We start from the raw sequence: 72,089 nt of genomic DNA, 5'->3' as shown, positions 1-72,089 counted from the left end.
AAATGCCCATCTGGGAGGGGAAGACATTTGCTATTTACATTCTTTCTAAGCCATGAAAACCTAAACAATGAGCTATTGGGGTGGGGGCTATTCTTGGGCCATTCAATGAAAGCCAGAGATTTGGGTTTAAAGGTAGTCTAGTAGTTCCATTTGAAACACAATGGACTGGTCCAGAGAATCATTTGCCTTCTTTGAAACCATTAATTTTTTTAAATGAAGAGGACACCAGACAAAAAGTAAACAGTCCCAGCTTTTAGGGAAAAAATCTAACCCCTAAGGCCCCAAATATTTTACAAAATATAAGCAACCAAAATGCATATTGCTATAGACAGAGCACCCACATGTAAGGATATGGCACTCCTAGTGGAGAGAGGGGCCACATATAGCAAGGGGCTGTAGTTGTATATGGCTGCAAGAGAGGCAGAACAGACATCTCTAGCCTCATCTTCCCCCATCCTTCTCCAAGAGAGACTCATTCCTGCCAGGTGCTTCTTTTCAAAGTTAGTTCTGGGGGTCTTCTGAGCCCTCAGTTCTTTCAAAGTGGCGTGATCCAAAGCAGCATTCTCCCAATTCCTTAGGTTCCCAACCTAGGTTTCTTCTTGGCCTTCTCTCTCAGGACCCAGATCCAAGGTGTTGCCAAGGTCTGTCCATTGCACCTCTTCAGCAACTCTCTAATAGGCTCCTTCCTCTTCTGACACTTTCACCACCCTGGTGCAGACCCTCATTACCTCACACCCAAACTGTTGCAATGTCTGCTGGGGGAGGGGGGAGACTAGGGCCTGGGGTAGGGAGGGTCTGCCTGCCTCAATTAATCCAGTCTCCATTCAGCCACTACAATGATCTTCATAAAGCACAGGATCAATCATGTCACTGATGGGGATGGGTTCTGAACCCCTAAAAGGAAAAGACCATGTCTTTGGGATCTGGGCCATGTGAGAAAGTCCAGGGGCTTTTCCTTTTAGGGGTTCAGATCCCATCCCCATCATTACCACCACTCCCCCTCACCTCCAATAAACTCCAGTGAGTCTATTGCCTCCAGGAGCAAATACAAAATTCTTGTTTGGTGTTCAAAGCTCTTCATAACCTGCCCCCTCCTACCTTTCCAGGCTTCTCACACCTTACTCTTTTCCAAGTACTCTTTGATCCAATGGCCATGAAGGTGGTTGAAACAGGTACTGTGGATCGCTTAGAGCTTGGTCAGGCCTCGAAGACACCAAGACCATCCACTGTATCCCATTGCCAGTCATCTTGTTTTTGTCTAGCCACTGGATATCAACAACCCTGGAAGAGAGAGTGAGGCTGGCGACTTTATGCCACCCTGCATTGATCCTCTTTGAAACAAAGGACAAACAACATTTAGGTTCTATAGGGGAAAATGAAGGATTTGTTGCACAGACTGAACACATCTGTAACATTCCAAAGGCTTTTTGCTGGTTCTGTGTGACTTTTTTTTCTTCTTAAAGTTCTTTTTTAAAAGTAAAATATGGCAAAAAGAGTTGTGGGGGACCTTATCACCAAGCCATACCTGGTCTTTTTCACTGATTACAAGAGAAGAGGAAAAAACTCAGTTTACATGTAATTCTGATGGGGTTGGAATCTGGGCCTCAGAAAGGAAAAACCCTGGACTTTCCCACGTGGCCAAATCTCTGGCATTCACCTGAGGCTATAATCCTATCAACTGGCCTTTCACTGTGGCTACTTCCAATCTCCCCTCCATTGTCTTACCTCCCTATGGCCCCTGGCCACTTGCCATACTTAATCCTAGGTAGGCTCCATTGTCCAGGTCCCAGGAGTTCTGTTCACCCCAGTTTACTGGTCACTCCCATTCAGATCTTCCTTAGACCCCTCCTCCAGTCACCCCAAACTACTTGGCCACTCCTAGATCCCTCCTACAGTCCTTCTGTATATAAGGTCCATCTTGTCTCCATTAAGGGGCTGGGATTCTTATAATCTAGCCACTGCTCTGATTCTTATAATCTATCTATGGCTCAGATTTTCACAATCTAGCCAGTAGCCCACAGATGCTCAGATTCCTTAAGAGTCTAGCTAATATGGCAAATGTTCAATAAACCTTGTTTTGGGCTGAAAGAAGGCTTGGGTTGAATTCTTGTGGAAAGGACCTGTGTGTTGTGATTTTGGAATTCCAGGACCCCTAACTGCTAGACCTCATCAGTTCAACAAATTAAAACCACACAATTTTCATTAAGTGTCTTCTAATAAGAAGACAAAATTAGCCTCTGCAACTTCAACCTTCTTGTTGGCTAGTTCTACCCTCTGGGGTCAAGCAAAATGAGTCAAATCCTACTTCCCAATTAGATTCTTTGAACATTTGAAAAGAGCAGTCATATTCTGTCCTCTTAAGCCATACATTTCCTCTTCTCTGGGCTCAACATCCCAGTTTGTTCAATGGCTCTTCATAAGGCATGACAGCAAAGATGCTCTCATGCTTACCAAAGTACTTCCTTGCGGAGAGCCCCAGAAATCCTCCAGATGTAGTTTGACCAGTGCAGAGTACAGTAGGACCTCCCTTGTCCTAGTCATTGTGCTTCTCTTGCTTGAGATCCAAGAGAGTGTTAGAGCCAGCTATGTCTTAAAATCAGCAATTGTTAGAAATTGGGGTTCGCTTCATTGTTTTGTTCATTGTCTGTTGTTAATTGGTTTTTCAGTCATGTCCAAGTCTTTGTGACCCTATTTGGGGGTTTGTTGGCAAAGATATTGGAGTGTTTGCTGTTTCCTTCTGCAGCTTATTTGAGGAAACTGAGGCAAACACAGTTAAGTGACTTGCTTAGGGTCACACAGCTAGTAAATGACTGAGGCCAGATTTGAACTCAGGAAGATAAGTCATTCTGAATCCTGGCCTAGTGCGCTCTCTATTGCACCACCTACCTTCCCCTAAGGGTTGATTGTCTAGATTTAAGAAAATGTTGATGATGTATATTTGACTTAAAAGCCAGAGAGTGTGATTGTTAAACATTTATCACCACACCCTTGTATTTTTCTATAAGCATTACTTGAGCTTAACTAGAGTGCAGTGAAAGGCTCAGGGCATGAAGTCATCACCAGACTGGAGGCCTAGAGGCTGCAGGTTAACCAGGAGGACAACAACTGACACTTTAAGATTAATAAAGTACTTTACATCCATTATCTCTTTGAGCTCACAACACCCCTCTGAAGATTACATCAGTTTTCTTGGCTCCTGTATAATGCTTTTGATTCATATTGGGCCTATTAAAACCTAAGATCTTTCTCTTATGAACAGCTGAACACAAGTAGATACAGTACTACTACATTAGTAATAGCTAGTATTTACATAATTCTTTAAGTTTTGTCAAATGCTTTACAAGTATTATCTCATTTGATCCTCACAGCAACCTGGGAAGGTCAGTACCGTCATTATTATCCCCATTTTATAGTTGAGGAAACTGCGGCAGACTGATTAAGTGACTTTACAAAGGTCACACAACTAGTTGGTATCTGAGGCTGGATTTTTGTTCATTTCTTTTCTGCTTCTAGGCCCAGCACTTATCCACTGTACTACCTAATATTAAATATTAAAAATTATTTCTCATGGTAATGTGTGTCTTGGAGACTCAGAGATCCCTCCCCTTGCCAGCCTTCCTACCAAAGTCCTCCAGAGGAACATCACATTGAATCTTCTTATCTAGGTCAAACTCCAGCCCAGGCCTGAATTGATTTTATTCTACTCAGGTGTGAGTGGAGACAGACTTCCAAGATTGGGGGTGGTATGTGATTTGATGGAGATATCGGCCCCTGTAGACTGAGTGATCTAAGGAACCCACCCACCTCCTAGTGTGTCGACCAATCACAGTTGATTGGCACCCCCTTAGGAACACCTACTCTTCAAAGGGCATGTAACGCTGCACCCCAAAATGCTAAACCAATCCAGTTCTGAACTGGCCCCTCAGGGGGGCCCAGTTTTGGACTGAACTCCCATACAATGCATATCAAGCCATCTTGAGAAATTAAACCATGGATACATGCACCTCAGTTTTGTCTCTTAGAGCAGAGTGTTTCAAATTGGGGTTTGTGGGGTTCATGGAGTTTGGGGTTCCCACTAGCTATTTCTTTGTGGGTTTTTTTTTTGGTGAGGCAATTGGGGTTAAGTGACTTACCCAGGGTTACACAGCTAGTAAGTATCATGCGTCTGAGGCCAGATATGAACTCAGGTCCTCCTGACTCCAAGGCTGAAGCTTTATCCACTGCACTACCTAGCTGCCCCTTCCACTAGCTATTTCTTAATAAATCCAAAAGTAAAAACCACCAGGGGAATCATGGGAGTTTATCTAACAGGGGAAATGACATTGTCAGGTCTGTGCTTTATTTAGGAATATAAATTTGATGCCTGAGTAAAGGATAGATCAGAGCTGGAAGAGATGAGGCTGTGAGACCAATCTGCAGGCTGTTGAATAATCCAAGCCTCAGGTAATGAGGACCTGAAGCCCAGTGATTACATTGTCAGGGAAGAGAAAAGGAATCAAAAGAAACATTAAAAGTTAAATAAAAGGAAGCAATTAAAAGGGACTAATCATGGATGAAGAGATTGACATCCTAATAGGGAGAGATGATATGTGTCTCCTCAGACTTTATTCACCAAGGTGCATAGAGGCAAATAAGACAGAAAGCTTGGGGATGGTTTTATTATTTTGATGATCTTAAAAGAAGAAAATGGAGGAGGGAGGGGGAAAAGAATACATTAACGAAAAGGGGGAAGAAAGGATAAAGCTAATTTCACATAACCAATGTGCATAAGATGGACTACAAGCAAAGAAGAAGGGCTAAGGTGAACAGGCAGTGCTGAAATCTCACTTTCATTTTAACTGTCAACATGAGAATAGAATAAACACACAGATTGATGTATACTCAATTCAGTAAAGAAATAGGAAGTAATAGGGAAAGGGAGGTGGAGCTGGAAGAGTGATGGTAAATTTAGGGAGGGATCAATTATAACACATGATCTTCATACCAGCTAGAAACCTCTCAAGCCACAGAAGAGAATAAATGTGGCATGATAAACAGTACAAGAAAGCCCATTTGGGCACTACTATAAAGGCCAATCCATTTGGAGAAGCATCCTATGCAAAAGGAATTGTGTTAGAGAAGTCTATTTGGAAGCCAAGCAGCCCACTGATGCCATCAAGAAGTGTGTAAAGAGTCTAGCTAATTAAGAAGGCTTCCTCAGCTAGGTGGCGCAGTGGACAGAGCACTGGTCCTGAAGTGAGGAGGACCTGAGTTCAAACCAAACACTTGTCACTTATTAGCTGTGTGACCGTGGGCAAGTCACTTAAGCCCAATTGCCTAAAAAAAAAAAAAAGAAAGATAAAGGGAAAAATGCAGAACTGAAGAAGGCTTCCTTCTTCCCCCACCCTAATCACTGCTTACCCTCAGTGGTGGTGCTGAAAGAAAATGAGTAAGTTTTGGTTGCTGGATCAGGTTGTAAAGGTCATGTTGTTTTCCTGGACTTTGCTTAGGAGTGAGAAAATCGTCCATTTTTCTCTTCTGGGATTGCATAAAGTCAAAAAGAAAAGGCCAAGATCATAAAAATTGTATGATGGCATTGTCATAGTTAAAAGTTTTCATGAAAAAAACTCAAGATTTTTTCCACTCATAAAATGCTTCTTCAGAGTTGAAATAACTATAATTTATTTTTTATTTAGTATTTTATTTTTCCCCAGCCACACATAAAAACAATTTTAACATTCATTTTTAAAACTTTGAGTTCCAAGTTCTCTCCTCCCTCCCCAACCCCCATTGAGAAGGCAAGCAATTTGATATAGTTTATACATGTGTAGTCACGCAAAATATTTCCATAATAGTCATGTTGTAAAAGACTAACTGTATTTCCCTCCATCCTGTTCCCCCTCCTATTTGTTCTATTCTCTCTCTCCTTTCACCCTATCCTTCCTCAAAAGTGTTTTGCTTCTGACTACCCTTTCCCCCAATCTGTTCTCCCTTCTATCATCGCCCCCCCCTTCTCTTATCCCTTTCCCCCCTACCTTCCTGTGGGATAAGAGATTTCTATACCCATGGAATAACTATAATTTAAAGTTCTAACTGCCTTACTAACCTTGTGAGCAAAACTAATAGTTACTAGTAGCTTAATGATATGTACAATCAATAAGCATTTATTAAGCACTTAGTATGTACAAAAATGAGATAGCTCTGCCTTCAAGCAGATCATATTCTACTTGGGGAATACAACTTGGTATTTATGTGCCAAGCCAAACTCTTGTTATTGTTGTTACATTGGATTAATTAAAATTTTAAGTGAATTCCCCAATCAGTATAACAGTGGTTCAGTCATTTGAATTGGACATATTAACCTCCTTTTAGACACAAGTTCTGGGGAGGAATACCTCAAAAATTGAGAGTTTAAATATTTATTGGGTTATTTTGAATTTTAAAAATCCCTTTAAAATTAATTTCAAATCAAGATGACAATTTAAGCAGCAATGCTTTAAAACCAACATTGTGAGCCTTTTTGTTTCTAGCTATTAACTAATTTTGGTACAGAAGATATGAGCTTGCACACATGTGTGCATGCACATGCATGTGTGTGTGTGTATGTGTGTGGTGTGTGTGAATATTTTTATACATTGTTACATGTTGTACCTGCCTAGTGCTTTTATTATAATATAGTTAAGATGGATTCCTATCCTCCGCCTTACAAAAATAAAAACCACCTACAACAACCACCTTATCACCAGCAGGTTGATAGTAAAAGCCTAAGACTAAAGCATCCCTTAAAATATCTGACCCATTTGGACACAAAGGAATGCTGAACATGAGCAATAATGATACTATCATTCTAGATGAGCCCCAAGGGGAATGAACGATACAAGTGTTCTTTCAGAATCTTCCCGTCATCGGTCTATGGATGGTTTTGTTGTGTTCTGATGATTTTTAAAGAAGAAAGGGAGAGAGGTAAGGACATACTAGGGGGGAAGGGGAAGAAAGGTGGAGAAACATTATTTCACTAGGGTACTTCCACCAGACACATCAAGGCACCTCACTTTTTATAGCAGTAAGGGAAGGGTTTAGAGGGCTGACCCTACAATCATCATAAGCATTTGGAAATCATTGCCTATAATATGCCTTTTAAGCAAACTTCCTGCAGGTTATTTTGAGTAGAACCAAATGGAAATACATGGAGTTGCCCAAGCCATCCACTGTAGTTATACTAAACAAAATCAGGTCACAGGACAGGTAAAAGATATGTTTTCCCTAGTGATGGGAATGAAGGAGGTCTGAATACTACAATGTGCCACCTCCCATTACAACAACCATTTGTGGCACGTGAAGGATGAACTACCACTACTGTAGACATTCCTGACTTCAACAATATGGTGGACCAAATAGCTTGGACCCCTGGTGAGTGAGATGGAGTTGTTGACTTCACTAATATTTTTTTTCTATGCCTGTGGCTGACACTAGTCAGATAGAGAAAGAGTTCAATGAACCTCCATTGTCCTTCCCCAGCACTTCCTGAACTCTGCCTCATTACTGCACATGTAAGTGGACAGAAATCTGAGACCTCATTTCCTAGGGGCATTGATGCCTACTAGTACCTCAGTGACATAATATTGGCTGGGATGGATGAGATCATAGTGACCTCTTGCCACTGTAGCTCATATAAAGACTGGGAGACCAACCCTCAGGAAATTTAGGGTCTAGCCTATTTAATCAAGTTTTGTGGAACACAGTGGATGGGGACAACCCAGATGAATCCAAACACATTCCATTCTGACACTTATTTCCCCACCGTCTATAATGGGAAGGCTAGAAGCTTATTGGACTCTTTGGGTTTTGGAGAACCCACATTTCCCGCCTGGGGCATCTTCATGGCCCACATTGTTACCTTCAAATTTGCCTCTTTTGAATGGGCCCAGAACAGGCTATGTCCCTGGAAGACCTATAAATGCAAGCTATCCCATCCAGGAATCTCTTCCTCTGAGGCTTTATGAACTTATAGGGATTGGGGAGATCTCTGTTGATAAAGACCAGGTTAAATAGAGTCTTTAGTAGGTACCTAGAGATGATCAGAACAAATGACTTAGGATTCTAGAGCTGACAGGTTCCTGAAATGTTCACCTGTTGTAACCATTTTGGGAGGGGGAAGGGCCTGTTGTTAGTGAACATATGACATGGGGTCATACAATCACCCTTCAGAGTTCACCCATGAGTTGAATGATACAAGATGGACCCTCTAATAAAATGGGTAAGGCACAAGAGGCCTCTATATTATGAAATGGAAATGGAAATGATGCATTCAAAATCAAAATTTCCCAGGTCCTTCAGATATTAATGTCCTTAATGAACAGGTTGTGACTCTCCTTAGTGGCTAAATGAAGCCTCTGGTCCTAACCAGACACCCTACCTTTTCTGTTAGGAAAACGATCCCTGCCTATGAGGACCTGGCTCCTGGGGAACTCCATTTTTCCTGGTTTACCAATAGCTCTACCAAATGAGGCATGTGCCACTGGATTTCACTTGATGATTAATACCACAACTGGAGATACCCTGAGAGCCAAGAGTCCTTACAAGTCATTCCATGGTACTAAATTGTGGGCCACATGGCTGGTGTATGAAGGGGTCTTGAGAGACAGGAAGAAAGAAAGAAAGAAAGAAAGAAAGAAAGAAAGAAAGAAAGAAAGAAAGAAAAAGAAAGAAAGAAAGAAAGAAAGAAAGAAAGACAGAAAGAAAGAAAGAAAAGAAAGAAAGAAAGAAAGAAAGAAAGAAAGAAAGAAAGAAAGAAAGAAAGAAAGAAAGAAAGAAAGACAGACAGGAAGGAAGGAAGAAAGGAAGGAAGGAAGGAAGGAAGGAAGGAAGGAAGGAAGGAAGGAAGGAAGGAAGGAAGGAAGGAAAGGAAGGAAGGAAGGAAGGAAGAAAATGGGATGGAAGGGGAAAACACATTTACTGTGAATGTGAATGGATGATTTCACCCATGAAACAGAAGTAGATAGCAGAATGGATTAGAAACAGAATCCAATAATATGTTTATGAGAGACACACTTGAAACAGAAAGACACACACAGAGGTAAATTAAAGGTTGGAGCACAATCTAATATGCTTTAGCTACTAAACTAAAAAAAGGCAGGGGTAGCAATAATGATCTCAGACAAAAGCAAACACAAAAATAGACCTAATTAAAAGGAATAATTATGGAAACTACATTATTGATTAAAGAAAGGCAAATTAAAACAACTCTGAGGTAGCACCTCACACCTATCAGAAATGACTAATGATTGAAAGGATGAGGAAAAAAATAGTTATACAAATGAATTGTTAGTGCAGTAATGAATTGATCCAACCATTTTGTAGAGCAATTTGGAAAACTGTACATACCCTTTGAAATAGCAATACCACTACTAAGTCTGTATCCCAAAGAAATTTTTAGAAAAGGAAAAGGACTTACATGGACACAAAATATTTATAGCAGTCTTTTTTGTGAGTGTGGTGGCAAAGAACTGAAAATTGAGAGGATGCTCATCAGTCAGTAAATGGCATACGGTTGTGATGGAATACTACTGAATTGTGGAAAATGACAAAGGGGGTGGTTTCAAAAACACATGGCAAGACTTCTATGAACTGATATGAAGTGAAGTGAGAAGAACCCAGAGATTATTACGCACAATAACAGCAATATTATAAAGATGATCAACTGTGAAAGACTTGGCTACTTTAATCAATACAATGATCCAAGACAATTTCAAAGGACTCATGATAAAAAAAAAATGCTATCCACCTCCAGAGAGAGAACTGATGAAATTTGAGTGCGAATTGAAGCATGATATTCTTACTTTTTTTTGCTTTTAAAAAATGTTAATGTGTGGGTAATATTTTTTATGGCTAATATGAAAATAGGTTAATATGAAATTACTTCTCACAGCCATGTGGAGAAGTGTCTGCAAGGATAGTCAGCAGCAGGAGGTTTCAGCTGCAGGATTCCTAATTGGTTGGAGGAAGCCTCCATCTCATTGGATAAGAGCTTCAGTGGCAGCAGCTGGTTTTCAGTGTTGCCTAGATTTTGAGAAAGGTGAAGTCTTCCAGAAGTGCACGTTGCTATGTAGTGCCTGTTCTTTTTGTTACAAGCTAATTGATTATCTCAGTGTCCTGGTGAGTGTAGCTAGTTGGGTTCATCTGCTTTGTCAAAAGAGTCAACCTCAGCCTCTGTGAGTTCTGTTTGCAGTAATAAATACGATGCAGCATCTTGGTGAGTAAATACCTGGCTCCGTTCGTTTGCTGTGTCCAGACAGACAGCCTGATGAGCTTTGTAGTTCTCTTGTTTAAAGCTAGCTAAATTAATAGTGTAAAATTTCCTAAGCACTTTTCTAAGGGTGATTGTGAGTTGAAGGGGCTTGGAAATGCTTTGTTGTTTTGACAGTAGAAGAGAAAATTTGCCAAGCTGAAAAGCAGTGGAGATGAGGAGGCCAGGAGTTAACAGAGAAAGGCTTTATGTGACACAGCTGTTCTTGAACTGGTCCATGACATCAAAGCCTAAAGTGAAGAATTGTGAATTACCCAATGGGTTTTCCTCCTGTGCATGTTTACCTGACAGATTTCTATGTGTGCCCACTGTCCCCTGGAGACGCTGAGTGCATTTGTGGAAGAGTGTGACCCAGGTTTATGGGGGGATTGTGATCTTATTTATTATTCCTGTATTTACCTTAATATATGAATACCTGGGGATGTTACTAGTATTTCTTTTGTCTTATTGTTAAGTAAATGATTATATTTAAGATCTTAAAATATCATCATTGTGAAAGAGTAGGTTTACGTAAGGCAGCAGGTAGGTGGCTCAGTGGATAAGCATATTGGGCCTTGAGTCAGGAAGACTCATCTTCTTGAGTTCAAATCTAGCCTCAGAAACTTACTAGCCGTGTGACCCTGGGCAAATCACTTAACCCTGTTTGCCTCAGTTTCCTCATCTGTAAAATGGGCCGGAGAAGGAAATGACGAACTACTCCAGTTTCTTTGCCAAGAAAACCACAAGTGGGGTCATGGAGAATCAGAAGCAACTGAATAACAACAAAAGGTTTCTGTAAATGAAGAGACTGATTTTAATCACATAGAGTAAAGGTAGATTGGAGTCAACAAATTAGCCCAGAAAGTGAGTAAATGTTCAGATATCAGTGTGAGAGATATAGCATGCCCACAATGTGTGGGTAGCCACTTCATACACGTGTTCTGCTTGTATAAACTGGAACTCAAACTTGGAGATATTGTTAGGGCTTGAATTCTAGAAGGAAGCAAACAAGGCAATCTGTGAACAATTTATGAGAGAAGCCAGCCATACAATTAGGAGGCAGAGATCCATTCAGGCTCTTGGGCATTGATGCCCATTTACCTGTCTTTCCCCTGTGTCCAAACAAGGAGTAGATCCTTCTGAATGTAGGAAAATGCCCTGTGCTATCTGCAGCAAAAACATAAATGACTTAATTTGGGGAGGTGCTGACTCTCTATACATGAAGATTTATACTGGGATATTTTTTCCTTTAGTTTCCCAATGGCATGTGTTTGCTCAGCATTGGAATTTTTTTTTCAGTTGCTTTCTTTTTCATTTCACTGAAAAGTACGCTTTGACCCAAAGGTCCCATTTTTTGTTGTTGTTCAGTCATTTCGGTCATGTCCAGCTCTTCATGACCTTATTTGGGGTTTTCTTGGCAAAGATACTAGAGTGGCTTGCCATTTCCTTCTCTAGCTCATTTTATAGATGAGGAAACTGAGGCAAACTTGCCCAGGATCATACAACTAGTAAGTGTCTGAGGCCAGATTTGAACTCAGGAAGACGAATCTTCCTGACTCCAGACCCAGCACTCTATCTTCTGCACTACCTAGATGCTCCAGATCTCACTACCAAATTTAAATTTCAAGGAGGTTGGGAGAGTCCTATCTGCACAAAAGTATTTATAGCACCACAATTTAAAATTGAAGGAAAAAAAAGAAATTATATGCCCAAAGGCTAGAGAATAGCTGAATAAATGTGGTATTTGAAAAATAGAATATCATTTTTATGTTGTACTCAACATTTACACAATAACATCAATACTGTAAAAATAAATATTTCAAGACGAAAAGAATTTTGATCAATCATGATACCAGAGGACTAATAGAGAGTAACACAGCTCGCCTCATGACAAAGTGATGATACACTATTGGGCAAAATAAGAAACACATTTTAGATACAACAAGTACAAGAATTTGTTTTACTTAGCTGGACTTTTAATATTTGTAAAGTGCTTTGCAAATAAGTGCTACATAAAGGCTGTTATTGTTGGGGCTGTTATATAGGAGTGCTGTATTCCTCTCTCTTCCTTCCTCTTTCCTTTCCTTTGTCCCTCAGCAGGGCGAGGGGGAAAAAAATGTTCTATAATTTGAAAAAAATAAGGTACTGAAAATTGTTACTCTATAAGGAGCAACCAGTCCATAAGAAGAGAAACATGAATGAATGAAATCATTCAGAATGTAAAAGAAACACACTGACAATGACTCAGTATGAGAAGAAAATTATTTTGTTGTTGCTGCTGCCCAGCCCAGAGTCGGGAAGATCAGAGTTCAAATCCAGAATCAAACAGTTACTGTGTGACCACGACCCAGTTGCTTAGCCTCTCTTTGCCTCGGTTTCCTCAACTGTGAAATAAGGATGATAATAACAGCAAATAGTTGCTGTGAGCATTAAATGAGATATTTGTGAAGTGCATAGCAGAGGCTTGGCATGTAGTCTGAGCTTGATACGTGCTTATTTCCTTCAAGGAAAGTCCAGTATTTATTAAGCACATGCTGTGTGCCAGGCACTATGCAGTGCATTAGGTATACACAGAAAGGCAAAAGATAGTCCCTTTTCTCAAAGAGTTCCCAGTCTAACAGGAGACACACTAGTCAAATAACTATGTACTAAGAAGACACTGTATATATAGGGTAAATTAGAGAGAATATCAGAAGGAATTAAGGGACATCGGGGAGAGCAGAAGATAGGACTTTAGCTAAGACTTGAAGGAAGTCAGTAAAGCCAAGAAGGTGGAGATAAGAAAGGAGAGCATTGCAGATGTGGGAGACAGCCAGTGAACATGCTTGGAATAGCGGACCAGGGATGTCACGAGAATTCCAGTGTCCCTGGATTGTCGAATATGTGGAGAAGAGTAAGGATTCTGAAAAAAAGACTGGAAAGGAAGAAAGGGTCAGATTATGAAGGACTTTAAAAGCCAAATGGAGGATTTTATATTTGATCCTGGAGGTAATAGGGAGCCATTGTGTGCAAAGTCAGCCACCTAGTGCGGTTAGTCTGAGTGACTCCATGACCTTTTAGACTTTAGGTACCTGCCCAAACAGCCTGTACAAGATGTGGTCGGGGGAACTACCCTCAGGCATGTGCACCAATCCCATCTCCCCACATGCTGTAATGGGGGAGGAGTTGCAGTGGCACTAACCCCATCCACCTCCTCATTGTCTTCTCTTTGAAATCAGTCAGTATTGTCTTGCCCTTATCTGGACGTTGTTTGCTTCTAGACTGGCTGAACCCAACCAGCCTACTGCGTCAGTGTGCTACCTTTAGCTTTCTTTTCCTGAGTTTGTCTCATTGATTAAGGGAGGCCCAATTAAGATCTTATTTAACAACTGGGTGGGGAAGAGATGGTGATAATGTACATAAGTCAGATCTGTACTTTAGGAAGATTGCTTTGATCGTTGAGTGGGGGATGGGCTGGAGTGGAAAGACACTTATGGCAGGGAGACCAACCAGTTCAGTTCAATAAATATTTATTAAGTACCTAGTACGTACTAAGGGCAACTAGGTGGTGCAGTGGCTAGAGTGCTTGCCCTGGAGTCAGAAAGACTCATCTTCCTGAGTTTGACTCTGGCCTCAGACACTAGGTAGGTGACCTTGAGCAAGTATTTAATTAACCCTGTTTGCCTCAGTTTCCTCATCTGTAAAATGACCTGGAGGAAATGGCAAACCACTCCAGTATCTTTGCCAAGAACATCCCCAGTGGGGTCATGACAAGTTGGACATAACAGAACAACATCTATGTTCCAGGCACTATGATAAGTGTTAGGAATACAAACAAGAGAAAGAAAAGAAAGCTGCAAAAGGGGGTATTGATACCCTCCACAGTAATAGGGAAGTTCAGATGAGGGGACGGTTTGGGGAGAAAGATAAGGAATTCAGTTTTGGACACACTGAGTTTAATATAGCTACTGAATATTCAGTTTGAGGTACTCTCAGCAAATAGAGGTTCAGGGCAGGGACTTCAGCAATCATTGAATTGACGTTAGGGTGGAGTCAGATAGCCTATGTAGTTATAGGGGGTCTGGGCAGGGATATGAGTGTCAGGTGGAGTTTAGGAGGCTGGGAGGGGGGTAGAATGGATGGCCCAGGCAATAACCCTTCCCTCCTAGGATAGTGGATGAACATATGCATGAACTGCCTTATCATTCCAGTCATCATCCCTCAGACTTTCCAGACCGAAACACCCTTCCCTGGCCATCATACCTCTGTATGTGCTACCTCCCCCTTTTTAATAATAATAGCCAACATTTATATAGCTCTTCCTATGCACTGATGGTTTTACAGTTGTCTCATTTGATCGGTTTCTCTTTTGAATTCATATCCACAGTGCTTATCACTGTCCTTGGCACATAAGTACCTAATGAATGCTTTTTCATTCATTCATCTACATACTCTGGAAATGTCATTCAACTCTTTGCAGTAGTTCACTGAAGTTAATGTCCAGGGCCTAATGACTACTTTACAGATTTTATTACCCTTTAATTCATGATTACCATTTAGCATTTCCATCAAAGGAGAAGAATGAAATTAAATTAAATTGAAATAAATTAATTCAGCTCTTGGCTAGTAGTTTGATTTAAAAGGGCTGGTAGAAGAGTAAGAATACTGAAGGCAGATGAGATATTTGTATTATGATGATCAGAGACAATTTCCTATTCTATTACTTTACATAATTGAACACCTGAGAATCAGTTATTTCTTCGTACCACCAGGGGGCAAATGTGATCTGGTCTTATTTTAAGAAGCAGCCAATCCCTAAAGGTAGTAGCAGCTAAGGTATCTGCTTCTTAGTAAGTGAAATGGTACTTCCAAACTAAAAGCATTATAGGATATGTGCGAGGCAAATATCACATCACAACATCACATGCAAATTGAAAGCAGAGGCAATTGCATTATTATTATCAAATCGCAATTCTAAGCAATTCTAGTTACTTGGCAATAAGGAATGGTAAAAAAAAAGCAGCAACAACAGTAAATTTACTCAATAATTGATAAATCATGATTAAAATACCTTTTCCTTTCCACAAATTTGAGTCAGCAATTTTACCTATGAATTTCATGGTAGAAAGAGAGAAAGGAAAGAGAGAAAGAAAATAAAAGTAGTAGGTAGCATTTATATAGTACTTTAGGGTTTGCAAAGTATTTTGCAAACATCTCATTTTATCCTCAAAACAACTTCAGAGGTGGATGTTATTATTATCATCCCTATATTACAAATGAGGAAACTGAGACTTGAGGTTAAGTGACTTGCCTAGGGTCACACAACTGGTAAATTTTTGGGATAAGATTTTAACTCCTCTGACTCCAGGCCCAGGGCTCTATTCACTATACCACCTAGCTGTCTCCTAGAAGCCTAGAAAGAAAAGAAGGAGAGAGGGGGAGAAAACAAAAAAGGAAACAAAAAGGAAGAAAATAGAAGAAGGCAGCAAAGAAGAAAAGGATGGGGGAAAGAGAAGACAGGAAGAAAGAGAAAGAAAGAAAGAAAGAAAGAAAGAAAGAAAGAAAGAAAGAAAGAAAGAAAGAAAGAAAGAAAGGAAGGAAGGAAGGAAGGAAGGAAGGAAGGAAGGAAGAAGGAAGGAAGGAAGGAAGGAAGGAAGAGGAAGGAAGGAGAAAGAAAGAGAGAGAAAAAGAAAGAAAGAGAAAGAGAGAAAGAAAGAGAGATAGAGAGAAAGAAAGAGAAAGAAAGAAAGAAAGAAAAAGAAAGAAAGAAAGAAAGAAAGAAAGAAAGAAAGAAAGAAAGAGAAAGAAAGAGAAGGTCAGGAAGAGAAAAAGAGAGAAAGAAGAGAGGAAGAAGAGATATCCACAATGATCAGAACAAGTAAAATTCTGAACAACTATACAAAGAGATGATCTCATTATTATGGTCTTGTGATACGTACAGGTCAACAAAGAGCTCTGCATCCTCTAAGTAGATTCATTGACCAAATCTCTGTGACCATCAGCCCATAATCCTAAAAGATTACATCTTCTTCAAAGCAGCAGAGATCAATTGCGCTGCCTTCGTCTCTTCTCTTCTTTTCAAAAGCTAAAAGAAAAGGAAAGGCAAAAATAACATTTTCTTTGTAATGTCTGAATTGAATTCAACAAATATTTATAACACATTTACTAAAATAATCTCTGGCCTAAAGAAAAGTAGAGGTACAAGCAGGGATGTGTTAATAAAAGTTTGACAGCTGGCTCTCTGAAAGAAATGTACAGCAGGATACACTTTTAAATTTAATCTGCATTATTTTCCTATTACTTTATTAAATCTAGACAAGCAATAAAACAATAAATCAAGCCCTCGTTTGTAGGTTGCCTATTTGTGATGTATAAATGTACACACTGAAAATTTCACAATTGGCTTTCCTGGCTCCAGCAGCCATTCTGATGACTTGGATTAACTTTTATTTGTGGTTGAAGGAAAAAACAAAAACAACAACAACAACACATTAGTACTATAGTATGCATTTTAGGCACACTACTATCAGAAACTAATTAAACATTCTAGATCCAAGCATTTCTTACCTTAGATAACCAGACTAACATAGTTCCCTCCTCACATGCTCTCAGACATTTTTACACCCAAGACAATATAAGGTAACATTTATGGTGTCTTGAATAAGGAAAATAACCCAAAACTTAATATTCTACTTCATGTACTAGAAGAATAATCACTTTATCTTTTAGGAATGTCTCCCACTAAAATTCCTGGTTCTTCTTTGACTATTCCCACTAGCTGGTGACCTAAAGTCATCATAAAGATCTCCTCTCTGATCAATGCCCTAATCCCTTTACCTCTGGGTGAGTTTTCATTTCAAAGGATGGGGAAGGCAAAGATTTTAACTAGACCAGAGGTAACTTTTGTTCTAGGTTTAGTGTTTATCCTTAATCCATGTTCCCTGGGACTTCTGGTGCCATGATGACAGAGTGAGGGAGGAACCCTCTGAAGCCCTCCCAAATTCCCCTCCAAACAACTAGAAAACCACCTCAGAATTGATCTAGGTGCAAGGAAGCAGCTTACCAGCACAGCAGAAAAGGTCTATCTCACTGGGATGGGAGGGGAGCAAGGTCCAAGAGCAGCGGCAGCAGCAGCATCCAGCCTTACATCATAGTAGGGGGCCTGGAGCAAGACTGAAAACCTGGGCCTCACCCTCCTGCAAACCAGAAGCCCCCTAGGCAAATAAGCAGTCTGTGCAGTACAGCAAGGCCCCATCCCAGCGACCACACCCCCAGCACAAGCCACCAGGAGAGATCTTCCCTATTGCTGGCCAGTAGTGAAGCCGTAACCTAAGGCTGGTCAGCAGCAAGACACTTCCCTTGGAGCCTACCAAAAGAGAGACCCTGTTTCCACAGCAACCCAGCAGCAATGTACCAGCCTTGGAGCAGGTCAGCAGCTAAACCCCACACAGGGAAGGCCCTACCTCCCCAGTACAAGCCAGAAGGGAAATACCCTCCAGAGAAAGCAAGCAGCTAATTCTCAAAGCCCAGTGAAGGAAGGCCACCAGTAAGACCCAGAGCCCCAGCACAAAAAGCTTGGGACAGTGCAGGACCAGAGTCCAACTCTCATATAAAAACACCAAGTCACCAAAAAAAAAAGGGGGGGGGCAGGGAAAAAAAGAAGCAGAAAAAACAAAAAAGAGCTTACCTATAGAAAGTTACTATGGTGATAGGGAGGATCAAGGCATAAACTTAGAAGAGGACAGTAGCATCAAAATGGCTACATGTGAAGCCTCAAAGAAAAATAGGAATAACTGGAGCTTACTTTAAAATGATAGATAATATTTATCTAAAACCATCAGCAAGAATTATCTGTAATGGGGTTAAGCTAGAAGCCTCTCCAATACAATCAGAGATGAAACAAGGATGTCCATTATCACCACTATTATTTAATATTGTACTAGAAATGTTAACTATAGCAATAAGTGAAGAAAAAGAAATTAAAGGAATTAGACTAGGCAATGAGGAAATAAAACTATCACTCTTTGCAGATGATATGATGTTATGCTTAGAAAATCCTAGAGAATCAACTAAAAAGCTACTTGAAAGTAAAAACTTTAGCAAAGTTGCAGGATGCAAAATAAACCCACATAAATCATCAGCATTTCTATATATTACCAACAAGGTCCAGCAGCAAGAGATAGAAAGAGAAATTCCATTTAAAATGACTGTAGACAATATAAAATACTTGGGAGTCTACCTGCCAAGACAAACCCAGGAACTATATGAACACAATTATAAAACACTTTTCACACAAAGTCAGATCTAAACAATTAGAAAAATATTAATTGCTTGTGGGTAGGCTGAGTCAATATAATAAAAATGACAATACTACCTAAATTAATCTATTAATAAATCAAATCAAATATGAAAATCAAATATAAAGAATCATTTTATAGAGCTAGAAAAAGTAATAAAATTCATCCTGGAAGAACAAAAGCTCAAGGATGTCAAGGGAATTGATGAAAAAAAATGCCAAAGAAGGTGGTCTAGACATACCAGATCTCAAACTATTTCATAAAGTGATAATCATCAAAACAATTTGATATTGGCTAAGAAATAGAGTGGTAGATCAGTGGAACAGATTAGGTACAAATTATGTTATAACTAAGTAACTATAGTAATTTAGCATATGATAAACCCAAAGATCCAAACTTTTGGAACAAAAACATTATTTGACAAAAACTGCAGGGAAAACTGGAAAACAGTATAGCAGAAACTAGGTATAGACCAACATCTCACCCCATATACAATGATAAGATCAAAATCAGTACATGATTTACCCATCAATTGGGGAATGGCCAATCAAGAAGTGGCTTATGATTGTAAAAATGTGCTATAAAAAATGACAAGCAGAATGATTTCAGAAAAACCTGGAAAGACTTACATGACCTGATGCATAGTGAAGTGAACAAAACCAGGAAGATGTTGTACACAGTAACAACAATGTTGTTTGATGAAGAATTGTGAACAACTTAGCTATTCTCAGCAATATAATGGTCCAAGAAAAACCCAAAGGGCTAATGCTGAAGCATACTATCTTCTTTCAGAGAAAGAACTGATACTGTATAAAAACAGACTTCAGCATGCTATTTTTTTTTACTTTCTTTTATTTGGATCTTCTTGTACAAAATGACCCATAATTATAAAAACAAATCCATATCCCTGAGACTTCAGAGTTTGTGTTTGTTTACTTTTTACCTTTTCCCAAAGGCATTTTAGACTAGAGAAAAAGATTAATTTTAAAATATTTTCAGTTAAACTAAAAAGGAAGTTTTACGTATACTTTCACATTGAATATCAAAACACCAGATAACAGAGAAGTAGACTTTGCCCTCTGGGTTTAGAATCACAGCTCTAAAGCTAGAAGAGACCCCTTCTTTCATATCAGCTAGTTGGTACAGTAGATAGAAAGCCCATCCCGAAGTTGAGAAGACTTGTCTTCTTGAGTTCAAATCCATCCCCAGATACTTTCTAGCTGTGTGACCCTGGGCAAATCACTTAACCCCTGTCTGCCTCATAATAATAAGGCAATTGAAATTTGTGTAGCAATTCCCATAGTTTCCAGTCTGGCTGGTTAAAATCAATCTGTTAAGAGGGGTGTCAACAAGTCTGCTGCATGTATTTTGATCTCGTCTCTTCCTTATGAGAAAGTGAAGAAGAATTAAGAAGTCTCTAAATGAGGGTGAAAAAGGAGAGTGAAAAAGCTGGTTTGAAGCTTAAAGTTAATGACCAAATTTATAACCAAACAAGAGATAGGGAACCTTATGAAATGCAAAATGGATAATTTTGATTACATTAAATTGAAAAGCTTTTGCACAAAGACAATACATCCAAGATTAGGAGGGATGCAGAAAACTGGTAAAGAATTTTTCAACCGGTGTCTCTGATAAAGGCCTCATTTCTAAAATATGTAGAGAACTAAGTCAAATTTATGAGAATACAAGTCATTCCCCAATTGATAAATGGTCAAAGGATATGAACAGACAGTTTGCAGAGGAAGAAATTAAAGCTATCTATAGTCATATGAAAAAATGTTCTAAATCACTATTGATTAGAGAAATGCAAATCAAAACAACTCTGAGGTACCACACCACACCTATCAAATTGGCTAACATGAGAAAACAGGACAATGATAAATGTTGGAGAAGATGTGGGGAAATTGGAACACTAATGCATTGTTGGTGGAGTTGTAAACTGATCCAACCATTCTGGAGAGCAATTTGGAACTATGCCCAAAGGGCTATAAAATTGTGCATACCCTTTTACCCAGCAATACCACTTCTAGCCTGTGTCCCAAAAAGATCGTTAAAATGGGAAATGTAAAAATGTACATGTACAAAAATATTTATCATAGCTCTTATTGTGGTAGCCAAGAATTGGAAACTGAGGGGATGCCCATCAATTGGGGAATGGCTGAACAAGTTGTGGTATATGAATGTGATGGAATGCTACTGTGCTATAAGAAATTATGAACAGGCAGACTTCAGAAAAACTTGGAAAGACGTATATTAACTGATGCTGAGTGAAATGAGCAGGATCAGGAGAACACTGTACACAGTAACAGTCACACTGTGCAATGACTGACTTTGATAGACTTGGCTCATTTTAAGCAATTCGAGGATCGAAGACAACTCTAAAAGACTCATGATGGAAAATGCTGTCCACGTTCAGAGAAAGAACTTTGGAGTCTGAATGCAGATGGAAGCATACTATTTGCTCTCCTTTCCCTTTGTTGTTTTGTTTTATTGATTCATTCTTGTAGTTCCTCTCCATTAGTTCTAACTGTTCTTTACATTATGACTAATGAGAAAATATGCTTAATATGAATGTATAAGTAGAGCCTATATCAAATTGCACACCGTCTTGGATGGGGGGAGGAAGAGGGGGAGAAAATTTAAACTTGAAAATATTATGGAAGTGGATGTCGAAAACTAAAAATGAAACAACTGAAATTTGGCAACTGTTCCTATCACTTCCTGGCAAATAGAGGAAGAAGAAATGGAAGCAGTGTCAGATTTCATATTCTTGGTCTCCAAGATCACTGCAGATGGTGACTGTAGCCATGAAATTAAAAGACGTACGCTCCTTGGAAGAAAAGCTATAGCAAATCTGGACAGCATACTAAAAAGCAGAGCTGTTGACAAAGATACATATTGTCAAAACTATGGTTTTTCCAGTAACAACGTATGGCCATGACAGTTGGACTATAAGGAAAGCTGAATGCTACAGAATCGATGTTTTCAAATTGTGACGCTGGAGAAGACTTTTGAAAGTCCCTTGGACAGCAAGGAGATCAAATTAGTCAACTCTTAAAGAAATTAATTCAGACTGTTCACTGGAAGATCAGTTACTCAAAGTGAAACTTAAATACTTTGGTCACATAATGGTAAGACAGAATTCATTGGAAAAGGCCCTGATATTGGGAAAGATTGAAGGCAAGAAAAAAGGATAGCAGAGGATGAGCTGAATAGATGTTGTCTTGGAACAATGTACATGAATTTGGGCAGACTTTGGGAGATAGTGGAGGGTAGAAGGGCCTGGTGTGCTTTGGTTCATGAGGTCACAAAGAGTCATCAGGACTGGATAAATCAACAACAACCACCTTCTTGTGAGTACATGGAGTGTACAGTAGCTGCCATGCAAGCTCACTAATCTATCTCCTCATTTGAAATGTAAGTCAATCAGAATACTTAGGGAGGAGCTGAGATGTAATGCCTCATCCCTTTTGGGAGATGTAGACCCATCAGAATTGTCTTGCTCTTATTACAAAAAGTTGTCTTTAAAAGTATTAGGGTTTGAATCCCTGGGGCTAGTCCCTTATGGCCAGCCCATCAACGTGTTTCTGCCTTGATTTTTAAAATAAACTTCTTAATTTTCTCACCCTGAATTTTGCCTCTTTACTCAGGCTGAAGGCCTAAGTATAGAATTTTCCTTTCAACAGGACCTACTTCTCAGTGTTGTTATGAGGATAGAATGAGATAATACTTGTAAAGTACCTTGAAAAACCTTAATGCTACCATCATCTTTATTATTCTATATGAGGAAATTAAGTTCTAGGAAGGTTAAATGACTTACATAAGGTTGCCTTTGAGGCTTTTCCTCACCAACCCATCTAATATGAGAAAACAGCATAGACAGGGTTGAAAGTTTGGGAACCCCAACATCCTGAGCCAATGGGGAGAACAGCTTGTTAAATTTTATTGTGGACATTTACACCTCAGAAATTGACAAATGCTAGAAATGAGGGCTTTATTTATTGTTTTATTAATTATAGACTTAAGAAAGTGATGGAGCAATGTTAATAAAGCAGATTGAGCTTAAAAATGTATAGTGGCACTTTTTTTTCTCCAGAGAGAAGGTTGTGGAACATTTACCAATATGTTCCTGTGGAGCTGTCTGATAGTTATTGGGAAAATAGCCATTACCTGTCTAATCTGCAGAGATTAAATTATGGAATGTGTATCATAAACTAGGGCAAAGTTTCGTACTGAGGGAACTAAGCCCCAGGGCTAGAAATGGAGTGCAAAGCAAGGACTAAGCCTGAGTCTGGCTAGAGAGAAGGGAATCCTCAGTCAAGACTCCAAAGCAGAGGTTCTTAATTTTCTTTTTTTAATCATTGAATCCTCAGAAGTCTGGTGAACATTATGATCTCCTTTTCAGAACAGTGTTTTTAAATTCACAAAATATACCAGAAACCAATCATACTGAAATACAAAATCAAATTTTAAAAAGTTCCCAAATCCCAGGTTAAAAATGCCTGCATGAGGAGCAGTTAGGTGGCGCAGCAGATAGAGTACTGGCCCTGAAGTCAGGAGGACCTGAGTTCAAATTCAGCCTCAGACCAAACACTTGACACTTACTAGCTGTGTGACCCTGGGCAAGTCACTTAACCCTGATTACCTAAAAATTTTTTTTCAAGTGCCTGCATGAGAGAATAAGACAGAAAACCCTGAGGGTAGATTTTTGCTGGTTCCCATGTAAGAATTTCTGCCTTTTCTAAAAAGATCTTGAAAAAGTCTTAGAATTGGGAGACTGAGAGATTTATATTATAAAATGTAGGTGATTTTAAAAAGTAGAAATCATTAAAAAAAAATGAAGCCAATAGACTTTAAGCTTAAAATAAAGCATGGCAGAATCTGTTCTGAGAAAGTCAGATGATCTAGAAATTATAGATGATGGAAACTACAGACAAGCAGCAGCTAGAGTCCAGAAAGTACGTGGGGACAATGAGTCAAACAGAAAGGGGGCTAATAAAAACAACATACCAAAGACTACGCATGCATCCGGCTAAACTGTACCCAGCACTGACTGTATAACAGTATCAGGCAAGCAGGTGGTTCAGTGGATAGAGTGTTGACCCTGGGGAAAACCTGAGTTTAAATCCAGTCCCATTTGGGATTTTCTTGGCAAAGATACCAGAGTGTTTTGCCATTTCTATCTCTGACGCATTTTACCGATGAGAAAATGGGGCCAACATGGTTAAGCAACTTGCCCAGGGTCAAATAGCCGGTAAGTATTTGAGGCCATGTTTGAACTCAGGTCTTCTTGACTCCAGTGCTCTATCCACTGTGCCACCTAGTTGCCCAAAGGAAAACTATGATGATGTAAAAAAACAAAAGATATTAATAAAATTTTATTAAAAAAAAAAGAGACACATCAGCAGGTCTGTAGCATCAGAGGTTGAATTGCTTCTCCATGTACATGGCCTTGCAACCCTCCACATGTACACCCTGGAATACCACATGAGTTTCTGTTGACCAGTGAAACCAGTTTGACTGGTATAGCCCCAGTGCCATTTTTCACTCTCTTGATGGAATGGCACTGTTAGGGTTAAGTTTCCTACTTCCCTTTTCTTTATTCCTCCTTCTCTGCTCCTCATTCTTTCTTAGATAATTTAGAAAATTCCTTAACTTTACTGGTCCTGTAGTTAACAGGGCAATCTCCTGTTGCCATTGTGTCAAAAAAATTAATACATTTGAGCCCAGGGGTATTCAAATGCAGTAAAGAGATGTATCCCTCCCCCACTACCTAGGAGACAGACATCTCTATTTGCCGCTGCTCTTTTCCTCCCCTCCCCCATTCCACCCATAGCAGTTTGTGAAAGCTATGTCTACTCATCAGTATGCTTCATCTCAATTCCCCTGTTCCCTATATGAAGAAGGGGGGGGGAGTAAGTTGTGAATCTCACAAGTTTGACTGGGAGCTTCACTCAGTAGAATCAACTGAGGTCTTCACAATATGAGGTGTCTATGTCTATTGAAAGTCCTTTTCTTGCCATGGCTAGGTAAATCTCTTTTTATTAACTGTCAGATAACTTGTGAGCATCTCATTTTGTTTAAGTATCAAACCTAAACTACCATGGGACTGGACTAATTCAGACCCAGCCCAGAACATGGTTACATGTTCATTTTTGTTTGGGGTTTTTTTTTTTTTGGCTAGGCAATGGGGTTAAGTGACTTGCCCAGAGTCACACAGCTAGTAAGTGTTATGAAGCCAGATTTGAACTCAGGTCCTCCTGAATCCAGGGCCGGTGCTCTATCCACTGCACCACCTAGCTGCCCCATGTTCATTTTAACTTATTATGCTATATGGTGTAAGATGTTCATCTAAATATAATTTTTGCTGAACTAGTTTCCTGTTTTTCCAGCAATTCTTAGCAAATATGGAATTCTTTAGTATTCAGATCATATATTCATTTTAATATACCTTAGAGGATGATTTTTATGATGATTTGTCCTCTTTGCCATTAGTGTATGTCTGTGAATATTTTATTCATTTATGTACATGTATGAGTGAGAATAATTTTACTGCATTTTTCTATTTTTTTCTCTTTGGTTTTTAGAATTTATTTATTTTTAAAAGTATTTTATTGATGCCTTTTGTTTTTATATTACAGCAATACCATGATCCCCTTCCCCAGACTGATGAGAAAGAAAAACGATATTAAATAAAAACATCTCAAACAGTGGCTATCTGATACCTTAAAAGTAGAAATACATGTTCATAAAACAGAAAGAATGGAAATATAGTTGATTACCTTGGAGAATTTCCAGTTCTAACTCTACCATTCAATTTCTTTGCATGGGAATCTTCTAACTTAAAAATATTAGGAAGAATAGATACACAAATCATAAAGGAAGAAATTGGAATGAAATTTCAATTGGAAGAAATTATAGCTTTTTTTTTCTTTCCCTCCCCCCCCCTTTTTTTAGGCAATTGGGGTTAAGTGACTTGCCCAGGGTTGCACAGCTAGTAAGTGTCAAGTATTTGGTCTGAGGCCAGATTTGAACTCAGGTCTTTCTGACTTCAGAGCCAGTGCTCTATCCAGTGCGCCACCTCGCTGTCCCGAAATTACAGCTTTTTAGAGTCGGTTTGGTTGACTAGATCCATCTTCCTCTGGCACTTCTTCCCTTATATAAACATTGTGGTGAAGGCAGCCATAGGGCTTGTGGCTTGTTTACCACATGTGACACATTCTGCTACATATAATAATCACATATAGAATAGATCAGAACTATATGATCAGTTACTGTCTAGTGTAGTTTATCTGAATTATGGGCATAGATGAGTTTGCCTCCAGATTTTCTTTTTTTGGCAGGGAAATTGGAAGAGGGAGGAAGATGGATCTAGTCAACTTGAAATTTAGGTGGCAAGAGTATAGTGATGGAACTTTTGCTTCTTCTCTTCGAGAACTGTATCCTGGAGACTTGGCAGCTTTCTGGGCAGCCCTCTTAGAGTTTTTGCATAGACTATTTGTCAAGGCCTGTATGAGGACTGTTAGAGTTGATGAGGTCTTCCAGGCCATGTACCTAAGGGAATGCATCATGATATAGTAGAAAGAGTACTAGATTTCAATCCAGAGGGCCTCAGTTCATATCTTAGTTCTACCAATTTCTACTTCTGTGAATTTGGACAGATTACTTTACTTCTCTGTGTTTCTGACCTTCATCTATAAAATAAGAGGGTTGTATTGTTATGTGACCTCTCACTTCCCAGTTCTATACATATGATACCAAACCTCCTCCTTCTCCTACATGTACTTCTTCTGCTCTGATGCTAGCGTTCACAGTCACCAGAACCACTTCCTCTCCTCCCATGCTCTAGCACAAGTTGACTTCTGACTAACACCCGCCACTTATCAAATGTCATAGCATTCTACTGACTTCTTAATGTTCTGAAATCACCCTGTGTAGTTGCAAGCAACGACTAACCTCTCTAGCAGCCACTCCGATAACAGTAGGAGGTGCGAAGATGATCTTTTTGCATAAGTAACAAAACTTGCACATCTCTCCCCTTCTTGGTCATGTTGCATCTCACACTCCTGGCAGTGTTTCCATTATGAAGATCTATGTTGTCAACTTTTCCCTTCATGAGGGGAGTGACCCTTCTTCATGTCTCATAGAGAACCCTAGATTTTACAAGGATGTCTACCTTTTTAGAGATCAATGCAAGCCAAGTACTTGCAAGGGTGGATGACTGGTTGCTGTATTGTCTTCCTATAGGGTGGTGGTTCTGCATAGGAAAAGGTTTGGATGGTACAAACTTGATGAGCAATTTTGTCAGCTGCATGAAGCTTACCACAGGAATTATTACTCAAAACAAAATCATGAAATGCAGATGATCTTCACTGATCGCCTTATTTGGGATGCTCTATAGGATCCAAACCTGCCCATTTTTCAGAGAGAATGGAGGAGACCTTGAACTTCCTAGGGTAGCACTAATTCATTTTTTATTTGTTTTTGTAATTTATTTTATTTTATTTTTTAATTTATGGAATTAATTTTTAATTTATGGAATTTATGGAATAAAACAAGCATTTCCATAACAGTACAATAAAAAATAAAGATTGCACATGAAACTGCAAATCTGCTATGCACAATTTGCTAATTTCAAATACACAACAAAATTATCTTATAAATTTCTTTTTTTCTTCCCCATCTCCCCCACCCTAGAGGTAGCTACCATTAGACACAAAAAGGCATATATATGTAAAATTATTCTATATGTATTTCTATTTATCAGCTTTTTCTCTGGATGCAGATAGTGTCTTTCTTCATATGTCCTTTATAGTTAATTTGGGTATTTATAATTATCAAAATAACTTATTCACTCATTAAAACAATATTGCTGTTACTGTATACAACATCTTGGATCTTTCATTTTGTTCTTCATTATTTCGTGCAAGTCTTTCCATGTTTTTCTAAAATCATTGAGCTAATTTTTTTTTCAAAAATATCTAATTACTATATAAAAACAAGTCAGGAAAAATAGATGCATTTTTCTACAAGTAATAAAATATTCAGATCATTTGAAAGTCTGCCATGAACATACTGATATTAAAAAAAAAATTCTTTCAAGATGAAAACCTTTTGTTTAGTTTAAAACAACCATCATCATTTTAAGGTACAATATACATGATAAGTAATGATTATTTGCATACTCTACTGCACTCTCGTGTGATTCCTAGTTAAACATAACCATTATACTATGTGTTTCTATTTTAAAAGGTCACTGTCAAGTCAAAAAAAAATCACTATCATATCACACCTTACAACTGACACAAGGTTGTCGGGTTTTTTTTTCTTTTAGAGTCAAATTAGTAATCACTGTGGTTGACCAGACAATGGAAAGCATACTCCTTTTCTTAGTCTTGGGAGTCAACACCATCCCTCTTCCTTGTAATTTCAGAGCTCAGAATTTCTTATAACATAGTAGTATTCCATCACAATCATATACCACAGCTTGTTCAGCAGTTCCCCAATTGATGAACATCCCTACAATTTCCAGTTCTTTGCTGCCACAAAGAGACCTGCTATAAACTTTGTAAAACATAGACATTCTTTTCCTTTTTTCTCTAATCATCTTTGGAAATAGAGCAAGTAGTTATGTTGCTGAGTCACAGGGTATACATAGTTTAATAACTCATTGGGCACACTTCCAGATTGCTCTCTAAAATGGTCGGATCAGTTTACAATTCCACCAACAATGGATTAGTATCACCCCAAATAGCTCATTTTTAAAGAGGCAGCACCCCATGTTTCCAACTGCTCTGAAATTAATTACCTCAGTAATTGCAGACCTTTGAGACTAAGTTCTAGATGGTATTTGGCTACCCACCTACACAGGATGCTGCAACTTCAGTGCTAAATGTAAGGCAGATGTCAAACTCTTCCGTAATGAGTGAATTTCAGTGGTTGAACTCTATTTGGGCGTAGGAAGTGATTCTGTGATTCTGAAGGCCTGGGGAAAATCCTTCACAAATATCTGAGGAATGCTATCCAATAAGAGTAAAGAGGAGGATGGGGATTTATGTGCACTGAAGCTGGGGGGAGGGGAGGGGAAGAGGGAGGGGCTGACATTTATGTAGTACTTTAAGGTTTGATAAGCACTTTTCATAAATTATTTCATTTTATCTTTTCAGGTAAGTTCTGCAAGCACAAGTGTCAGAAGCAGGATTCAAACCTCATACAAAGTGATGCCCCAACCAGCCCTCTAACACCACAGCTAGAGTCAGAAGGAGTGGGATATCAGGCAAAAACCTAGTTCCCACCTGGGTTCAACCTCTAATAGCAGGCCTAGAGCCAAAATGACTAGGACCACAGGCAAAGTCCTAGAGTCACCCCTTACTGGGTCCTCCAGCATCCTAGTGATCTCCAAAAGCACCAGGGCCTTGGGACCAAGTCTGACACCAAGCCAAATATATATTTCATGTATGTTGTATCTTCTGGGTGTACTTTAGCCCCTACAATCTTGGGATATAAATACTGAGCTGATGTAATTTGCAAATTATTCTAGTTTCTAGGAACCAGGGAACTCCCCTTGCCACACTACTCCCAGCTCCCCAGTGTTTGGAGAATTAATATATACTATATGCTTTAATATGATAAGACTCTGGAAAGTAGAGGTGCCAACCAACTGGAAGCTATGGCTAGCAAAGGTATATCTCCTGTTCCCCTAATCTCAATTATTCAAAATGACCAAAAGCACCATCCCCTTCCTTTGCTATTTCTCTCTATTGCCTCATAGTGTCCAATCCTATAACTCCTCATTTCCTTTCTGCTTTTCTTCTTCTTCTTTGTGCCCTTTGGAATCACTGCTCAACTGTTAAGAAACTTCCCTTCATCCACAGTCTCTTCTTTTTACATTCTTTTCATTTTTCTTGTACTTATAGAAACTTGGCTTTCTCCAGAAGATACTACGTCCCTAGCTAGTCTCTGGATGCTAGTTGCTACTCTCGTGGTCTCAGGCTCATTGGTGAGAAAAATGATTTTTTTCTCTATTGTATTAATAAATTAATTAATTTTATGTGTTAATTAATTATTATATTATTTAATTTATATTATAATTTATTTAAACTATTAATTTATTTAGTTAAACTAAATAAATTAATAAAACCAGTTCTTGAATCAGAACCAAGGTTTCCCCCCTCTTCTGATTTTCATCCAGAAATCAACCAGTGTGGGGAATCTTTGTCAAAGATTTACCCAGGCTAAGATCTAATCAGAAAGTAAAAGAAATTCTAAGTTTAAGCCTAATTGCCCCTGACTCAGGCTGGTGATGAGGTGAGGCACACTGTGACACAATGCATAGATTCAGTCTATCAAATTAATTTCCATTAGTCTAGAAAACCCCCATTGGGAATCAGCTGCAGTGGGAAATAATCTTTATGAGGCCGGGTACTGGTAGTTCCCCATCTTAGCCACCTGAAAAATGGAAAAATGTGATCTCTACCTGGGACCTCTAACTATTTAACTGCTTTTGCAAAACTAAATTGTTGTCTTCTTCTTCTTCTTCTTCTTCTTCTTCTTCTTCTTCTTCTTCTTCTTCTTCTTCTTCTTCTTCTTCTTCATTAATGAATTTATTTTTAGTTTTCAATATTCGCTTCCATAAGATTTGGAGTTTTAAATTTTCTCCCCCTCCTGTTCCTCCCCCCCAAGAAGGCAAGTAATCTGATATAGGATCTACTTATACATTCATATTAAGCATGTTTACCTATTAGTCATAATGTAAAGAACAATTAGAACTAATGAGAAGAACCAAAAGAATGAAGCAATAAAATAAAAGAAAAGGAGAAAATAGTATGCTTCCATTTGCATTCAGACTCCATAGTTCTGTCTCTGGATGTGGATAGCAATTTCCATTGTGAGCCTTTTGGAGCTGTCTTAAATTCTTGCATTGCTGTAAAGAGCCAAGTCTGTCAAAGTCAGTCATCGCACAATGTGGTTGTTACTGTGTACAATGTTCTCCTGGTTCTGCTCACTTCACTCAGCATCAGTCCATACAAGAATTTCCAGGTTTTTCTGGTCTGCCTGCTCATCATTTCTTATAGCACAATAGTATTCCACTACATTCATATACCACAACTTGTTCAGCCATTCCCTAATTGATGAACATCCCCTCAATTTCCAATTCTTTGCCACCACAAAAAGAGCTGCTATGAATGTTTTTGTACATGTGGGTCCTTTTCTGATTTGTATGATATCTTTGGGATACAGATCTAGAAATGGTATTGCTGGGTCAAAGGGTATACACAATTTTATAGCCCTTTGGTCATAGTTCCAAATTGCTAAATTTAACTCAATTCTCTATATATTTTAGAAATGAGGCCTTTATCAGAGGCACTGGTTGTAAAAATTCTTTCCTAGTTTTCTGCTTCCCTCCTAATCTTGGTTGTGTTGGCTTTGTTGGTGCAAAAACTTTTCAATTTAATGTAATCAAAATTATCCATTTTGCATTTCATAATGTTCTCTATCTCTTGTTTGGTCATAAATTCTTCCCTTCTCCATAGATCTGAAAGGTAAACTATTCTTTGCTCTTCTAGTTTGCTTATAGCATCAGTCTTTATACCTAAATACCCTTATACCTAAATCCTATACCCATTTTGACTTCATCTTGGTGTTGGGTGTAAGATAGTGGTCTATGCCCAGTTTCTGCCATACATTTTTCCAGTTTTCCCAGCAGTTTTTGTTAAGTAGTGATTTCTTATCCCAGAAGCTTGGTGTGATGCTGAATAAATAAATTAATTTAGGTAGAATTGTCATTTTTATTATATTAACTCGGCCTACCCATGAGCAAATTATATTTTTCCAGTTATTTAGATCTGACTTTATTTGTGTGAAAAGTGTTTTGTAATTGTGTTCGTATAGTTCCTGGTTTTGTTTTGACAAGTAGACTCCCAAATATTTTATGATGTCTACAGTAATTTTAAATGGAATTTCTCTTTCTATCTCTTGCTGCTGGGCTTTGTTAGTAATATGTAGAAATACCAATGATCTGTGTGGGTTTATTTTATATCCTGTAACTTTGCTAAATTTGTTTATTATTTCAAGAATTTTTCACTTGATTCTCTAGGAATCTCTAAATATGCCCTCATATCATTTGTAAAGAGTGATAGCTTTGTTTCTTCTTTGCCTATTCTTTCTTCTATTTTTTTATTCTTTTGTTTCTGTTTGATTCTTGCTCTGTCATAGAGTCATTAGCTTCCACTTGCACCATTCTAATTTTTTTTTTAGGCAATTGAAGTTAAGTGACTTGCCCAGGGTCACACAGCTAGTGTCAAGTGTTTGGTCTGAGGCCATATTTGAACTCAGGTCCTCCTGACTTCAGGGTCAGTGCTCTATCCACTGCGCCACCTAGCTGCCACCTAGCTGCCCCCTCCCTTTCTAATTTTTAATGAGTTCTTTTCTTCTTTGAGTTTTTGTGCCTCCTTTTCCATTTGGCTAATTCTATTTTTTTTTTTAATTTTTAAATCCTACTTTTTAAGGACTTGTTTTCTACATAGTTTTTGTCCTTCCTTTTCCAAGCTATTGACTCTCTATTGCATACCTCTCATTTCTTTTCCCAATTTTTCTTCTCCCTCTCTTATTTGACTTTTAAAATCCTTCTTGAACTCATCTAAGAAGACTTTTTGGGCTTGAGACCAGTTCATATTCCCTTTTGAGGTTTCGGATGTGGGTATGTTGACCATGTTGTCTTCTTCTGAATTTGTGCCTTGATCTTCCCTTTCCCCAAAATAAGAATCTATGGTCATTTTCCATTTCTGCTTTTTGTTCATGGTGTTTGCCTATTTCCTGACTTAAAAGAAAAATGTTGAGTTTTCCTGCTGGAGCAAAGGGGCTACTTACCCAAGCTTCTTTTCCTGCTCACCCAGGCCTTTCACTTGAATGTTCGGCTTGTGCTCACCCGGGCCTTGCACAGGAATGTTTTGGTGCTGGTGGATGTCTGTCAGCCTGGAGCTTTGCCTTCTGGAGTTGTGCTTCCCAGAGTTATGTTGAGGCACTGGTTGATATGCTGCTGGAGAACTGGAGAACGCCATCTCCTGTGGTAGTTTTTCAAGTTGGTGTCTACTGTTTCCCCTGCCTGCATTGAGGCTCTTGGGGGATTCTGGTGTTGGCAGTTGCCTGCTCCACTAACCTGGGTCTCAGAATCTCCTCCTGGTATGCTGAGGTGGGGCTTGCCACTGGCTTGCTGGGACATCTCCAGTTCTGTACTGCTCCCCCTCCCCCAGAGTGAGAGGGCCCTTTCCCGTTAATCCCCCGAAGCTTTCCTGGGCTACAAGGCTGCTGTGCTCTGTCTTTTTTCTGGCTCAGGGTTTTTCCTGGGTCAATATTTTCTGAATGTTGAGAGGTCAACGAGGGAGGGTGAGAGTGCTTTACTTCTTACTCCCCCATCCTGGCTCCCAGAAGTGGAATTACCCTTTCTTCTGTGAGCTTTGGATAAAAACTCCTCTTTTCCTCTATCCAGGGATTCTGAATTATGACCAAGTCAGCCAAATTAGCTTTTAAAAAAATTTTTTTGGCTTAGATTCTTATAATCTAGCCACAGCTTAGATTCTTAAAATCTATCCACTACTTAATCATGTTCAGACTCCTTAAGAGTCTGCCCAATATGAAGGTTGTTCTAATAAACCTTGTCTTTGGCTGAAAAAATAATTTTTTTACAATTATCAAGCATTTTTCCCCTTCCACCTTCCGTATCTTATTGAATAAAGAAAAAGAAAAAGAAAACCCTTTGTAACAAATAAGCATAGTCAAGCACAATAAATTTCAATATTGGCCATTTTCAAAAATGTGTGACTCGGTCTCCATATTTATTTTATCACTCTGTCAAGAGGTAGGTAGGATTCTTTATTGTGAGAGTTCTTAAAACTTTCAAAATTGTATATTTTTCCTTTTTTTATTTTATTAATTTATTTTGATTTATCAGCAATCAGTTCCATATGCTTTTGAGTTTAAAATTTTTCTCCCCCTTCCTCCCCACCACCCTCCCCAAGGTAGCGCACAATCTGATATAGGCTATACATTTACATTCCTATTAAAAATATTTTCACATTAGTGAAATTGTAACTAAAAATTGAAACAGATAGGAGGAACCATCAGAAAGAAGAAACAAAACTCAACAGAAGAGGAAAAAAAAACATAGCGATTCAACTTTCACAGTTATGATTACTATCTGTGTCTTTTTCTCCATCCTTTTTTCCTCCTGTTTATGCTTTTCTTTCTCCTCTCTCCTTTCTCCCCCTCACTAATGTTTTGCTTTTAACAACTGCCTCCTTTAGTCTCTCCTCACTTCTGTTATCCCTTTCCCTTTTCTTCCCCTTTGCCCTCACTGCTTCTTCCCTCCCTTCTATCCCCTGTCCCTTTTATTTCCTCTTTTCCCTTGCCTATAGGGCAAGTTAGATTTCTATACCTAACTGATTATGTTATTCCCTTCTTGAGCCAAATCTGATGAGATTAAGGTTCAAACAATGCTTGCCTCCCTCCCTTCTTTCCCTCTGCTGTAACAAGATTTTCTGTCTTTTCCTGTAATGTAATTTACCCTTGCCTTCCTCCTCCTTTCTCAGTACATTTTCTGAGAACAGACTAATCTACTTACTTGGATCCATTTAACTCATTTGATTAGGTTTTTTTTTTATCATTACATCAAAGTCAACTAATATCCACCCCCTTTATGTATACTCCTTTAACATGATGTAATAACAAGTTCTCAAGAGTTCCAACTGTCATCTTCCCTTGTAGGGATGTAAACAGTCCACCCTTATTGACATTTTGTATCTTTCTGTCCCATTTAACTTTTTATGTCTTTCTTGAATCTTGTACTTGAAGATCAAATTTTTTGTTGAGCTCTGGTTTTTTATCAGGAAGGTCTGGAAATCCCCTATTTCGTTGAATATCCATCTCCTCCCTTGAAAAATCATGCTCATTTTTGCAGGATAGTTGATCCTTAGCTGCAATCCAAGCTCCTTTGTCTTACAGAATATCACGTTCCATGCCCTGTGGTCTTTTAATGTAGAAACTGCAAGGTCCTGTGTAATCCTGACTATGATTCCATGATGTTTAAATTGTTTCTCTCTGGCTGCTTGCAGCACCTTCTCTTTCATCTGGTAATTTTGGAATTTTGCTATTATATTCCCTGGCATTGTCAATTTGGGATCACTTTCAGGTGGTAAGCAGTGTATTCTTTCTATGATTGTTTTACCTTCTGGTTCTAGGACTTCCGGGCAGTTTTCCTTTATGATTTCCTGAAAGATACTGTCCAGGTTCTTTTTTTCATCATGATTTTCAGGTAGTCCAGTGATTTTTAAATTGTCTCTCCTGGATCGATTTTCCAGGTCGGTTGTTTTACCAATGAGGTATTTTACGTTTCCATCTGTTTTTTCCTTTTTTTTGTTTCTGTTTGACTGATTCTTGCTCTCTCATAGAGTCATTGGTTTCCATTTGTTCAATTCTAGTTTTTAACAGATTGTTTTCTTCTGTTAGTTTTTGTACTTCCTGGAAGCAGGAGAAGCTCATTTTTTCAATATCAGTATTATAGTACAAATTATTCTCCTGGTTTTGCTCATTTCATTCTGTATCAGTTCATACAAGTCTTTCCAGGTTTCTCTGAAGCTCCTCCCTCTCCTTCTCTTCTTCTTGTCTTTTCCCCCGTCCTTTTTTTCCTTCTCCATTTCTTCTCCTTCCTGTTTCTCTCCCCTCCTCCACCCCACCATGTGCCCCACTTTCACTCATGGGCCCAAACTCTTTGTTGATTAGCACAAAAGTTTGATCTGTTCCTTTTTCATCCTGGGCTTAGACAACCTCACTCCTGGGGGCTCACAACATTAGTGCTGGACTTAGTGTGGACATTAGGTTGTCATTAGTTCTACTGCAGCTCAGATCTATAAATTTAAGCAATCCATAATCCTCAGATTCTTGAGTATCCAGGATTATAGGCATGTACCACCACACCTGACTCACTTTTTTTTTTTCCATTTTTCACAGCCCAACAGTATTTCATTACATTGTTCAATGATTCCCTAAATTATGGGTGCTCCTTTAGTTTTCAGTTCTTTAATACTACAAAAAGAACTGCTAGAAATATCTTTTTTACATATAGAACATTTTCTACTTTCTGGATCTCTTCGGGTCACAGGCCTAGTAATATTAGTGCAGAGTCAAAGAGGGTGCATAGTACAGTAACTTTTTGGATATAATGCCAAATTGCTTTCCAGAATTCGCAGCTCCAACAATAGTTCATTAATGTGCTTGTTTTTTCTGAGTCTCCTCCAATAGTTGGCATTTTCCTTTTTGTCAACTTTGCCAATATGATAGATGTGAGATAGAACCTCGAAGGTGTTTTATTTGTATTTCTCTAATTATCAGTGTTTGGGAGCATTTTTTCCCCACATGGCCATGAATATCTTGGGTTTCTTGCCTTGAGAACTTCCTATTTATATCCTTTGGTCATTTATCAATTGGGAATGGCTCTTGCTATTAGAAATATAAATCAGACCCTTATACATCTTGGAGATGAAACTTTTATCAGATAAGCTTTCTGCAAATGTTTTCCTCAGTATACTATTTCCCTTCTAATCTTAACTGCATTGGATTTGTTTGTTCAAAAACTTTTTAATCTTATGCAATCAAAATTGATCATTCTATCTTCCGTGATTCTTTCTAGTCCTTGTTTTGTCATAAACTTTTCTCTATCCATTGATGTGAAAAGTATTTTTTTCCTTGTACTTCTAATTTATGATGTGACTTCTTATATCTAGGTCATGTTCATTTTGGAGCTTGTCTTGGCATATAGTATAAGGTATTGGTCTAAATCTGATTTCTCCCAGGTTCCTTTCCAATTTTCACTGTGTTTTTTGTCAAATAGTGAGTCCTTAGCCTACCGGCTGGGGTCTTTGGGTTTATCAAACAGTAGGCTACAAGGTTTATTTGCTTCAATATGTTATGTACCTGATTGGTTCCTCTGAAATACATGATTTCTTTTTAAAAACTAGTGCCAAGTTGTCTGGGTGATTACTGCTTAATATCTGATACTAACAGATCTTCTTCTTTCCTACTTTTTTTGCCATTATTTTCCTTTAAATTCTCGACCATTTGTTCCTCAAAATGAATTTACTACATTTTTCAAGTTCTATAAAGTAATCCTTTGAGGCAGTAATTGGATAAACCTCAAGTTCTTTTAACACCTATTGTAATTCACAATCATGTTGATACCTACTCCTATTTTCCTCTTTTTTAGTTCTAGATTCAACAGTGTTGAACCTCTGGGTCAGAGATCATGCTTTCTTTCCATCTATAGTGTATTAGTTCTTTGTTATTCATTGTCCCTTTTACTTGCATAAAAAGTTCATTGTGTACAAATTCATTTATCTTTTACCTGCTTTCAAGGATCAAAAGGTCATTTACCTGTTTTTTTCTCTAATTGTTTATGAAATATTGTCTCCACCCAAACTGAGTGAGAGAGAGGCATCCATGTGCTTCATTCTGCCTAGGACTGTCATTCCAGATTGATGGAAAAGTGCAAAAGCAAGTCTGCATGACTGTATGAGGGGTAGAATTCATGCAAATGTTTTGAAGATGAAAAAAATTCTTCATTTCTACTTCAAGAAGGCACGTGTGCTTCCAGACTCTCTTAGGGACTCACTCAAGACATGTGGAGTCACACAGACAGACTTTAGTAGCCAGACATGTAGATGAAGCTAGCTCTACAACATGTCCCTGATTTCTAGTTTGCCTCCCTAAAGAATTAAGGCAATTCCCCTTTGCCTGAGATTGAGTCTTTTTCTTATTTGAACTCAGATCAAATCTTGCTCCTAACTAAATAGCTCATTTATTTTTGTGTATTTTGCGGTATGTTATTATATGGAATTCCAGCTGAGCTACTTAAAACCCTAAAAGATGATGCTGTTAAAATACTGCACTCAGTGTTCCAGCAAATTTGAAAAACTCAACAGTGGCCACTAGATTGGAAAAGATCAATTTACATCTCAATGCTAAGGAAGGGCAATGACAGGGAATGTTCAAATTCCCAAACAATTGTGTTCATTTCACATACTAGCAAGGTTATGCTTAAGATTATGAAGCTAGGCTTTAGCAATATCTGAACTGAGAATTACCAGCAAGGCAGAGGAACTGAAGATCAAATTGCCAACATTAGCTGGATTATGAAAGGAATCAAGGGAGTTCCAGAAAAACCTCTACATCTTCTTCATTAACTACACTAAAGCCTTTGACTGTGTGGATCCCAATAAAATGTGGCAAGTCTTCAGAGAAATGAGAATGACAGATCATTCCTGAGGAACTTGTATGTAGGCCAAGAAGCAACAGTTAGAAAGAAAAATGGAACAACTGAATGGTTTAAGATTGGAAAAGGAGTATGACAGGGCTATGTATTGTCACCTTATTTATTTAACTTATATGCAGAGTACATCGTGCAAAATGCCAGACTGGATGAATCAAAAGCTGAAATTAAGGTTGCCAGGAGAAATACCAACAGTCTCAGATATGTGGATGATAACACTCTGATGGCAGAAAATGAAGAGGAATTAAGAAGCCTCTTGATGAGGGTGAAAGAGGAGAGTGTGAGAGCTGGTTTGAAGCTTAACATCAAAAAAAACTAAGATCTTGGCAACTGGTCCCACCACTTCCAGGCAAATCGAAGGAGAAGAAAGGGAAGCAGTGTTAGATTTTGTATTCTTGGACTCAAAGATCACTGCAGTTGATGACTGCAGCCATGAAATTAAGATACTTGCTCCTTGGAAGGAAACCAATGGTAAATCTGAATAGCACGCGAAAAAGCAAAGACATCACCTTGTTGGCAAAGGTCCATATAGTCAAAGCTATGGTTTTTTTAGTAGTAACGTATGACTGTGAGAAAAGCTGAATAATGTATAATCGATGCTTTCAAATTGTGGTGCTAGAGAAGACTTTTGAGAGTCCCTTAGACAACAAGGAGATCAAATCAGTCAATACTTAAAGAAATTAAATCAGGCTATTCACTGGAAGGTCAAATACTGAAGTTGAAGCTTAAATTTTGGCCACATAATAAGAATATGGAACTCATTTGAAAAGACCCTGATGTTGGGAAAGATTGAAGGCAAAAGGAAAGCGTATGTCAGAGGATAAGATAGGTAGATAATATCATGGAAACAATGAACATGAACTTGGACAGACTTCAAGATAGTGAAAGATAGAAGGGCCTGGTGTGCTATGGCCCATGGGGTCATGAAGGGTCAGACATGACTGAGTGACTGAACAACAAAACATTATCTGCATAAATACTCTAATTTCCATTTGATCTCTGCTTGGATAAATGGGTTTACTTGCTATTCACTATTTGTGTTGGGCCTTTCATGTCACTAGTGGATATAGACCCGGGGTATGCACCATTTTTTAAGAGATAATGGCCAGGGAAGCTAGTAGCTTTTGACTGTTTAAAAAATCATTACAATAGATCAGAAATATTTAGGGAAGCAGATAGATATAATTCTGGTCATATTCTTCTCTTAGAGGGGACCAGAGCAGCGAGGTTCATGACCCCTTATTATTCTGTCTTTAAGGCAAGAAATATATGGCATCATTCAGGTGAGACTCCACTCAAAAGGCAGGCACCTAGATCAGGATGATCGAATGAGATATTTGTTTAAAAAAATGCTTATTACACTACACAACACATAGTAGGCGCTATATATATGTCTATTCCTTTCCTTTCTTCCTTTCTAATCATATGGAGTAGTGAACTATGAGGAAGATATATAAATCCAATTCACTAAACCCATCTCTATTTTTATTTATTTTTAATATTTATTTTTTAAACATTTTGAGTTCCAAATTTTCTCTCTCCCTCCCACACTCATTGAGAAGACAAACAATATGATATCAATTATACATGTGAAGCCATGCAAAGCATTTCCATATTAGCCATGATGTAAAAAAAAAGCAAGAAACATAAGAAGTGTGAAAAAAAGTATACTTCAATCTGCATTTAGATAAACCTATCTCTTCTTAAAAAAAAAGTCATTCCTTTCCTCACTGTCTTCTATAGGGAAACATTGGGAATTTGAAACATGCACACACACACACACACACACACACACACACACACGCACACACACACATACACACAGATACAGATAGATAGGTAGATAGATAGATATCATCAAGCCTCTGGTCTATCTGGTTTTTTTTAATTAATTTATTTTGATTTATCAACAATCACTTCCATGTGCTTTTGAGTTTAAAATTTCTCTCCCCCTCCCTCCCCACTACCCATCCCAAGATGGCTATATAGGCTATACATATACATTCATATTAAACATATTTTCACATTCGTGATGTTGTAAGTAAGAATTAGAACTAATAGGAGGAACCCTCTGGTCTATTTCTAAAGACATGTCATATGAACCCACACACCTCACATAGGCAGCACACACCTTACACTGAGTAAGGACAATTTATTTTTTACCCATCCAGCCTCTCCAGAGATATTAGTCAGAGCCATGTCAAAGCCACTTTTTCATTTTGCCTATAAAACATTCATCCCACTAATTTCACAAGATGAATAGGATCTTTCTCTTTATTCCATGGAAAGAGTTCTCCACAAGCCCACAATAAGATTTTAGCTACCAGAAACCAACTTCTTGTATTTGGCCATCCACTTATCCTAGACTCCCTTTCTTACCCAGCTGCCTTCCACTTCTTAAAAAATAAATTTAATCACAAGGCCATTGCAAAACAATCCTTGCCTCTATGCCAATATTCTAAGGCAAGCCCAAGCTAGGTGAGTTCAATGATTCAGACTTGGTGGTTAAACTGTAATAAGATAATGAAAGAAAAAAACCCACTTTACTAGGAAAGAATCAACTTTGAAGTCAAAAGGATATAAAATGATCTTCCACTCCCACAACACAATAGCATGATAGTCAAATATGCCTCCTTTCTCCCCCAAAAGGACCAGCCAGTTTCACCAATTGAGGGAGTCACTACCAACTACATAAGACACTGAGCAGAGCTATCCAAAGAAAAAGGAGGAGGAAGGAATTAGGAATTAGGGTTAGAGCAAGAATCAAAGGGAAAAGACAGAAAAGGAGATAACAGGTGGGAATGAAGGGAGACACAAACTATCACACACACACACACACACACACACACACACACACAAGTGCACGAGCATGACAGCCTGGTTGCTGGTTGCTCCTTTCTCAGAGCTGGACTTGAAGCCCAGTGAAACTTTAGAGGAATTGAGTAATAGAAAGTGGGTAGTCTTTAATTATCCATGTTTTTTTCATCATTCCTATGGCGTTTTCAGCAAAAAACAAAGGGAGAGCAGTGTTGGTATGCCATAAAAAGTCCATATGGTTTGTATAAGTAATGAGATTTTTATTATCCTGAATATTGTGCTTCCATAATACTTGAAGTATGATTTAGGGAGACCTCTGTTGGGCTGGTGAATATCTCATGAAGATAATAAATCTTATTTTTATTCTCTAGCTTCAATTCTGTGAATGTGTTTTGGACATCTTCATGAGACCATAGACAAAGCTCCAAAACTCTCAGTTAACTGCAGACAACATGGTGCAGATAAGGCCAAGAAAGAATGGACAAGGACCCAAATGTAAATGCTACAAACCCATAATTTCTAGTGTTTCAGTAGGTGCTAGTAAGCTATTTGCTTATAGATATAGTTATTTAAGTCTGTGCAATAATTAATAGAGCCTATATCACTATGCTTAAATACAGGGCAGCTTCTGCCATTTTCATTTTCATTTTTTGAGACACTGTGAAATAAAAAGGAAAGAATACCAATGGTGTTAGGGAAGCTTGATGTATGGCTGGAAATATAGCCCCTCAAAGGAAGAAGTTATCAGGCATATTAGAAACAAATGTCTTTATTCCCATGATATAGAAATCAGAATTAAAGTCCAGAGAGTTCTGAAACATGCAGTTTCTTTATGATGTCTTTCTGATGCAACAAATGCTTGTTAGACTGGATTGGATTAGGGTAGGCATGAATCTAGAGCTCATAGATTCAAAATTCATTATCACATCAATCAACAGTAATTTCTGGATTCTCTAGGTGGGGTCATAGTGTTCTAGATATTCTATAAGTCTCTGAAGAACATCTAGGAACCAGAGCTGAGGGTAAGATACAAAGCAAGGAATGATGATGCTGAGAGGGCAGGCCATAATATCATATCTTCTATGTGTGTGCAGGAGACAATGACCAGGAAGCAAGTGGGAAACCAGACAAACTAGGATGCAGAGGAATTATATGTAGATGCTAGGCTTCTGTGTCATCACCCAGAATAAAGAGTGATCCTGCTATTACAACACACCTCACAGAGATGAATTGAGGAGTGGAGAGTTCAATTAATAATACTTACTCTAAAAGCTCTCCAATTATAGGATCAACACTTTATCTTACATGATTGTTAGGTCTTTTCCATTGCAAGATATGAAGGGCAGTAAACTATTTTCAAAAGCACCTCCTCCCCCACCCCCATAAATGGTAGCAAAATCCAGATTACATTAGGACAACAATCCTAAACCATCTTGGGAAGAATTAACCTACTCTTTGGCCATCATCATCTTCAACTAATATTTAATGAGCAGGTACTAGATGCTATGGGTATAAAAAGATTTGAGACATTGTCCCTCTTATTAAAGACAATGATGTAAAAATATAAATACCACAGAAAATGGTCCACCTTTAGTACCTAACAAGTGTCATAGATAATGTGTGCTAATAGGAATTCTTAGGAAAGAGTGAGGATAAAAGCATAGCTGGGAATGTGTGCCATGTGTTTGGAGGGTTTGTTTAAGAGGCGGAGTGGAATCTGAAAATGGTTTCCATGGGGATGACATCCTCTCTTAAGTTTTATTTTGTTTTGTTTCTGGCCAGGAAAAGGTACGCAAAATTGGGTTGAGTGTGCTGACTTGCTCCTCGTGGTCCTATCTTCCTTGAGTTCCAACTCCTATTCCTCTCCATTCCTGTTTACATTAAGTAATTTCTTTATGGTGCAGACTCAAAAATAAACACATACGACAAAGTGGGCCTTACTATGCCATAAACTTAAAGATTTGGGAAACAGGAAGAGCCATCTTTCCATTGCCAGGATCCATTACTTCCTTTATAAGAGAATCCAGTCTATTTGTAAAGTACAAACATTTTCAGAAATTCCTGTTTAGATACACAAATAAATAATAATCAGTTATCTGCTTTACCTTTTCTATAACATAATGACATCAAGAAGTACAGATTCTTAATTAGTAAAAATTAAAATGGTATTTGTCTTAGAAGAGTCAAAAGAACAGATTTTTACTCCAAGTGCATAATTTCACACTATCTAACAAGAGAAAAGGAGTGGGGAAAGATAGAGAAGTATGAGGTAGTAGCAGAATACTAGATTTGGAATCAGCAGAGATCTGGGTTCACATCTCTGACATAATCACTTAATCTCTTTGAGTCTCACTTCTCACCAGTAAAGGATGAATATTAATAATATGTGCAATACCTTCACTGAAGAACTATAGTGACAAATTATGCGCATGGCAAACTTTAGGAGCTATGTAAGTGGGAATTAACAGTCACTATAAGTATTTTACCAATTCTTCCTTATTTTCTGTATAAAGAAGGCTGGAATTTCAGGAGACTTTGCTTCCAGATTTTACATTGATTAGAAAAAAAAGAGAGCCGATAGTGCTAGATGAGAACCAGTTTTCTGAGCAGGGGTGGCAATGACATCCTAGAAAAAAAGAAGACATTATTAATTAAATATTATCTGTACTTTTGTGTGGAGTGGACTTGAAGTCTATGCTTCCCTGTGTTCCTCCTAGTCATTGCTATACCATGTGTACACATGTAACTTTTCCTTTCTTAAATATCTTAGAACAATTTTTAAATGTCTATGGTAGTGTTTATATTAGGTCAGATCAACTGGATGAAAACTGAAGAATTCAATCCACCATCCTGATGTTTGGTTCACATGTCAGGAAATGTTTATCCAAATACAGAAGTCAAAATTTTGGCTAATTGTTTTAATTGTTAATTTTTCATTGAGGTATTTAAGCAGTATCTAGAAACACCTTGTATTCTCTGAAATGGAATTTGCTGAAAGAGAATTTCCAGGACTGCTTAACTTAGCATGTTTAATTTCTATACACAACACAGTGAAATTGAGGTTTCATAAAGCAAAAGGGTAGGAAGGGAAAGGAAAAGATGAGAGTTTATTTATTCAATTTTTATTTTTCACAGGTTATTCACTAAGAATAAGTCATTTTCCTTCTGAAAAAAATTGTCAGAGTACTACTAGTGAATATATGATCCAGCAATTCTCTAAAGTACTAATAGTCTTTTCCAAGGGTACATTACAGTTCTGTGATCCTGTGATTTTTGCCTCTAAACTTCTGTGACCAGAGAGCTGGAGATGCAAAGTGATGGCACCTACCTTTTGGGCACAATAATAAAGAAGTGGATTGATGTTCTGTTTTGAAAGCTGAATCTGAAATTATAATAGTACGTGATCTATTGAATTAATGATATATTCTTATGAGATTCAATAATTAATATATGTACATGTTGGTATCTTGCCTTTTTTTCTTTGTATTTCTAGCATTTAACACAATGCCTGACACATAGTAAACACTTAATATGTGACCCAACAGTAAGCCAATGGACAGCATTGCCACTTCCAGATATTATACTTAAGCTGATCTTTAATTTTTTCCATAATTACTTAGTTTGCAAAGAAGATACCCATTACTACTAAAATTATAAGTAAGACCAGAAAACAGATCTCTGTTGTCTCAGCAATTACATGACACCTGAAGGACGCATTCTCTGAAGAAAGGAAAAGAGAAACACTGACCAAAAAAGACAAGTAGGGGAAAAGACTTGACCTTATTGGTCAGGGAACATATGTAAGAAAATGGCTTTTGACTCCCAGCTTGTGGTGGTGAAGGTGCAACTTCTTTTGTTGATCCTGAATCTAGGTTTATTCAACACTAGCAGCCACCCCACAGTGTCCAGGCCAAGCCTTCAACTTCATCACCACCATGCTTCCTATGTTTGACCCTAATGAAATTAAAGTTGTGTTTTTAAGGTGCACTGGTGGTGAAGTTGGTACCACATCAGCTCTGGCCCCCAAAATTGATCCCTTGGGTTTGTCTCCCAAAAAAGTTGGTGATAACATTGCCAAGGCAACTTGTGACTGGAAAGGGCTAAGGATCACAGTGAAATTTACCATTCAGAACAGACAGGCCCAGATTGAGGCTGTGCCTTCTGCCTCAGTCTTGATCATCAAAGCCCTAAAGGAACCTCCCCAGGACAGAAAAAAAGCAGAAAAACATTAAATACAATGGAAACATGAGTCTCAATGAGATTGTCAACATTGCTCGACAGTTGAGGCAGCGATCCTTAGCAAGAGACCTTTCTGGAACCATTAAAGAGACACTTGAAACAGCCCAGTCTGTGGGCTGCAACATTGATAGCAGACATACTCATGACATCATTGATGACATCAATAGAGGTGCTGTGGGATGCCCAGCAAGTTAAAAGCTACATTAACATTTGACAACACCAAAAAGAAGAAGGAGGAGGAGGAGGAGAAGGAGAAGGAGAAGGAGAAGGAGAAGGAGAAGGAGAAGGAGAAGGAGAAGGAGAAGAAGAAGAAGAAGAAGAAGAAGAAGAAGAAGAAGAAGAAGAAGAAGAAGAAGAAGAAGAAGAAGAAGAAGAAGAAGAAGAAGAAGAAGAAGAAGAAAGAAAATGTAGTAGCATCAGGACCCAAGATTCAGGAATCTCTCACCTAGATAGTCTGCTTTACAAGAAGCAGAAAAGAGATTGCCATTAATTAAAATATTCAGCATGAGAAGATGAAAATGGCAGATGCTGTAGTGAAGCTGCAAATAGCATTTCCTCAAACTATGTCTTTTAAATTTTGTTTTCTTTCTTTAAAGCCACTTTCCTTTTCTTTTTTCCCCCCACTAATTCCTTGCCTGCCCTCTCTGAGGATTCTGATATTAAAATTTATTTTGTTCCTTAGTACTGATTTTCTGTATGTTCCCTTACCTTCCTTTTCCCTGGTTTCCTGTAAACAAATGGTAACACCACATCATTTCTGAGTCATAAAAACCAACCAAGTGAAAAAAAAAACCACTGAATTTACCCCACTAGCTTAGCTCATAACACTGAAATGCCAGGGCTCAATTATGAAGGAAATTCTCTACTTTTATTGCATTCTAGACTGCAGGATTGGTTCTGAGAGGCACTGGAAAATTTCAGTTCTGAGTGACCACTTGCTCATTTATCTCGAGAGAGAAATTGCTAATGTGGAAAAATATCATTCTTCCTATGTCACAACTGTCATGAGTCTTGGTGATAGCAAGAAAAGACTCTTCTTTATCACATCTTGCTTGAAATAAGATATAGAGACATTGGAGTCATTAGGCATGGTGCTTGACCTAAATGTTTCCTTTTCTTTGGTGAAATACTGATTTTTCCTGTTTTGCTTTTCTTAGAGGAGAGTGAAGTATCAGTAAGTTGTGGTTCACTCATCCCTGAAGTATTAAATTGGATGAGGTTATGTGGGGGAAGAAAGGCAAGATGTATTCTGAATGTGTTCACTGAAAAAAATATGGTTTAGAAAGATAGCTTTTCATGTATTCTAGCTCTGTGACCACGAGCAAATCATTCACCCTCTCCTTTAGCAAGCTACTCTCTAAGACTACAAGTTACTAGGAGTTTCCAGACCAAGAAACTCCCTAAACTGATGAAATCACAGCCCTGCTTCTCTCTTCTTTATTTCTTCCCCACAACCCACCCCTCAAAGAAGTCTATAAGAAATGATGAGATTGAGGCAGTGAGGTGGTGCAGTGGATAGAGCACCGGCCCTGGATTCAGGAGGACCTGAGTTCAAATTCGGCCTCAGACACATCACACTTACTAGCTGTGTGACCTTGGGCAAGTCACTTAACCCTATTGCCTGGCCAAAAAACACAAAAGCAAAAGAAATGATGAGCTTGATGATCTTAGAAAAACAAGGATATAGAGTTGCTTGAAATAATAAAGTGCGAAAAAAGCAGAACCAAGAGAACATTGTATACAATAACAATAATATTGGTTTAAGAACAACTTTTAGTGAGTAAGTCATTTTGACCACCATAAATACTCAAATTTGGGGTGTTTGGGGGCATTGGGGGCATTTTTGATTACTATAAATATCCTACAAAGGACATGTGGAGGAAGGTGTTATCTGCATCCAGAGAAAGAATTGATAAATAGAAGTATTTATAGTATGATTTCATACACACACACACACACACACACACACACACACACACACACACACACACACACACATATTTGTACCTAGTGTTATCCATCTCGGGGTTGGGCTGGGGGAGGGGGAGGAAGGAAAGAAAAAAGGGGAAAAAAAAGAAAGTTACATGATAACTTTATTATATATTTAAAAGGAATAGCAAGTTATACATGATAGATTTGCAGCTTCATGTACAATCATCTTTTTTCTGTTCTATTTATGGAAGAGCTTGTTTTATTTCTTAAATTCAGAATAAAATAAATAAAAAAATTTTAAAAAGAAATATAGTAAAGGATCATCTATAATTTGGGTACTATGGTGGTGGGACTTATTTCTAATTTCTTAAACTACCATATTTCCTACTCCCTTTATGTCAATTAATATGACATTTTATTTATTCTTTTCTTTCATGTACTAGCTGCCATCTGGAATACACCTACTTTGACACATCTTCAGGTCCATGTCCTTTCTCACTGAGCACTCAACTCAAATCTCACATCCTTGGATGTAATTATTATATTTTTCTTTTCAAATAATTAAGTCTAAATCTTGCTGCTCTTTCTGTCCTCTAGTGCCAAACACAAGTATAATACCTCTTCCATAAAACAAATATTTAAATACTTGAAGGCAGCTATAGTGACCTCCTTTACCCCTATTTTCTTCAGGCTAAATAACTGATTATCATATGGCATAAACTCAAAATCATTTGTGATACTTATTGTCCTTTGGATATCCTTTGGCTTGTCAACGTAAGTTCTTAAAATATATAACCTATAACTAAATGTGATATTCCCAATTGTAGTCTGACTAGGATATTGTACAGAGGTACTATTACCTCCCCAGTACTAGACATTTAGCCTCTCCTAATTAAGTCTAATATATTAGCTTTTGTAGACTGCCACAGCATAATGTTTATTCATATTAAGATTATATTCCACTAAATCCCTCCTAGATTTTAGCCAGATGAACTTTTTTTTTTGCACCACTTCTCCCCTGCCTGAACTTGTGAAGTTGATTCTTAAACTCAATTGAAAGATAACACATTTATACTTAATAAAATTAATCTTGTTAGATTTGGACCAATGTACCAGCTAATTGAGGCATTTTGGGCCCTGACTCTCATTCAATGACTGTTAGCTATCCTTCCTAGCTGTGTGTCATTTGCATATTTGATAGACAAGCCATCTATGCCTTTATACAAGTCATAGACAAATATGTTCATCAGCAAAAGATTATGCACATATCCCAGAGGTACTACTCCACTAGAAACTTTTTTCCTAGTTGACATTGAATCATTAGATCTGGCCATTAAAGCAATTCTTAATTTCCAACTGTTCAAACCACATCTTCCCATCTTGTCCACAGAGATTGCTTAAGAGTCTTTGTCTTATGTTTTGTTAAAATCTAGGCAAACAAAGACTCATAGAAATATGGCCAACTTTCAATTAATGTCTAAACCCAGCTCCCAACACTCTGTCACTACCGCCTAAAAATTAGCAAGAAATATGCAAATAAAGTAAATGAACAGCAAACAAATAGTGGTTTGGAAAGAAATTCATCATGAATAAAAAACTCAAAGGAAAAAGCAGGGATGCTAAAATGAACGAGTAAATAATTTTTAAAAAATTCCAATGCAGAAAATAAACACTATGAATTAAAAGAAAATGATGGGACAATCCCAAATGTCAGGAAAAATACTGCAATGGCAAGAGGGCACCAGAAATTGTAATAGAACAACTGTAGGCTTCCAATGCAGTTTAGGTTATCAATACAATAGTTAAAGAAAGAAATCATCTGGAACTTAGAGCTACCAAAGAAGACTTTACAAGAACAAAAGAATAGAATTTTCTAGCATTAAAAAATGTATTTTTTAAATTCCAATGCTTCCTTGTGGCATGAAGGTTGACCCAGGGTTCTCCATGTTTATTCTAGTACCAGTCAGAAGTCCCCACAAGATGAAAAGACTCAGATATTGGCTTGATAACAGGTTTTTGTTTTTTGTTTGAGAAAGAGTCTAGTTAAATTCATTATAAGCAAGTACATCATTAGTTAATTAACTTTTTGACCATAGCAACTCTTAAAAACATCTAAAGCATGAAAACATGAAAATCTGTATAACCAGAGATAATTCCCATACTGATAAAATTGCACATGCATATATATATATATATATATGTATATATACACACACACATACACATACACATGTACATATACATATACATATACATATACAAGCATATATATGTATGGACCTGTGACCCATAGTCACCCATCTCCCTCCAGGGACTCTTGCTTTGGACTCACTAAAGCAGGGTTCAGTCCTGGGAGTGCCCGATCTCTGAAAGGGAGAAATCAGGTCTTTCTCATGTTCTCTGTCTCATTTTACCTCCCCTATCTGAACTTATTCCAGAAAAGTATCTTTAAACAATACTTAGATTTGGCTCATGTCTAGAATCTTTCAAAAAAGAATTAACAGAGTCCCTTCTACAAATGTATTTACTATACAAAGTAGTAGCTATCAGGTATAGGACAGCTATTTATTGCCTCCACTACAAATGAAATGCTCACAGTACAAGATACTCATAAGCATGCATTGACAAATATTTAAGACATCAAATAGTAACCCAGGGTTGGGGAACCTGCAGCCTTGAGGCCACATGTGGCCCTCTAGGTCCCCAAGTCTTCGAATGAAGTTTGGATTCAGTTAAAGAGCCACACCTGAGGACCTAGAGGTCCACATGTGACCGTAAGGCTATAGGTTCCCCACCCTTGTAGTAACCCATTCTTCTATTATACTTTCCCAAAAGGTAGGAAAGATTTCTGGAAGATTTGTGGGACTGTTAAACAGATTTTACTTTCCTCAATCTGAACAGTACAAGGAGAAATTCAAGATTCAGATCTTCAAACCAGCTAAGGTAGCTGGCTCATCCTTTTGATAGAATTCATCTCCTCCTCAAAAGATTTCCTTAAGGGGCCCTAGGTGGATAGAGCACCGGCCCTGAAGTCAGGAGGACCTGAGTTTAAATCTGGCCTTAGAACAAATACTTGACACTTACTAGCTGTGTGACCCTGGGCAAGTCACTTAACCCCAATTGCCTTAAAAAAAAGATTTCCTTAAAAAATACACTTCAGAATGTATAAACAATATCAAATTCACTCTGAAGTAAATCAATTACAATTCTTTTTAAGATCATTTTGAAAGTGAGCTATGCTGGGATTACCTGCTTTTTCATGATTAGTGAGTCATGTGGACTCTGAGCTGCGGGTGACAACGGAACAGCTAACAAATACAATTACTGCCTGTATAACTTCTTCTCTTTTTAAAAAAGTAGTGCCAACATTGTCCCTTGTATTTATTCTTTTTATAGCCTTTTATTATTTTTATTTACAGTATTGTGTTTATTATGTATATTATTCTTTTGCTTCCTATTTGACTTCAATGTATTTCACATCTTCCCATTTTTTTATTATTATTTTTTGGTTTATCATTGTATTCTCAGCACCTGGCACAGTACCTTCCATAAGGTTTTCCATAACTACTTCTTGAATGAATGAGTGAATTCTTAGGTAGAGGTAAAACTCATGAGAGATAATTCAGATTGTTCCCAACTCATGGATAACTGGAAATGAAAAATAAAAGGGGGGTGGAGTTAGAGGGTCAAGAGCAAACACTCCAAAAAACCTTCGTAAGGCCATGCCTACAATTTCCGGTCAAAGTGGGTGGATCATCTGTTTCTATTTATGTATCCTTTCTTAAGGACCAAAGCTATTTTTCTCTCCAGTGGTGACAATTCTTCTTATTTCTCATTGGAAGGCAAGAGTTTGAAATGAGGGGATTCTGACCCCTTCGTATGAACAGGCAGCCATGTCCCTCAATGTAGTCCACAGGATTCCTCAGAGAACATACTGAATTAAGAGAATTCTACACTTATTTAACAATGGAAAGTTACCCCTGCCCACCCCAATCCCATGACTCATTTGGAAAACATTCTTATATGGCAAGCTAAGTGGAAAGGACTCTGCTGCACCCTCATTCAAAATTAGATGTCAAATGTTAACTGTGAAATTACAAAGGGTAGTGGAGCTGGGAATAAAACTAAGTGATATCTGTTCTTAACTATAAGATCACAACTTAAGCAGGGCATGGAGGACACATTAGAACAGGTCATTTTAAAGTTATAATCAAGTAACATTTCTTACATGATTATAAATTGTTTCCCAGAACAGTTGGATCAATTCACAGTTCTACCAGAAGTGAATTAGGGTACTTATCACCCCACAATCCCTTCAACCGTGAATTTTATTTTTACCCATCTTTGCTAATATTGTGAGTGTGTCATTGCTCAGAAGTATTTCAATTTGTATTTCACTGATTATTAGTGACTTTGAATACTTTTTCAAATGGTTGTGAATGAAACATGGGTCATATGTCAGTGCTACCTTGTTTCTTATCTTGTGTTACTTTTCACAGTCTTTTTTATTAGACATCTTGTGATTGGTGATCCACAGGTAATTGAGGCAAAGGTTTAACGAAACAGAGTTCACATAAACTGCTGTTTGCTGGAAGGTACAAATTCCCAGCTATGTTGTCACTGGATTGTAGCCTGACTGTCTGGATGCTGGACCATTGTCAGTTGTCCTGATCTATTGTTGTCACCAGGCTCTGATGACTCTGGAGGAGAAAGTGGAGCTCATGCCTGTGCACAGCTCAGCCTCACTTATATCCAATTTACATGCAAGATAAGACATCACCCTCCTGATGTCATTGGTTCTCCTCGAGAATGAAGGACAAACAACAACAGCAAAACTGCCTGAATATCACACATAGTTTTTACTTCTTCCTTAGGTATCACTGTAGCTTTGGTTACATGGCTGTTAGGACAGAGCATCTACATTCACATTAGTTTTCCCTAGATGTCAGTATATGTTGAAGTCATAGGTAACTTGTGCTGCTACCCATCTTAGCAAACAACACTTGTTACTGTTAAAGATACATCAATAAGTTGTCAGTCTCATCTGAAATTTAGCTCTATACACATAGTCTCTGAACTTTTCAATGACAGCCTATTTCAAAGCTAAGAAGTCTAATTTGTGCCTGAGACAAGAAGTGCCATTATCACTAAGTCTTCTGCAATCAGTTTCTAGTGACCATCATTCTCTGGGAATAATGCTGCTCCCAAACTCTTACTTATATAGGACAGAAAGCTTACTTGAATCTACAAAGGACGGCACTGGAGCAAATGTGATGAAATTGACTAAGCCTTAAAAGCTTTTGTTCACATTTGAAAGTCTTTCTAATTATCTCCAAAGGGAATCATACAGTTTAAAGCAATTTGGCCTGTCTTGCCCTTCTGCTTCTTGCCTTTCTGCTTCTGGTTCTCTTCAATTATGAGTGAAATCATTCAGTGGTTTAACAACGGCAGTATAGTTTTGTTTTGCTTTTTTTTTTTGCTTTTTTGGTGAGGCAATTGGGGTTAAGTGACTTGCCCAGGGTCACACAGCTAGTAAGTGTCATGTGTCTGAGACTGGATTTGAAATCAGGTCCTCCTGACTCCAAGTCTAGAGCTCTATCCACTGCGCCACCTAGCTGCCCCCTGTATATTATGAGATTCTTATTTTTTTTCCTTTCCTTTTTTTTTTCTTTTGGTTTGTTTTTTTGCTTTTTTGGTGAGGCAATTGGGGTTAAATGACCTGCCCAGGATCGCACAGCTAATGTATCAAGTGTCTGAGGCCGAATATGAACTCAGGTCCTCCTGACTCCAAAGCTGGAATTCTATCCACTGTGCCACCTAGCTGCCCAGCAGTATAGTTCTTTACAAATTTGAGATAATAGTCTTTAAATCCTCAAAAAAAAACCATTCTTAGCTCTTAACAAGTTCTTTGAGTGAGGTATGTGTTTATTCTCTTCATTTATTTTTCTTGACATACTGCAACAGCTAACATTTCTAGTACTGTGTCAAAAACTAGTGGGAAAATGGGCAACTTAATGATTTTATTGGAAAGATCTTTTTCCATATGATGTTCGCTCATAGTTTTAGGTAGATACAGTTTACTATATGAAGGAGAAGTCTATTTATTCCTATACTTTCTAATTTTTTTTAAACAGAAATGGATATTGATTTTGGCAAAAGCCTTTCTAGCGTCTATTGATATAATTATGTATTTTTATTGTTAATTTTATGTATGATATTTATACTTCATGTCACAATAATTCTGCATTCCTGGAATAGATCCAACCTGATCTTGGTACATAACCTATGATGTGATGAGATAAAAACTGTACTTTATAAATCTTCTGGTGGAATATATGATAAATTGAGTGGGAAAGAGACTGAAGGCAGGGTAACTGTTTTGTTGGCTATCATAACAGAAAGGAAGTAAATAAACATTTCTTAAACACCTACTATGGACCAAGCACTGTGCTAAGTGGTTTACAAATATGTCATTTCATTCTTATAACCCCTGGGAGGCAGATCCTATTATTATGACCATGAGGAAACTGAAGTTAAGTGATTTGCCCAGGGTCACACAGCTAGTAAGTGTCTGAGGCTAGATTTGAACTCAGGTTTTCCTGACTGCAGTCACATTGCTTTATTCACTGTGCTATCTAGCTGCTTCTAGTCAAGATAACAAGTATATCTTCAGGAAAAGAGAGATAATAGTCCCACATTACTCTTTTTATCAGATCTAAGCTAGAGTATTGTGTTAAGTTCTGGGAACTACAATTTAATAAGGACATTGAAAAGCTGGAGATTGTCAAGAGGAGGGCGATCAGGAGAGCAAAGTCCCTGAATCCAAGTCACATGAGGAACTGATTGAAGGAGCCAACCACTTGTTGGCCATGTCATAGTAGAGATTCCTTCATGGATGGATGGGATTAGCTGGTGGATGGGAAGCTAAGGGTGCTTCCAACTTTCCAGATCTGTGATTCTGCGAAATAATAAGGGATTGAACAAGATTAATGACATTAGAAATGGTAAGGAAGGCACAGATATAACAGATCCTGGGGAGAAAGAGTCAATAGGACTTTGTGAATGATTGGCTATTGGCAACAATAGAGACAAAGGACAATGGGGAGTCAAAGATGCCTCTGAATTTGTGTATCTGAACACAGGTACCACGGCTGCCCATAGTTTCCAAGATAAATTGCATTAATTCCTTCAACTAATTCTAATATGGCATGAAACACCTTTCATTATCCTAGGCTTTCTCCTCCAGGTTATCAATAAATTGTGATGCCTAGAACTGGGCCCAGTATTCCAGCTGCGATCTGACAAAGATAGAGTGCAGAGGCAATAAAACTTCCTTATTCCTAGAAGCTAGGCCTCTCTTAGTTTTTTGGGGGGTACTACATTGTACTACTGACTCATACTGAGCTTATGCCCACTAAAATTCCAAATCCTTTTCATATAAGCTGATGTCTAACCATGTTTCTCATATTTTGTACTTGGGAAATTGATTTTTTTTTTCTACCAAGTGCAAGGCTTTACATTTATCCTTATTTTTATTTCTCCTCATTAGATTCAGCCCAATGCTCTAAGAGCGTGTAAAGATCATTTTGGATTCTCACTGTTCTCCAGTTTGTTAGGTTTTCCCTTATATATTTGTATCCTCTCACAGCTAGAAGAGCATGTCATCCATGCCTTTAGCTAAATCATTGGTTTATTTTTAAGTGTTAAATAGCATAGAACCAATAGATCCCTAGGCCATGTCTCTGGAAACCTCCTTCCAAATTCACAGTGAATCATTAATAATTGCTCTTTGCGCTCAACCTTTCAACCAGTTCTGAATCCATTTAACTGTATATCATTAATCTATAACTTTACACAAGAATATATATAAAACTATATATAGTTTTACATTGATTTTAGCAATGTGTTAAAAAGCACATATATAGTCTATGCATACATATATGTACACACACACATATATACATACATGTATGTGTTTGTCTATTTTCAAAAAGTAAATAAGATTAGATTGGGATGGCCTACTTTTTATTTTTATTAATCTTTTGTCTTTACATAGCCTTCATTACCAAATATATTCCTTTGACAGAGAGACCTTTTTTCCCCTCAATATTATTTTAAGTTCAGATTTTCTCCCTCCCCCACTCATTGAGAAGACAAGAAATATAGAACCCTTTATAAATATGTATAGTCATACAAATTTTTGCATTAGCCAGGTTCTAGAAAAAAAAAGATGAAAATGAAAGAAAAAAAATATGCTTCATTCTATACTCTGAGTCCATCAGCTCTCCATCTGGAAGTGGACAGCATGTTTCATCTTGGGACTTTTAAACTGTGGTAGGCTATTGTGTTGGTCAGAGTTACTAAGTCTTTCACAGTTGCTTCTCTTTATATTGACCTTATCATGTAAATTTTCCTCCTAATTCTGCTCACTTTGCATCCATTCATATATGCATCATATCCCAGGTTTTTTGGAAACTATCCCTTTAATCATTTCTTATAGCACAATAGTATTCCATCACAGTAATATATCATAACTTGTTCAGTCATTTCCTAATTGATGGGCATCCCCTCAGCTTCCAATTCTCTACTACCTCAAAAGGAACTTCAACAAATACTTTATAGATAAAGGATATTTTCCCTTTTTGTTTGGTCTACTGGGGGTATAAACCTAATAGTGGTATTGCATTATCAAAATATGCATAGTTTAATAGTTTAATATACCATTATATTCACATGCCAGGATTTTAGTCATTTCCTAATCAATGAATATTTACTTTGTTTCTAATTTTCTGACATCACAAAAAGCACTGCTACAAAAGTTTTTGTGTACGTGAGGACCTTAGGGTATAAGTTCACTAATGGAGTCTCTGGTTCAAAAGGTAGTCACTTTATTTGAAAATTCTAAATTGTTTTCTAAAATGGTTGTGCCAATACACAGCTCCACTAACAATGTATTAGGATATCACCTATTCCTAATTGAACTATGCTAGACTCTTATAATACCTTCTAGATTCTCAATAACAATTTCTTTGATGATCCATTCTAGAATTTTCCAAATGATCAAAGCAAAACTCACTAGCCTATAGTTTGTATCTTCCTCCCTCTTCTCTTTTCTGTTTGAATATTCTATTCCAAAACTGATTAATGTTTTTCTTTGGATACTGTTTTTTCTTACTTTCTTCCTTGCTGAGGAGAACCCTAGACTTCAAACCAATCATAATTTCTATAATTAGCTACTCCAACTAGCAACTTTCCCCAGCATAGCTGGAGTAGGGGTGATTAGCCAATGAATGTGAGTATTGAAGAGCTTCCTTCTTTTATTAAGAACTTGGGCAATCGTAGAAATATAAACCAGGCACACAACTGCATGGTTGGCTACAGAACAGGGAGTGGTAAGTTCTGGGAATAAGTCCTGGCAACATTTGCCTCAGTGTAGAATCAGGGAAAAGATCTCCTTGGTACAGCAAACAGAAGCCAAATACGAAGTAAAACAACTCTTCCTTCTTTCTGTTTTTAACTATTGTCTCATTCATTTCAAGCTGCACTCCTACTCTTTCTTTGATCCTTTTTTTTCCTCCCCAAGATAGCTAAATAAACCTCTTTTTGTTATTGTTAGCTCTTCTCACTAGTGTGAGTTCATTCTAATCCTCAGTGCTCTTGATACTACTTTATAGGACCTTATCAGGCTTTCATGTTCATCTTTCATGAATTGTCCTTGCTATCATCTTCTGTCTATATCGAAGTTTCTTGGTCAGTTCACTCTGTATCTCCATCCCTCTCTTGTAGGCAGACAGATACTATCTATATGTACCGCAAGTAGAATTGTAGAGTGGAAGAGGATATCTGTTATGCTAGAAGGAATGGATAGGAAAAAATGTGAATAAGGATTTAATATTTTAATAACTATTTCAACATGATTGATTTCCTTTGCATTCCTATGTGTCTTATTTCATGCACTTAAAAACATTATTTTGAGGAGTCCAAATATTTCACTAGACTGCCAAAAGGGTCCAGAACACACACAAAATTAAAAACTCCTGCTCTGAGTAGACACAGACTACTTCCTAAGAGGATAGGGTTAGGGTGAGAAGCCAATGATCTCACATTGTTCAGTAACCAGAATTTCCTGTTTGGATCTGATGGTGGCTTTTGTTTGCATCTGCTCATATCTTTAGTCATCACCTCTTGGCATTCTGCATCACAACTTGAGGAATAAGTTTTTCCTGAATCTGGAGAAGAGGACTTTGAGAAGTTTTGAAGTTAGGGGGTGAGAGATCCTGATGCTCAATGCTAAAAAAAGTTCTTCATGGAGAATATTCAAGCAGTGTTGTATTTCCATTGTCTTAATTCCGTGTGTTCTAGTAATAACAATTAGACTGAATTACCTTCTGCATACATATGTAAGTATTTGGGTTTGAACAATTCTCTATGTAGCCTTTGAAGCTGGAGCCGTACACTGCACAGTTTCCTTTTTGCACTGAAATCAAAGAAAGTCTTGAGAAGAAGAGAGAGAGAGAAAAAGACAGAGAGAGAGAGAGAGAGAGAGAGAGAGAGAGAGAGAGAGAGAGAGAGAGAGAGAGAGAGAGAGAGAGAGAGATGATTAATTATATTACACCTGCTAATTAAACAGGAACACCAAATCACCTGTAATTCCTAGCAACATTTGCCTCAGTGTTAAGCCAGGGAAAAGACCTTCCCCTTGGCAAAGCACAAAAAAAAAAAACCCTCAAGAATTATCTCAAGAAACGACAGCAGCAAATGAGTATTTGCCTACAAATATTTGTTTACAAATACATTAACTGGAGGCCAGGAATCTTCAAAGGAATGAACTTGGGCATTACCATTACTTCACTGGGTCCTTATTTGCTTGTCTGTAAAATTAAGCAGAAGAACTAGATGATCTTTAAGGTTGTCTACATTTATGATCTTACGATTCTACATAATGCTAATAGCATAGTGCTAGAGACAAAATATCCATTTCAATAAATGCTTTTGGACCTGACTTGACAGAAGGTAGAATCTTAGTCTCCTAACTCCCATTCTGATTATCTCATTTCAAATGGTTCTATATGATTTTGCTAGAAATTTTGCAGTGCCTTCTATGTACTGTAAATAGTGTTATCTATTGGGCCAGAAAGTAACGAATGAAATACTCAAGAAATAGTGATGCTGTCGCTGTAAAATTTAACAGAATGAGAGGTCTACATTCTGGCTAGTTGTTCTCCCTAAGAAGGTGGGAAGATAAATTTAACAATTAAGCTAGGAACCTGCTATTAAAATCCAATCAAAACCAAGCAGAAAGAAATGTAATTTTAGGCCAATAAATCAAGTGAACAAGCATTTATTAAGTCTTTAGTATATGCCATGCATTACTGTGCGTTAGGTGCATTTGGATGGATATCTATATATACATACACATACACACATATATATGTATACACACATATACACATACATACATATATGTATATATATATATATATACATATGCACACATAAACAAAAATATATCTATCTCCCTCCCTCCATATCCATATTTCCCTTTGTATGGGAGGCAGTAAGACTCCACAATGGGGAGCTTGTGGAATTACACAGAGGAACCTCTGCTATTCACGTTCACATCAGTGAAAAATTTCAAACTGTGAGGAAGGAAGTCATTCCAAGGCCAACTATGGAAATATTGGTAAGTCCAAACTCTTGAGGCACTGAGTGAGGTGGAATGGTAGTACCCACTGAAAAAAGATAAAGGACACAGTTGGAGAGAGTAAAGAATAGTTGTGACAATTAGACATAGGTGTTGGGATAGTATTATTAATTTACTTATTTGGATGCGACGGTAATAAGTGTAAAGGCCAGAAAACCAGCGTAGGATGATTTTACTTTTGCAATGGGAAATACAAGCCAACTTTAAATAAACCAGAAAAAGAAAATTTGAAAGCATTCCCTGGCTGGAGAGTAAGCTCATCTCATTTACACTAGGAGAGAGAAGCAGAGAATAGATAGAGATTGTAAATTGCTGTGAATTTGTTACTGTTCCTTGAGCTTAAAGAACAATGAACTGATTAGGTCAGTTTCTTCAGTCTTACCTTCCTAACACTGACATAACTAGTATATTATCTCTGGTTGTCAGCAGTGTGTAGGCAAGGGTCCCTGCTGTCCTAAGAATGACCTATTGAATGACCAAGAAATACAAGAGACTTAAACAATTTACATAAACTTTAAGAAGATGAGGGTGTTCTTTAAGCTCCAAGGGTTATGGTGGAAGCCAGCTAGGACAGTGGGTTGTAGAGGGCCAATCTTAAGAGTCTGATATGGGTTTAAGATCCAGGACAGAGTTTGACCTTTGCCCAGGCTTTTGCCCTAAGGGCTCAATAATTAAGAAGCTCGGCTCTCCAATCTTTCCCTGTTCTGAGGTTCCTGAGACATTCCTTCTCACTCTTTGAACCTTAGATTTACATATTCACTCCTCTATACAGGCGCCAGGAAAAAGCCTTGGAATTTACAACTCTATCTGGGAACTCTGATAAGGAGGAACTTTATGTTGTCACATCCTTAGCAGATGTTTCAGGAGTGTCTCACGGGGAGGACTCTGAAGTTAGGATGGATTTTCTCTATATATCCTGTACCCTCAGAAAAATAAACTGAGTCAGTTTTTCTGCTCTGCCTGGTCCACTTCTTCATGTCTTATTTCATGCCTTTCCGTTCAGTGTACTATCTGGTTGTGGGCAACAGTGGGTAAGTAAAGTAAATAAGACTTGGGGTTAGAATAGCCCTGAGTTCAAATCCCACCACAGCCACTTAGCTATTTGGTCCTGGGCAAAACACTTGGCTTCCTTCGGTCTCAATTTCTTCATCTGTAAAATAAGACTGATAACAAAATGAGGTATAATAATACCTCTCAAGTCTGTTGAGAATTAAATGAGGTAACATGTACAATGCTTTGCAAATCTTAAAGTTCTATGTAAATGTGGTCATGAGGATGGTGGTTGGTCTGAAGTTTTTGCCTTCCCCCTTTCTTCCTTGGCTGTAAGACTACTCTTTTTACTCTGGCTCCATCAGCATTCCAGTGTGAGGAGGAAAAGATAATAATGACAAGGATACTGAAAATACTAACTAAAAAGCAAACCCACAGAGTTGAAAACAAGACTTAATAATAATATCTAACATTATATAGAACATGGGTTCTAGGACTTTTTTGTGTCATGGATCCCTTTGGAAATCTGGTGAAGCCTATCGACTTCTCAGAATCATGTTTTTAAGTGTATAAAATAAGATGCAAAGGATTACAAAAGAAGCCAATTATATTGAAAACCAGTAACCAAAATATTTTTTAAAACAAGTTCACAGACCCCAGGTTAAGAATTCCCAAGTAAAGCTTTAAGGTTAGCAAAATGCTTTATCGATATTCTCATTTAATCCTCACAGCAACTCTAGGGATAGGGGCTATTATAGTCTCCATTTTACAGATGAGGAAACTGAGGCAGAGAGAAGTTAAGTGACTTGTCCAGGGTCATACTTTCTGACTCCAGATCCAGTGCCCTGTCTGCTACCTAGATGACTTTTTAATATACTTCAGTATGTTTCAAAATATTAGAGACTTACAGGTCAGGAGAGAGAGGTGAACCATCTTCCCACATCCAGAACCCATTGGGTGTAGGTTGTACTAGTCCCATCCAGTGGTATGATTTTACCAGTGTAAGGAAATCCTGTTTAAAACAAGCCAGAAAAGCTAAAAATCCATGAACTGCATTTTTGCACAACATGGTTATCACAGATAAACCCATAATTAATTCTTTTTTGCTAGTACTAGTGGTTATGCAATCTGATACCCATTTTGTTTAAATCCCTACCCAATTATATTGAAAATATATCTTTATTTCTCTGTGTGTGTGTGTGAGTGTGTGTGTGTGACCATTGTATTATATGGTAAAGGGAATAAAATGTTCAACAAAGATACCACATGCCACTGGTCTCTTTCTTTTCAAATAGAAATATCAAAACCAGATTACTTCTTCTTACTGGGTAAAACTAAACCATAGGATAATTGTGGCCATATGAATACAATATGGGTAGATCAAAAATAAAAACATATACTTCCATCAATTATATTTCCTGAGGACAATTTTAGGCAATTGCAACTAAATAAAATGCTGCATAAATATTCTATGGCACCTACAAATTACTTAATAGTTTGACATCGTTTAATTAAATTTTCAATAGAAGCATCATCAGCATCCCAAGAATACATTTACTCAGAGTCAGAATGATTATTTGGGAATTAATATTTCTAAACTATTGTGCCATCCACTAGATGGAAGAGAATTTGAAACAAACCATAACAAGTTTAGTTTAATCACAAAAATTAAAATAGATAAGCTTATTGCATGTAATTGAAAAGCATGTATATAAACAAAATTAATGCAACTAGGATAAACAAAGGAAGCTGACAACTGGGGGGGAAACTCTGACATCAAATGTTTCTTATAAAAGTCTGATACATAGACATGTAAAGAAAAAATACAAACATATAAGAACAAGAGACACTTGACAATGTAAAAGTGATCAAAGGATGGGAACAAAGAGTTCTCAAATGAAAAGTTTCAAATTATTAATGGGAAAGGTTGCTCCAAGTTATTACTAAGATAAATGCAAATCAAAGCAACCCTGAGATTTTTTTTCTCTAGAAAATTGACAAAGGTGACAAAGGATTGATATAGTCAATATTGAAAGTCATAGAAAGACAGGCATACTTAAAAACACTAATAATGGAGCAGTAAATTGGTCCAGTTATTATGGAAAACAATTTAGAATAGTGCTTATAAAGTGACTATAATGTCCGTACACTTTGACTTCAAGATCATATATCTAGGCATATCCTCCAAGGAGGACAAAGATAAAAAGAAATGACCCATATACACTAAAATATTTATAGCAGCATATTTTTCTAATAGCAAAGAACTTGAAAGAAACTAGATGCCCATCATTTGGTGAGTAGGGACACCAACTGTGGTATATGAAGGTAATGGAAAATTACTAAGTCATAAGAAATAAACAGGAAGAATTCAGAGAAAAATGGAAAGATTTTTATGGTATTACAGAGTCAAATAAGCAGAAACAGTAAAACAATGTATACAATCACTTTAACAATGTTAGTGGAAAGAGCAACAATGAAAAGGAATACTTATGTATAATTATAATGAGCAATATATAATTATAATTACAAATTATAATTAAAATATAATATAAAATGAAATCAAAACATATATACAATATAATTATAATGAGCAAGTTGGACGCAAAGAAAAGAAGAGAAAATATCCCTCCTTCTCTTCCGTGTAGAATTGGGAGATTATATGTGTGCAACAATGTGTATACTTTCAGGAGGGGAAATTTAAGCAAGTATCTAACCTGGTCCTCCTTACTATATATCTTAAGGAGACTGGCATTGTGAGATAGGCAGGAAGCTCGACTGTGATCCCAACTTTTGCTTTCATTAGAAAATAGATAGCAGATGTTTTTGTAACAAACCCAATTCTTAGGACATGGGCCACAGTAAAATCCTAGAAAGAGAATGTATTTTATCAATCCTAGAAAACCCCATAGCTTTTACATGACATTTTAATTCCACACAAAAATCACCATGTCTATTCCAGCATCCCCATACATCTACACAAGTACTCTTCACTAAATATGCTAGAAATTACCCTGATTGACCTGATATTTTCCTCTTTTTGGCATAATAACAGGTAAAAGATATAACCAATGGCTAGGAGAAAGCTGAAAATATGACTTAGAACTAAGCTGGATTGACCTTTTGCTTTTCTGCTTAGCCCCATAGCATGTCTACATTCTCAAGTATTCTAAATTATTGGCTCATGAAACTATAAATAGCTTCCACCTACCATTTGTGTTGCTTGGAGCCTTTGGGTTGGAAGCTGTTATAGAAAGAACCATGATTATTAGGAATCCTGCTATGTCATCACCATTATCATCATCTTTTTTTTTTAATCATCTTACTCATCTGAAGAATACCAAACTCACACCACCCATCTTCTTATTTTATATTTTTAGAATATTTCAAGTTACTGTTAAGCTACACTTTTTACGATTACTGTTCTTCTATCTACATGTAATTGTCCCAGAGTATAAACAGTATATGATACTTTGATTTAAAAAAATGCTAATAATTGAGCTACAGATGTCAATGATTGTGCTTGTGATTTATAAATGACACAAAACATTACTAGATTGCTTTGCCTAAGATTGTGTTTCACTTTATTTGCATTATTTCTAAGATATATACTATTATAAGATGCCTCTGACCTGCTCAAATAAAAGTGTATGAAAATAAGTTGATTATGCAGTTCCAAGTAGCAAAAGGTATTTCCTTCTCTCTCCCTCCACCCCCCAACCATCATGGAAAATTAGTGAGTAAAAAGAGCAAAGCTTGGAGCATTATATCAGCTATTATTTTCAAAATGCTACCTCTTATGTAGAATATAGCATTCTTTAGAGTAATAATAATAAATGACTTCTGTAGAGTACTTCAAAGGTCTTTAGATCTAGTAAAGACATAAACCTAAAACCTTAAAGATATAAAGAAAAGATGTAAAACCTTAAACTTCACAAAAACCCTTTGAAGTGCTACTCAAGTCAACAAGCATTTATAAAGCACTTACTATGTGCCAAACAAAATAGTCCCTGCCCTCAATTAGCTTACATTCTAATGGGAAAGGTAACATGCAAACATCTGTGCACAAACAAGATGTATACAAGATAAATTAGAGATGATCTCAAAGAGAAGGCATTAGCATTAAGGGCAATCATCAGGAAAGGCTTCTTGCAGAAAGCGGAATTTTAGCTAACTTGAAGGAAGTTAGGGAAACCAAGAAGCAGAGATGAGGAGGGAGAGGATTCCAGGCATAGGGGACAGATATCCGTCCAGTGAATACGAACAGAGAGGAGCGGGACTGCCTTGTGTGAGGAACAATGGCAAAGAAGCCAATGTCACTGAGATCTCTGAGTATGTAAGGATTGTGGGGGAGAGGGAAGTAAGGTATAAGAAAACTGGAAATATAGAGGAGGCAGATTATAGAGGGTTTTATAAGCCAAACATAGGATTTTATATTTGATCCTTGAAGTAATAGGAAGTCACTGGAGTTTTTTTTTAATAAGGGGGTGAACAGGTCAGACCAGAGAAATCACTTTCATAATTGAGTGGAAGATTAACTGGATTGCAGAGTGATTTAAGACAGGGAGACCAACCAGCAGGCTTTAACAATAACCCAGGCATGAGGTGATGAGGGTCCATATCAGAATGGTGATAGTATCAGAGGAGAGAAGGGGGAATATACAAGATGTTGCAAAGGTAGAATTGATAGGACTTGGCAAGAGATGGCACCTAGGGTATTTTTATCCCTATTTTTACAGATGACGAGAAAACTGAGGTTTTGATAACTTAAATGACTTGCCTACTGTTCACACAGCTAGTAAGTTTCAGAGATGGGATTTGAATCCAGATTTTCCTAAATTCTACTCCAAAGCCTTTTCTACCATACCACATTGACTTTTCAGTGTTCAGCTGGCTGAAATGATCATTTACTATATCTTAATAACTACATTTGTTTTAGCTTTTAACTATACTTATATCACCTATCTTCTTAGTTTATGTTTTTGGAATATTTAGTAACATTAGCTAAGTGCTTTAAGCAGAGTGGAATGGTGAAACATCCACCTACCTCTTATCAAGATTACTTGAATCCATCTCAAAGCTTTTTAGTGTTAAAAATCTGTGCTGATGGACAAACCATCCTATCTATATGAAAAAATGATAGACACAATTTTAAAAAATTCATTCTACTTCATTTTCTTTCTTCCACCCCACTCACAAAGCCTATCTAATGGATCAACATTGAGTCTACAGTCTAAATATGCCGCTATGCTCTTTGCCTCTATGTGTGTACGTGTATGTATGAATATATCAAAAACTTACTTTAAGAGTTGTCCATTCAATGATAAAAATTTATAATTATTAGTGACATATTTGAAACTCATTTAACTTATTCACTTATTGGGAATTGAGTGATGTAAAAGAAAATGAATGCCTAGTGCATAATATTGGCATGATTAAGCTTTCTCTGCCATTACTTACAGTAGATGAATATGGTGCTTAACATGGCCAGCATGACGAAGAACCTTATTCCCATTCCCACTGCAATGAATCGACGGAGAAAAAGTAGAGATTCTACCAAAAGAAAAATGAGACACTGAGCAAAAGAAAAGGTAAAGGGAGTAAGAAGCTTTGGGATTAGGGGAATTAATCTAGAACTTATACATCTGAACCCACTGAACATGAGGAGGAGATTGACACACTTTTTTCTTTATGAGTTCTTCTGAGTTATCAGCTATTTCTATGCCACCTGATTCAATTAAAAAATTCCATTTCATTCTAATGACAAAGAAAACCTCTCTAATTTGCCCAGTTGTTTGTCCTAATAATGTTCTCTTTTCCACCATTTTGTCAGAGCTTATTTCACGCTTAAGGACAATATAGAAACAATTAACACTTACTTGGAAATCGAATATTATAATAATATGGTTGGTCAGAAAGAATCATTTGTCTCAGTATGTAGGCCTATTGAGAGAGCACATAAGGTCCAGAACTTACCACTTGCTGTATATTTGTTCCTCATTTGTATGAGGCTTCCTTTTTGTCTTTTTGTAAAAGAATAACGGGAAGCTACTGTAGATTTGGAGGCCTGCTGCTCACTTATTTCTGGAAATAATTTGAGGACATTGTAAGTATAAGTCTCTTCTGCCCTAACATCAGCTAATTATTTAATTCAACTTGCCAACATCCTTAGATTTTCTTTGATATTAGTCTTTGGTATGTCATCCCTCTCAGAATTTATTTTTTTCTAATAAGTCTTTTAAGTATAAATATTTATATTTCATGTCATGAAACCAATCAAAAGCTCACTGCTAATTTCTGTTATACTGCCTTATAACTTTGGCTATTTTAGTATGATCTTCACTTGGTGAAGTGACGGGGCTAGTACTCATATAGCCAATGGGGAAAGTGGTTCATTAAGACTGACCTATGGTAGAGCCTTCTGAGCTTGTATTGATCTGATAAGCCATGGTTGGACACACTGTACCTTGACCCCAAAACAGTGATGTCATTTTGGTTTTCTTTGAGAATTAAGGACAGGTGTGGGGCCCAAAATACCGAAACTACAGTAAGAGAAACTGAGGCAGAACTCTGAGCCAATAATGCTTTATTAAAGGGACCTGGCCCCCTCTAATGAAGTGGACCTCAGACTTTCCTCACGATCTGATATGCCCCCTGGTCCCCAAGGTCTTATTTTTATAGATTTGATATCTAGATGTTCAGAAGAGGCAAAGTAAGACATTAAATCTCACTGGTTGCTAGACCTTGTTCTTAAGGACCAAAAATGATTTATCAGGTGGGGGGGTCATGGATTGGGCAAAACACAGGACATCTCCACTGACTAAGTGATCATAAGATGGAGAGGTTCCTCTTCATGTTGATCGAGAGATGGTACAGATGGGAAGGAGATACAATAACAAATTGGGGGACTTCTATATTACGCCAAAGTGTCCCAGCCATGCTGGGCTTGGACATGGTAGGATGGATATACCTTTGTCAGCATTCTTTGGTTGTGCAAGTGGGCTTCATAACTAGTAAACAAATGGTGATCAGTAGATTTAAAGTTTGAGGCTTATTATAAAGGCTTACTATAGGAACCTATCTTATCTAATCATTCCTATACAATTTATGTAAAATATGTATCTATTTAACATACATTTATTCATGTTTGCATGAGTAAATGTATATATATACATGTTTATTCTTGTATAATTACTGGATGACTGACTAAATGTATATTACTTGATGAGTACATTACCAATAATTGCTAATAGTTATTACCCCTTATGGCACCACACTGAACTGATTAATATCGATTGGAATGAAGTAGAGATCCAAATGAATCATTTCTCACACCATCAAACCAACCAACCAACTTTGAACACACACTTATCTATTCTTTACATGTGGGCCATGAGTATGAAGAAAAGGTTAGCATAATAATAATGGAAATATCTATTTGGGATAAACTTAACTAAGTTTGATTGGTGGTAAGCCATCTAATTTATTTTATAGTAATTACAAGGAAGTAAAAATAATTTGGTTGATAAACAGTTCATTAGGTATCTGTGTATAATAATAGCATCATTTTGCACAATGTCTGGATGTTTTTGTAAAGTAAAACATTATTAATGAGAGAAGCAGTCATAGTAACAATAACTCACAGATGCTAATCTGTTCTATTAGCTTCCAGTACCTAATATTTTATTCTATTACATATTTATTCTTAGAACATCATATATTTAAGTACTAACTAGTTCTTCCAATTTTATTCATTTCCACAAGCATATATTAAATGCCTATTGTATTCAAGGCAGTGTTCTAGATACAATGATAAAATTAGGAGGAATCTCTTCCCTCAAGGAGATCATAATCTATTGGTTTGGTCTTGTGCATGTATTTTGAAAAGCAAGCTAAAGTTTTTAAGTAGTGTTGGATGTAAAGGAAAAGAATGTGGGTTCCAGTTCTGTTCCTGCTACTTTAAGAGAATAGCATCAAACTGACCTTATATAAATCACTTAAACTCTATGGACCTCAGTTTTCTTTTCTACAAAATGGAGTGGGAAAAGATGGTCTCTAAGGTCCCTTCCAACTCTATGCCTATGATCCCATGACCCTTTCTTTATATTTCAGTGTTTTGTAATTTTTACTGATACAAATAAAAAAAAACTTTATGTCAGTAATTTTCAATATATGGGCCACAGACACCTACAAAGTTATTGACAGGGATCCATCTCATTAAATGACTCAATATAATAAATAAGTAAACAGGCCTTTTTGTAGGCTATTTGAGAAAGCCTTTTACATCTGGAGCCTCCACTTTCTTTCCTCTCATTTGCTTCTAAACCCTCTGCAATGTGACTTCTGACCTCATCCTTCAGCTGAAACAGTCTGTTCAAAGTTACCAACAATCTCTTGACTAGCAAGTACCAAATCAGGTCTAATGACCTTTTCTCAATCCACTTAGTTCTTGAACTGTCTATAGGGTTTGATACTATTGATCACTCTCCTCCTAAATAATCCCTTCTCTCTAGGTTTCCATGACTCTGTTCTCTCCTGATTCTCCTCCTGTCTGACCATTCCTAAGCAAAAATTCCTAGATCTTCACACATGCCAAATCTATTATCTGTGGGTGTCACCTAAAAGTCTGTCCTGACCTCTTTTCTCTCCCCCAACTGTACTTCCCTCTCCAAACTACCTTCTACTCAGTTGGTAAAGGGTCTTTCTTAATTTCAGTTCTGCCCATGTCATCCCCTCAACTCACTCACATGTCACCCACATTTTAATGAGGCAGAATCATGCCTTTACATTGCAAATATTTACCAAAGTTGAAAGGACACCGTCGATCACGGGCGAGCCCCATCATCCATTTATATCACAGAGCACAAATTCAAGAAGAAAATACCCTCACTCCAAAAGGAACTGCTGACAAAATCAAATAAAGACATACTTCATTTCTTTGATTGCTTTCAAGTAGTAATACTAAAGCTAGAATCCAAACCAATGGGACACTTCAGGTATTGCCACAAGGGAACTCTGTGTAATGGCAGGAAAGTGCAGATTACACAGAAGATGAGGTAAAATTCGTATCATAATGTACAAAATCTAATGAACTCCCAAGCTTGATTTAGCAACAACACAAAATGTCTCTTCTACCTCATGGAGCATTTTGAAAACAAATTTAATTATCCTGTTGAATTCAATAGGGTTTGTTTATAATGAAAATATTGGTAGACCAGACTAACTCCAACCTACCTTTTTGGTTAAACTTTGTCATATCAATCTTTTGTTGTTGTCCAGCCATTTTGGTCATGTCCCATTCTTTGTGGCCCCATTTGGGGTGTTCTTGGCAAAGATACTAGAGTGGTTTGCCATTTCTTTCTCCAGCTCATTTTGCAGATGAAGCATACAGGGTTAAGAGACTTGCCCAGGGTCACACATTAAGTATCTGAGGCTGGATTTGAACTCAGATCTTCCTGATTCTAGGCCGGCATTCTATCCACTGCACCACCTAGCTGACCATCAGTCTTCTTAATGTGTCATTATGCTCCCATGACTCTTTTTTCTTTTTCTAGAAAACTTCAAGGGGGCGCCATAATGACTGCCAGAGAAATATAATCATGCCAGGAGATCCTGGTATGCCAGATCTTTCACAACTTGGTTCCAATGTCTCAAAACTTATCTTCATGAATTTTACTTTCCAGGCAAACTGAGTTAATGTTTATAAACCCACGTTTGTCTTTCTCTTTACTTTCACATTCCCCCATGCTTTGAATATGGCTTCCCTTGACATCCCCCCCCTCTCCCAACTCTCTCATCTACTGAAGTCCTTCCCTTTTTTTCCAGGCCCTGCTCAGATGTTACCTTTTCCTTGATTCTTTTCCCCTGGTAAATGTGAGCTTCCCCACCTCAAATTTCTCATAGCACTTTCCCCATACATCTCCTTTGCATGAATCTCATTTTCCCCTGTATCAAAGCTACATATGTCCTTGCCCTATTACAGAAAGAAAAGCACAGTTTTCAGCATAGGGAGCAAAACAGTAAAAAGGTTTTATTTTTTTCCATCAATTAGGCAGCCAGGTGGTACAGTGGAAAGAACACAGGACTTGGAGTCAAGAAGACTTGAATTCAAATCCTGCCCCATATCCTGAATAGCTGTATTAACTTGGGCTAGTCACTCAACCTCTCAGACTCAGTTTCCTCATCTGTAAAGTGGGGATAATAATAGCACCTATCTCCCTAGAATTGTTGTGAGGATCAAATAAATGAACACATTTAAAGAGGTTTGCAAACAATAACATATTAATATTATTATTATTATTATTATTATTTATAAGTGAAGATAGAGAGAAGCATCAGTTGATTCATAAAAGAGAGATCCTCCATGGTGTGACAAGCAGGCTTTTGAATATAAGCTACTTTCCCACAGTTATTTCTAATATACAGAAATCCCATAGGCTAATAAGATCATAGTTAGGCATGCTGGAATTACAGCAATGGTCAGTCATCATCCCAGGGAGCAGTTTCTTATGTTCTATGGTTGGTGAGGAGAGAAACTTTCCTGTATGTTACTCTGTCACTGGCTTCAGAGGTCCAAGACAGGGAGGATCTTGTCTTTTGGGTGTCCTTGCCCAAAATTTGGGCTAAAGGACAGTAAAATATTAGAGTTAGATACCACTTTCCATTAGATTGTTACTTAAATGGAAGCTTATTCAAAAACTCAGTGTTTCTGTCAAGAAAGGGCAAAAAGGAAACCTACCCCACTCCATCACAACCCTCATTAGGGTTGTAAGTTGATTGAGAGCAGGGACTGTGCTATATCTGTCTATAGATGTAGTTTCCTGAGTTCCACTGGAAAGGAATCAACATCAAAGATACATACCTGCTCTGAGAAGTAAGGTCCTGAGACTTGTGGGGAAGTCTTTGGTTCGGCTGGAAAAGATAAGATCCTAGTGAGGAACTGAAAGCTGAAGAGCCCGGAAGACTACAGTCACCCAGAAAAAAAAAATTGTGGCCCTTTTGTTAACATTCTTTGAGAAGAACATTGCCCACAAGGTTTCCACTTTATGTTTCATGCAGGAAACTTCTAAAAGTTCAAGTAAGCCCTAGTGAGTGGCACTGAAACTCAAAGACAGAATTAGTGTTAGTCCTGACGTGATAAAATATTAGTTTGGCACTTTCTCTGAATATTCCCCATGCCTGGAACATTCTCCCTCCTTATCTCTGCCTACTGCCTTCCCTGGCTTCCTTCAAGTCCTAAATAAAATCCCATTTTTGACAGGAAGCCTTTCCCAGCCCCTCTTAATTCAAGCACCTTCCCTCATTTAGTTATCTCCTATTTATTCTGTATATAGTTTGTACATATTTGTTTGTATGTTATCTTCTCCATTAGATTGTGACTCTTGCCCTTGAGGGCAGGGTCTGCATTTTATCTTTTTATGTATCCCTACTACTTAGCATCAGGCCTGGCACATAGCAGGCACTTAATAAATGTTAATTGATTGGTTGTTTGATTTATGTAGGCTCCTGCCATGTCGCAGGATCTTAGATTTAGCAATGAAAGGGACCTTAGAAGCCATGTGGTTCTGCTCCCTTATTTTACAGAAAAGGAAATTGAGACTCAGAAAGCAAACTGTTTTGGCCAAGGCCAAACCTATAGCTAATGAGAGGAGTAGAAACTAGGTGTCCTGATTCCTTTTCCAGTATTTTTGACACTGTACTCACTTAGAAGGGGGAAGCAATAGTCACCAGGAGTTTAGACTATCCCTGATTCTAGCACGGGTTGACGCAGAACAAATTATGCCAGGCTAATTCATTTCCTTTTGGAGAGAATTCCTAGAAGCCAGATCATAGAATTCCTATTACCACCATAAACTTAATTTCTACTGCTACTGGTGCTGCTGCTGCTGCTGCTACTACCACTACTACTATTATTACTGCTACGATGATTTGTATAGACCTAACTCCCTGCTCAGATCAGGTGCGTACTAGTCATTTCTCTTTAATATACAATCTTAAAGATGTTTAGAACCTTAGGCAGTTAGCTAGTGTATGTCAGAGATAGTACTTGAGCCCAGGTCCTACTGACTCCGAAGTTGCCTCTCTTTTTGATCTATAATTCTCCCTCTATTAAAGCATAGGAAAATATTGTAAATATTAATACACTTTGATGCCAAGTGGGCATTTGACAGAAGTTTCTCTGCCACAAAGATGGTCATTTCCTTAATCTTGCCACAGATGTACCACCTCCACATTCAGGAATCCAGAAATCCCCTTATCTGACTACTGTCTGTTGGCTCTTCACCTCTTCTTCGGTCTTCTGTTATTTTCTCCTACGAGCAAGATTTTACTCAGCCAGTCTCTAACCACCAGAGAATGACGAAACAGCAAGCCAGAGACAAAGTACCAGTAATCAGGTAGCCGTTTAATTAATTAGTTTCATTATGAGGAACAGATTTACAAATTGGGAATTCTCTTGATCAAAATTCTACCTTAGCAGTGGATAGAGCACCGACCCTGAAGTCAGGAGGACCTGAGTTCGAATTCGGCTTCAGACCAAACACTTGACACTTA

At 37.6% G+C, this 72,089-nt stretch overlaps 1 protein-coding gene and 1 pseudogene across 7 annotated transcripts; one reads left to right on the top strand and one right to left on the bottom strand.

Annotated features, from left to right (window-relative positions):
• Positions 1–44,610: 44,610 nt before the first annotated feature.
• Positions 44,611–45,121, top strand: LOC110218652 (large ribosomal subunit protein uL11 pseudogene; annotated as a pseudogene).
• Positions 45,122–51,686: 6,565 nt separating this feature from the next.
• Positions 51,687–70,583, bottom strand: KLRK1 (killer cell lectin like receptor K1). 7 transcript variants are annotated; one of them, XM_021001721.2, is made up of 9 exons: positions 70,399–70,576; positions 68,340–68,438; positions 65,514–65,621; positions 64,998–65,090; positions 62,749–62,781; positions 62,255–62,406; positions 60,449–60,552; positions 57,232–57,340; positions 51,687–53,804 (listed from the first exon to the last, which is right to left on the bottom strand). In XM_021001721.2, exons 2-9 carry the CDS (start codon positions 68,380–68,382, stop codon positions 53,736–53,738), a joined length of 711 nt encoding a protein of 236 aa, XP_020857380.1. In that variant the 5' UTR covers positions 68,383–68,438; positions 70,399–70,576; the 3' UTR covers positions 51,687–53,735. The 7 variants fall into 7 exon arrangements, with proteins under 7 accessions (XP_020857380.1, XP_020857379.1, XP_020857384.1 ...); XM_021001720.2 differs by having other exon boundaries at positions 68,340–68,441; positions 70,399–70,575; XM_021001722.2 differs by lacking the exon at positions 51,687–53,804 and adding an exon at positions 54,855–56,697 and having other exon boundaries at positions 68,340–68,441; positions 70,399–70,577.
• Positions 70,584–72,089: the final 1,506 nt, after the last annotated feature.

Source organism: Phascolarctos cinereus, unplaced genomic scaffold, assembly GCF_003287225.1.
Source record: "Phascolarctos cinereus isolate Bilbo 61053 unplaced genomic scaffold, phaCin_HiC Scaffold_1;HRSCAF=81, whole genome shotgun sequence".
In the NCBI taxonomy this organism is placed as follows: Eukaryota; Metazoa; Chordata; class Mammalia; order Diprotodontia; family Phascolarctidae; genus Phascolarctos; species Phascolarctos cinereus.
Note: the sequence above shows the minus strand (reverse complement) of the source record. Positions and strands in the feature narration are given on the sequence as shown.

Excerpts from the sequence above, each read along its gene's own strand:
- KLRK1 (XM_021001721.2), bottom strand. The coding sequence starts at position 68,382 with ATGATGGGGCTCGCCCGTGATCGACGGTGTCCTTTCAACTTTG. Across the intron at positions 65,622-68,339 it reads ACGGTGTCCTTTCAACTTTG|AAATAAGTGAGCAGCAGGCC; the intron begins GTAAATATTTGC and ends AATTATTTCCAG. Across the intron at positions 62,782-64,997 it reads AAGCACCATATTCATCTACT|CTTCCAACCCAAAGGCTCCA; the intron begins GTAAGTAATGGC and ends TTTCTATAACAG.